The sequence below is a fragment of the Vulpes lagopus genome, chromosome 4 (assembly GCF_018345385.1).
Source record: "Vulpes lagopus strain Blue_001 chromosome 4, ASM1834538v1, whole genome shotgun sequence".
Classification (NCBI taxonomy): domain Eukaryota; kingdom Metazoa; phylum Chordata; class Mammalia; order Carnivora; family Canidae; genus Vulpes; species Vulpes lagopus.
Window position 1 is genome coordinate 103531620 of NC_054827.1, and position 72089 is coordinate 103603708.

Here is a 72089-nt window from a genome sequence, read left to right on the forward strand (position 1 = left end):
TCATATGTATGAGAAGCCAACAAAATCGATGTGAACTATTGGAAACTATATGGAAAGGGCTTTGCTCTAAAGAACCTTAACTTATGACCATCTGGGGAGTGCAGCAGGAGACAAAGTGCAGTGTTTGTGCAGAAACACCCAAAGGAAAGATGTGCCGGGCTTTTCCTACCTCACCCCCTGCCAGGTCTGAATTGTCTTGAATTCGGTTTACTTTGGCCTTTCTTATTTCTTAAGAGTGAATGCACTTGTCCCTTGCTTCTTGAAAGGTCACTTTGTGCCACTTCATTTTTTATGAAATATGTAATTAATACTTGTTTTTGCAAACCAAAAGAAATCTGGAGAGGATTTCTGCTTTTACATTAAAAAGGCAAAATGAACCTGCGTCTGTAAGCATCTGTGCTTTATCTCAATTTATTTTGTGCATTCCTTAGCAGGACACATCCTAAGGTATCGGAAAAGCCTCAGAGAGGTGAATTTGGAGGATCTGGAAATGCCTAACATTTTTTTTCATATAAATTAACGGCAATTGCTTCTTTGCTTTAACACCATTCCAGCTTACAAAAGGAAGGCTCGCCTTTCGCGATAGCAGGAGAAACCTGTAGTACCGACATGTTCATTTATTCCTTGAGGGTAGTCTGCTCAAAGAACAAGCAGCAAGTCATGCAAAAGCAACCCCTATCAACAGCAAATACTTCAGGAAAGGACATGGAACCGTAGCCCCGGCGCTGCGGATAAGCCAATGTGATGCTCCAGGATGGGTCAAATGGAGTTAGAGTCTGATCCTGGCTTTGCCTTTGAGTTACAAGTTTATCAGAGCCTGCCTGAGGTCATTACTCCCGAGGTGACCAGCTTGTAACTAAGAAGATGCTACAGGCGAGCGGGGCCTGTCGTCTTCCATCTCCTCTCGGGGCCTCAGCCTGAGTCTGCAGGTGTTTCTCTGTATTGAATCTCCCTGGGGAATCCTTGGCTTCACAGCAAAAGCTGGCTGAAGTGAAAGTGATTTGATTTGGATCCTATTACAGGCACTTTACCTCTTCTATTTCCGTGATAATAGCAGATTGGAGTCGATTATTGTACTGGGAGGGAAGTTAATGCGATGTCGAGAAACACTGGCAAAACTGGCACAGGAGAAAGAGATGATGAAAACTTGAGCGCAGATTGCAAACTGCGGACCAGGCCAGTGCAGCCACGCGTTAAGCAGCCACCCGGGAGTGCGGTGTTTTGCAAAGGGTCAAGATCAGTTCCCTGGTTGGTGCTGGTTAAGAGCTAGAAAGCCAGAGAGCGCTCTGGCTATTCAGCTTTAAAGAACCAACCTCAGTGCCCCTCCTGATCCTTTGCCCTTCCTCTGCAGCTCTCACCTAGCTGCCCTCACTGCCTGACTGTGGGTCCAGGGACTACAGGAACTCCAGCTCCTGTGGCCTCCAGTCCTTTCCCCAAGTCAGCTAACAGGTGCCTATCCCAAATGATTCACCTCTGACAGTCATGCAAACCACAAAGAAATATGGACTTACTTTTTCTTTTTAGATTTTTTATTTATTCATTTGAGAGAGAGTGTGTGTGGGCTACAGCAAGAGTAGGAGCAGGGGGCAAGGGCAGAAGGAGAGGGAGAAGCAGACTCCCCACTGAGCAGGGAGCCCATGGAGGGGCTTCCTCCCAGGACGCCAAGGATCATGACCTGAACAAAAGGCAGATGGTTAACTGATTGAGCCACCCAGGCGTCTGGACTTATTTTTATTTTTATTTTTTTTAAGATTTTATTTATTTATTCATGAGAGACACACACAGAGAGAGAAAGAGGCAGAGACATAGGCAGAGGGAGAAGCAGGCTCCATGCAGGGAGCCCGATGTGGGACTCAATCCAGGGTCTCCAGGATCATGTCCTGGGCTGAAGGCGGCGCTAAACTGCTGAGCCAACCGGGCTGCCCCCGGACTTATTTTTAAAGAACTGCTTTAGGTTTATTCACAAAAGAGAGAATAAACGTTGAAGGAAAAACAAGCAAATATCCATGCACTCCTGCGAAGTAACCAGAAGGCATCCACACGGATGCCTGTGGGCCCTCCTTCCCTGGGGGTCCCCAAACCCTGTGTCCAGTATCAGAAGGAAGCAAATCTGAATTTGTCCAAAAGTAAGTAAATATCACTGTGTGACGTCCCCCCTTGCATTATAGTGATAGATCTCTATCATCATAATGGTCTTGGATGGAACACTATCAAGTGTCTTGTCTTTGACTCGAATTTCCACTTCTGAAAAGTGCCCACCTTGTAATCCTGCTTTCTGAATGTGCCATCCTAATAAGATGTATTATGCATTTGAGGCTAGATTTTCATCTCTCTGCAGTTATGTAAAATGGATATGCAGAATGTGATTTCAGAGGCTGAGAGAGCCAGGTGGCAAACAGAATCTTTTATACTTTTGCTTTTGTCTTGTCATACTTTGAAATATGATGTACATACATAAGAGCATACATTTCAGGAGTATTTAAAATAAACATACCCAGATCAAGAAAAAGAAGTTTGCATGTGCTCAGGAAGCCACTTTCCTGCTCCCTGCCTTCATCACTGAAGTCAGGCTCTGTTTGACGTCAGACAACATGGATTCAGCTGGTCTGTTTTTGAATATCAGTTGAATTCATGCATTCCATGTTCTTGTGTGTCTAGCTTCTGGCACGTACTATTATGTCTATGAGATTTGTACATATTGTTGCATATAACTGCAGGCTGTTCATTGTCATTGTTTACGGTTTCCATATTAATGTGCACATACTTTTTTAAAAATCCATTCTAATGTTTTGGGCATTTGGATAGTATCCAATCTCTGGCCATTACAAATAGTGCTGTCTTTGGGCAGACATGGGTAAGCATTTCTATAGAGTATATTCTTAGAAGTGTAATTGCTCTGTCACATAGGGTAGGCACATGTCCAACTTTTATAGCTACTACTGAGCAGTTTACCAAAGTAGATGTTCAAGTTTTAACTCCCACCAGCAATGTATGATAAATAGCCTTGGTAGCTTCACATCATCTCCAACATTTGGTATTTTCTCTTTATAATTGTTGCTACTTATACTTGCTGTATAAGGGCATTATCTCACCTTTGGAATGGAATTAGTTTCCATTTCCCCAAGAACTAAAATTCTGTGTAACTTTTTAACATACATGTTAACTATTTGGTTCACCTCTTTTATTTCATATATATATATATATATATATATATATAATTTGCCAATCTTTCATATGGGGTTGACTCTCTCATTGATTTGTAAGATCATACATTCTAGGTATGAGTTTTTGTGGAATACTTATATTGTAAATATATTCTTCCATTCTTTGGGATTCATTTTATTCACTTTCTGGTGGCCCTTGACCAATAGATATTGTTGATGTTAATATAATCCAATTTATCATGTTTTTCCTTTATCGTTACACTTTATGTTCTGTTTGAGAAGATTTGCCTTTTCTAAAAGAAAAGATCATCTTTCTTTTTTAAGATTTATTTATTTAAGAGAGAGCAAAAGAAAGAGAGAGCAAAGCAGCACGGGCGGGGGCGGGGAGCAGAGGGAAAGAGAGAATTTCAGCAGACTCCATGCTCAGCATATGGAGCCTGACACAGGGCTTTATCCCAGGACCCTGAGTGAAAAACAAGAGTTGAATGCTCAACCGACTAAGCCACTCAGGCACCCTGAGATCATATTTCTAAATAAACTGTCTTATAGTAATAACTAAAGTGAATTTTTGTTGATTCTGTCCTATTTTTGGTTGATGACTCTAGCATGGATCTGCTTTATTAGTCCTGATTAAAACTTCACAGATTTCCTGCACAACAACATATACCCATTTTACTCATCTCAAAAAGAAATATACCAAAGAATGACAACAATTTTAGCAAGCTGAAAAAAAGACAGAAGGGAAAAAGTAGGCTTGATTTTTACTTCTGCACCAGCTTTACTCCAAACCACATAGTTAAGTGTACAAACATGTATGGCACCTATTAATCTTCAATTTTCTCACTTCCAAAAGGGGAATAATAATAGCAATGAGCCCAAAGAGCCATTATAGGAATTAAATGAGAAAATACATAGCACTTTGCACAGCATCCAGTTTAAGTAAACTCAATAACTTTGGGGTATTTTAATTAGCATTAATAATAATAATATATGTAACTAGTGCTTTTTAATTTGCAAAGTAAACTAATTTAATTGGAAACTCAGAACAATCCCGTGAAGTGAGCAGTTATTTTGTTTTGTTTAGCCTCTCTGGCATTTTATGGAATATATTAAACCAGTATTTACTGGGCCCCTACAATGTGTCAGGCACTATTCTAAGCACTGAGAATACAGTACACAAAAGGTAGATAAAAATCCCTGTTTGCATGGAGTTTTTATACCTGTGGGATGAAACAGAAATAATAAAATAAGTAATAACAGTGTTACACTTTAGAAGGAGGCAAGTGCTCTTAGAAAAATAAAGCATGGAAGATATGGAATTATGAAGAAGGGATTTAAGTGTTAACCCAATAGATGATGAACCTCCATGCAATTTGAACAGAAACAAAGCAAGAGTGAAGGAATAGCAAGATGTGGGCAAGATGAAAAGAAGGAAGGGACAATGGACAAGATGTCATAGGGAGTGGAGTAAGCATGCATGGGATGCCATAGTGCGGATTTTGGGCTTTTACTTTGAGAGAAGTCTGGGAGGTGAGGAACATTTTGAAGGATAATTGGCTGTTGTGTTGAGAAATTGTGTTGTGTTGGCCGTAGACCGGAGTATCTACTCCAATAGATCCATTAGCAAGTGATTGTAATTGGGCTGAGTGAGAGTAGATGGAGAGGCATCAGAGGTGGTAAAATAGCCAGCCATTCTGAAGGTACTAACAGCAAGATTAACTGAGTTATTGGTGGTGGGATGTGAGAGAGGAAGAGTGACTCAGGAATAATTAAAAGAATCTGGGCCTGAATAACTGGAAAGATAGAATCCCCATTAACTCAGATGGGGAATACTATGGAAGAAGGGGTTTGGGGGAGAAAAGATCAAGATTCGAGACTTCTGGTATGGCTACGGCTCTGTGATGCCCACAATTGTTTTGAGATTTTTACTTTCCAAACCACCATTCTTCAAAGGTTTTCTTCTACCCTCTGATGTTCTGAATTTCCAAATCTAAACCCAGCATTGTCTCTATTTGCAAAAGCTACATCCTGAATAAGAAATGACTGTTTCTCTGGAACCTGCCAGAATTGGTGAGTTCCTTTGTTTATTCACTTGTAAATGTGGGAACGAAGGAAATGCTAATTGATATATATAAAGAATGGCAGCCTATAGAGGGGAGAATGTGTGAAAAAAAATCACTAATATCCGTGAAATGGACTATTGGATAAAATGCCCCCCAAATGATAAAATCTAAGTCAATTATAATGCTTCTTAATTGTAAAAACTTTCCTCTATCTACCTATAGAAGAAAAATGGTAATTGGCAGGATGTCCCATTTATTTTAAATACCATGAATCAGTAGTTGTAAAGCTAGATGACTTAGTCTCCTTCTGCAGATGCACTAATTGCTGTCATGTTTCCTAATTCAATAATTTCTATGAAAATGTGTCAAGGTAAAATAAAGATGCTGCCCTGATGTGACCACCCTTCAAATCTTTTCCACAAATAAGGTTGAATAAAGAGTGATGTATTATCATTCAATGCTTGCATATGTAAGTGTCCCCTAGCGGGGAATGGCTCTATGTGACTTTCTTTGATGGGTAGGTATACTTGAAGATGAAGAGTGTGACACACACTCTCCACATACTCATTAATCCTCATCCCTCCTTCGCCTTCCTATGGGAAATGGGAAGACTACATTTTCTGATCACCTTGCAGTTGGGTTGGGTCATAAGGCTGGATTCTGGCCAGTGGAATTGGAAAGAAGTTGTCCAACTCTCCTTACTTCCACGCAAGACACTATTATAACATAAATTGAACCATTATTTTTGAACCAGACCATATGAGTAGTTGGAGATACCAGTCCTCATCCTTAAGGAATTCTAACTTCCAGGTAGACAGACATTCTTCATAACTATAGGCAGAACACATTTCCCAGGACAATAGTGGTCCTGTGTATGAAGAGCTACCAGACCCTGGGAGAAAAATAATGTCTTTTCCATTCTCATCTAAGAACTGGAGAAGAACAGTTATAAAAAAAAAAATCACATTTGTGGAATAAAGAGGGAGAGCACTTCAGGCAGAAAATGGATGTGTGAACATTTAAAATAATGGTGGGTAGCTGAAGATGAAGCAAACTTGGGGAGTTAGGAGTGCTAATTATTAAGCTATTTTCTCTCTGCTTCAAATCCACCTCCCTATATTCTGCTCTGGAAGATGGAGTAGATAGTTGGTTTCTCCTTTGTCAGCTGACTTCCTATTACATTTTGATAATGTGACACTAGAGGAAGGCAAGGAAGCAGGAGAAGGAGAGAAGAACATCCACCCTTCCTGTTCTCATCAGGGATTCCTCAGCAACGATCCTTCACCACAACAGTACTACTTGATTTGAGACCCAGCTCTTCTCTGCACACCCAGAACCAGCCATAGGAGCACCAACCACCAATGAGGAGTATCATCTTCTCAGAAGAGTAAATACCAGTCCTGTGGCATCTCCTTTGTTCCCAGTTATGACAATCCCACCCTTTTCTCTTTCTTCCCCAGCCCAATGGGTGGTAGTATCCTCCTGTGGTTAGTATCTCTATGCTGTATCATGTTTCCTTTATGTCCTTTCAATTCCTCAATAGATAGGCAACCAATATTAAACTCTGTTGAGATATCTCGTGGAGCTGTTGTTTTCCTGGCTGCATCCTGAGTAATAAAGGAGTATGCCTAAAACATCTGAAGTGTCAGCAATACCATGAAGGAGAGGCAAAGGTTGACAGTACAGAAATTTTGAGTTGGAGTAGGGATAGTCAAGTGGGAAGGAGTATAGTCAAGCTAAGGCCATGATTAGGAAGGGAAAAGGCAGGACCAGAGGCTCTCCATTTGGAATTTATGACTTGAGAGAAAAATTAGCTGGATTCAGTTTCATAAGAACAACCACAAACACAGAAAATGAAGAAAAGCAAAGCAAAGTGAGGTGTTGACTACCTTGATCAAGTTGGTATTGTATGGAGAGGGGATGCCTAATTTTAGGAGGGAGGGATAATCACTAAATGTGTTTTTGTTTCTACTGTAATGCTGTGGCTTCCAATAAGGTCCCCAGAGGAGGGAACAGTGGCCAACAAGAGAAGAGGGAGTCAGTGAAGGGACAGGGATAGAGCACAGAATCACTCAAGGCCAATTTATCATTAGAAGACCATTAAAAGGACAAGTTGGCAAATGCCTGTGTAGGGCTCTGCTACAAGCCTGGGATAATAAATGGCTGAAGATGACTCCATGGGACTTCTTAAAATTAATTCAGCTGTCAGGGAAGAGGCAGGATGATGTAAGCCATAGGAATGAGGTAATTTATGAGATTTTGGAGGATTTTTAGCCTGATTTTTCAGTAATATCTGTAAGAAGGTCAAGGACAAAATGTATAGACACGTAATTTTTTTAATTAAATTGTTTCTTAAAAAGGCAGTTGGCTATGATTGTTATAAATCAGCTGAATAGCATATTGGCATGATGCAGGGCATCATTGTTCAGGGCATATAAATACATTTACTGAAATCCGTGCTCAAATTCGGACTAGATTCTACAGTGTATGATTGTATTATAGTTAAAGCACTGCTCAGCAAGAAGCCTTTTTAAAATTCTATCATTGACTTTTCCCCCCATTCTGCAGAATATCTGCACATCATCGTTGAATATGGTGATCACTTCATGGACATTGCATTTTTAACAGGGATAGAAGGAAATGATTGGCCAACTTGATACATTTTTAAACATTCAGTAACATAAATGTTATAAACAGCAAAGTTAAAATGCATATGACAAACCTAGAAAAATATATTTAGTATGAGAAATTGTTAACAATGGTTACTTCTTGGAATCAGAGAGTGATAAAGGAAGAGAAAGAGACTTCTATTTCAAGATGCATTCCTCTGTATTGTTTCAGTTTTAACATAAACCTATCTTACTTTTCTAATTTAAAGGTATCAATAAGTAGTTTGAAAGAAATGGTAACAAATATATGTAAGAAAATGTATCATGAGATTTCCAAGAAGGCATACAGCTTTTTGCTTTGAGAACAAGGAATACTTTTATGGAATAGACAGCATTCAATCTGTGTTTTGCAGAAGGGATGAAGCTAGATAGCCAAGTATATAGCAAATAAATGTCTCTTTTAAGTATATGGCAAATAAAAGTGCAGAAAGTGGTAACATCATGATGAGCAAGGTTCATGAGACAGATATATAGCATTTGGAAGTAATGGGTTGTGAGTAGTAGAAATAGTTCCAGTGGGGCCAGAAGAGCCTATTACAGAATCCAGACTATACAGGTCCTGACTCCCAGAACATATCAGTTAGGAGAGAATTTTCATTTTCTAGGTGAGGGCTGACGCTGGTGTAACTAGGGTGTTATGGTGGATATGTTTCAAAGGATTCAGGATGTATACTTGCTGACAGTGGACATGGGATGTAAAGAAAGAGAAGAGTCAAGAATAACTCCAAATTACTTGGTTCAAAACAACTGGATAAAGGTTGATGCTATTTATTAAAAAGAAGATCATTGTGAGTGAAGCATATTACCTGGTGGATAGCAAAGGGTTTATATTGGAAATGTTAAGCCTAAAGCAACTATTGGATCGGCGAGTGAAGATGCTTCATAGGCATTGGCTTCCAGCTGGCATTAAAGAAGTTCAAAACTGGGAGAAGAATTTGGAAATTCTCGTTTTACACATGGCATGGAAGATTCGGGAATGGCCACGATAAATTAAGGGGAGAGAATTTGAAGTTGGTGAGGCTCTACAGGCATATGAAGAACTGGAACTGAGAGACCCATACTAAGTACAGGTAACCTCAGAGAAGAACCAGATTGGAGAAGATTATGTTTAAAAGGAGAAAAATGTCATAAGCTGGTAATAATTAAAACAGCCTTCTAGTATATGGGACAATGATGTAAAAATTGAGTGCCTTAGGGATTCAATAATAGGACCAAAGTCTGACAATCTAGCTGCAAACCCAGATCGTTCTGATTCCCAATCTTAAGTCCTTTTCACTACAGGCAGTAGACTGATTGAAACTTTCCTACAGATACAAGAAAGTGACCAGACAGGGGAAGACAAGAATGGGATTGATGAAGAGACAAATATAAAAGAAAGACTAGGATAGAAATTTGACTCAAACTCATGTCTCCACTGGCCTAAAGCGAAAGAATCATTAATGAGTCCCTTAGTGAAAAGGCCCTGGGCATTAAAGGGAATGATGCTTGAAATGCTGTAGATGTGTCTAAGGTAACTTTTAGGAAGATTCTTTCCAGATTGCTCCAAATTGTAATGCGTAGTCTCCGTGAGGTCTATTTTTTTCAGAGTCCCAAGTATTCCTTTGGTACACCATCCTAAAAGTGAAATTACTCATTGCCAAGGAGTAGGATAATTTCAAACTCTTTATCTTTCCTTATGACATCTAAAAATAAACATGAAAGTACAAAAGTATAAATATAAATAAGAAATCTAAAATTAGTTATATAGACAAGAATCGGCCCCAGATGGATTAAACATTCAAATGCCAAAACCAGAGAATTCTAATTTCAGCTCGGACAAGTACAGAGCTAAAACACAGAAGCTCTTATCCTTGCAACAAGAAAAACCAGTAGGGAGTAAATTAATAACTTTTTGAGTCTCTATCTAATAATTGAGGTCATAGGATACATGCGCATTCCAAAACCTGGAAAGAGACACTCTTGCAGGGACATGCAAGTGCCAGGCAGAACAATAACAACTCCTTAAAGTGAAGCAGAGGAAGACACACACACACACACACACACACACACACACACACACACTTCTAAGGGGCAGGGAGATTTTGATGAAAAGGAATTATTGAACATTTTTTAGAGGTCTCCCCCCAAATAACAGCAATGGAAAATCATCACTATACAATGTGGGAGTCCAATACCTTCCTGACTGAGTAATGGATATTATTTATATACAGATGTGATGTGTTGAGAACACACCTCTTATGTAATATTCTAAAGTTAAATGCATCGCCTGAACCTGACCACGAGAAAACATCATACAAATCCTAAGTACAAAATATTCTACTCAACAAAATGCCACTGCCATATAAGTATAAGAAGAATTAAACTATAAGTTTTCAGTAACTTTAAGTATACTTTTGTCCTTTAGCACAGACAGAAGAAAGTTAAATTTAATTCAGTCGCTGCTCACATGAGGGAAAATAATGTAGATTTATAGAATCTGAATTCTTAAAGTTATATGAAAAATTTCATGGTACTGTGTAATGTAACAAATCAATCCAATTTACATATAGTAAAAGGAAACAATTAAGTCGAGACCTTCTGATTTAAGTAGAATCTCTTTAGTTCCATCTTGTGTTTGTTGGTCAGTTAACAATAGTGTCTATTTTTTTTATCCATTATCTTGTTTAATTTTTTTTCCAAATGCAGAATGAGTGCACTTGGGAAAGCTGGGGTTAAAAAAATCACATGGCAAATCCTCATCTCAGCTAGCAGAAGAAAAGAAGATGGGCACAGCACAAATCACTATGTACAATTTATGGAAGAGGTAAAGGTAATTTAATATTATTATGAAAAATACCTGTATAATGGAATCCTTTGGTCTATTACATCAGGTCTAGAAATATAAAATTATGTGAAGAGAAAGTGATCTATTGTTGCAACCTTACATTACAGAGATATTACTGTGCCCCAGCCAATCATTTGGTCTAGCTAAATTTTAATAATGAATGAGAGATAATAGAGTCATTAATCGCAATGTAGAAATAACCATAACAAAAATTACTAAAAGACTAAGAAGCAACTCAGAAGTAGATTTATTGAAAAACAGGACATTTCTAGGTATTTCCCTACGTTACTTTTTAATTCAGTGGCTTCACATCTGAATTTTGGACTTTATTCTAAATATGTTTGCTTTAGGGTCTATACCAGCAGAGTTATGTTCCTAAGATACAATTACAAATAAGCTAACTTCCCTAATTTCTGTTGACCTCATTTTTCCCCTAAATCAATATTCTTCAGAAAATGTAAGTTAGTAATCTTTTCTAAGGACCTTACATACATTAAAGTGTATATGCAAATGTTTTCATGCATATATATCCATACAATGTATTTAAAGTATAGAGTATCAACATCAGTGCTTAAATTTCCCTGAAATTTCCCATTTTTCAGAATATGAGAATATTTTACAATAGTTCCTTCTTTTAGTCATTAGTTGATATATTTAACCATATAGCTTTGCCTTTTGAAATTCTGCATAATATGTAGTAACCTGGGAGCAGAGTAGACTTGACCTTGGTGATGTTGATGGGCCTACTTCCAGATATAAGTGCATATCAACAAGGAAGCCTAGGCAGGATTGCTGGCATCCTCTTCCCTTCCTCTGAGGCAAAGAAGATTCCAGAGCTCCACAGGAGGTCCCTGAGAGGTCTGGCTTCTCATGTTGTTATGGGAACTGTTTCTTACAAAGGAAAGCCAGAAGTGACAGTTTCTGAATTCAAAGGGAGGCAGATATGCTGTTTGCCAGCCAGGTATGGAAATGTGTTTACTGCCTTACTTGGAATTGGAAGATGTTAGCAGAGGTGAGAAGTACTTATTTTCCTTGAAGAAAAGTAGAAGTACCAGTTGGGAGTCAAAATGGTGCCATTTCTTTTCTACTTACACAGAACCATGAATGAATTATTTATTGCAATGCAGGGGAGTAATGGACCATGTATTGCTCAGAAGGGCATTATGCACTTGGAGACATTCAATAGAGATGCTCCAGTTTCTCTCACCAACTATACTTCAGACTGACTTTCTTAAGACTCTAGAATAGCTCTCCTGATCCCCTTCTCTGCCCTGTTTTCCACGTTTCTCTTAACCTGTGGAAAATCTCTCCTGACCCATTCATTATGCTACTTCATTTCTTCCTTCACTCCTACCCTCAAAACCAAATCTTATTCTCCAATTTTAATGAGATGTAATTTATATACAGCATTGTCTAAGTTTATGGTGTATATAGAATAGTGATTTGACTTAACATATATCATGCAATGATCACCACAATAAGTTTAGTTAACATCCATATTTCCAATAGATACATTTTTTCCTTGTGATGAGAACTCCTAGGATCTACTCTCCAAATGACTTCCCTATATACCATACAGCATTGTTAACTATAATCAACATTGAAGTGTACCTTATATCCCTGGTGCTTATTTAGAACCAGAATTTCATTCTTTTTGATCACCTTTATCCACCCCCTACCTCTTGCAACCACAAATCTGATGTCTCTGTTTATGAGTTGGAAACCCCAGGTTATTTGTTTGTTTGTTTTACAGAGCTTTTGACAGCAGAAAGCAAACACGATTTATTTATTTTTTATTTATTTGTTACTATTACTACTATTTTTTACCAGAGCCCAGCTCAAATGACAACCTACTTCTGTGTGACTCTCTCCAAATCAACTTCTTTATCTTACTTGGATGAAAATTTTCCTGATGTGATCAATTTTGTTTTCTGCAGAGCATCTGCAGAGCATCATGGTATTGCTTCTATCCAAATCTAATATTTACAATTTTCAAAGGGATGGATTTGCTTCGTCAGGTCAGACAATAATGTTTAGTTCATGGAATTCATGGTGAGAAATTGAATTCATTAATAAGCAATGACTACCTCTGAAACAATAGAAATGTACAGCAGACTTCAAATAGTAGTAGAGGATCAGCAGGCTGTTCATATTTATTTGATGCCATCCATTTATACTTCTTCCAAAATAAAACTGACAATTAGAATTCATACCATAAAATACTAAAATGTGACATTTTTCAACTAAGTCCAAGTGTTGAAACAAATATTTGTCATCTATAATGCTTTCTGTGTGCACATCCTCATCTCTTACTTGCTGCCATTAGTATGACCCATCTTTAGAGTCAGAATTATTGAAGGGTTCTATCAGGACCCAACCTGAAACCAAGAGTCTGACACTTAACCCACTGAGCCACTAGGTGCCCTTATTCAAAACTTTTTTAAATGAGCTTATACTATATTCCAGATACTGTATAAGTCACTGAAAACACAACAGTGAACATCTCTTTCTCATGAAACTTGGATTATGATGGGAAAAGCACAAAAGACATAAAACAAACAAGGAAAGAAATATTTAGGAGTTGCCAGAAAATGATCACTGCATGTGCTGTGAAGGAAATAAAACAGCCAATGTCAGTCAAATAAAATGTAGCTACTTGAGATGTGGAAGCTGGGAAAAGCCTCTAAAGACTGCTTTGGCTTTCATGTGGGGAATTGTACATGAGAATATCCAGAAACAGAACTTGCAGAGCTACTGCAATAGTCCAAGCAAGAGACCTTACTGGCATGATCAGGGTAGCAGAGGTGTCAGATATATTAACAAATGTCTATCAAAGAGCCAGTAGGATTTTCTCGCTGGCTGAATATGGGGACAAAGTAGTCAAGGAAAATGTTGAGGGTTTTTCCTGCAAGAGAGACTCTAGTATAATGGGGTGGAGATGGCTAGGAGAGGAGAAAATTGGGAGGTTTGGGGTACAAATCAAGAGTTCCTCATTGGGGTACCTGGGTGGCTCTGTGAGTTAAGCATCCCATTCTTGATTTTGGCTCTTGTCATGATTTCAGGGTCATGGATTCAAGCCTCACATGGGGCTCCATGCTCAGTAGAGGTTCTCTCTTGTCTTCCCCCTCTGCCCCTAACTGGCTGAGCCACCCAGGCACCTCTGGTGTTGACTTCTTAGAGCATTTTATACTCTTAATCACTCCCTCTTCTTCTTTTTATTTTCATGACACAGCATCCTGATGATTCTTCTCTTACTTCTCTTGCTGTACGCTCAGTTTCTTTTGTAGGATAATTCACTTCTACCTAGTCATTAATGTTTGAAGTCTCTCATCTTGGCTTTTTCTCATCTCATTCCATTCTTTGTCCCTAAAAGATCTCATCTAAGTCCAGGGCGTCAATTATTAGGGCATCAAATGCCAATGACTCACAATATTATATGCATATCCAAAGATCATCTAATATCTTTAAATCCAGATATACAACTCTCCTCCCTTCTTGCCTGTTTGAATGGCCCGATGTCACTCAAACTTGGTGTAGTCAAAATTCAACTTTCTTCAGTGTTGCCTAGATTAATGAGCAACCCTGGCATGCATTCAGTTATAGAATTGTCCTTGGATCCCCCACCCTTCACCTCCAGAACTAGTCAGGCCATTGCCCAAATTTTTCAACTTCACCTGCAAAATATTTATTGGGTCCATCTACTTGTTTTCATTATCTCTACTACCATCTCCAAACTGTCTTTCTTTCATGTCGTACTTGTCCCCACAGTCCATTATTCCCATGGCAGTCCAAATAACATTTTTAAAGGACAAATCTGATTCTAGTAGAGGACTTAGCACTATGGAAAGGTTTCTTAGCCATCTTCGGGGAAAAACAAAATCTTCATGGTAGTACTGCATGGTCTAGTTACTGGTTATCTTTCCAGCTTTTGAGTCCCACTTCTCCCTCCTTTTCATTCTCTTTCCTCCAGCCCTATTGGCTCCTTCTGGACCTCTAACAAGCTTCTCTTTTTCCCACCAACAGAATTTTATACAGGTTCATCTTTCTTTTTCTAAACCTCCCTCTCATCCCATCTAGTTCTTTCCTACCCATCTTTTAGATCTTAAGCCGTGTAAGTTTCATGCGCTTTAGGAAAGCCTTTCTCAGAATCTCCCATTCCCGATGAGGTCATATTTCTTTATTATCTCCTCCATAGAGCTATTTTCCTACCTCCTTTGTACTTACTTATTTCATCTCTAGATGTCTTTAGATGTTCCTTACTGTGCTTATTTGATAGTGGTCTGTCTATTGCCCTAGAATGTAGGCTCCATTAAAACAGAGAAGCTCTATACTCACTACTGAATCTCAAGCATCTATTCCAATGCTTAGCACATAGTATGTACTTATTTTTTAAAAACTTCTGAATAAATGAAGGGACCCTGGAGTAAGTGTTTTGAATAATGGAGGAGGATTTTTTTTTCAACATGAGTATTTTCTGAACTTCTGTATTAATTTCATAAAATCATCATTGTGAGAGGAAACAAATGTTTTAGAAAGAGATGTTAATACTGATTGTTAGAAGCTTATGTGATATCTTTGGGCTTCCCTAATATAAGAACTGACACCTGCTTTATGAGATCTATAAAAGTCAGCTAAAATAGCAGCAAAACATTCAACAAAACCTGACCCAATTACCTCTTTCCTGACCTCCTAGGTTATATATACTTAGCCTAATTGTCTCTGTAATTGTTCACTTTAGATACACTCATGATGTGTTGACTACCACCCTTAAAGCCTTAAAAGGCTACATCCCTGGCCTCAGGGTCTCAACAAAGTGATCCATACAGGCTTCAGGAGTGGGAGGATAGAGAGAATGATTCTGTTCTGCCCCATCTAACAATCTGAATAAATATCATAATGTAGTGCACCAGAAAAAACAATTATGAAATCTCCTCCTTCAGGTCTTGATCTTCAAAGGTGCTCCATGAGCATTTTTTTTTTGAGTCAAGATCTAATGATTCATAGGAAATACTATGTGGGCACACAAAGAATGAAATGCTTTGTCATCTAAAGAACCCACATGAACCTCCCTCCACAGGAGTGGAATGTGTTATTTACTAAGAACGTACTCGAAGCACTTTTCCTGCATTATTCTGTCCTCGGAAAATTTTCACTAAATAAGTACTGTCATTCTCCTTTTCACATGTGGAAACCAAGTTTAAAGAGGCTAAATACTTCACCCAAGTAGCACAGAGTCAGCAAGAACGAGCTGAACCCAGGGCACCTGACCACTACACCGTTAATGCCACTTGAGAGAAAGGAAATCAAGAGAGCAAGAAGCTGGACTCCTTAAAACCACAACTTTACTTCCAGGAAAGGCGGCGTAAATAATTGCCACTGAATTTAGAGTCAGAAAAAAATGGGTTTGAGTCTTCCCTCTAATCCTCATTAGCTTTGAATTAATCACTTAGGCTTGAAAGGTCACTTTCCTCAAATGTAAAGTGAGGCTAATAGTGTCCTTATTTCAAGATTGTAGTGTGGATTACCACATGACCTAATGACATCACATGACATCTGTGACATCATCAGTCTTGTCCTCATCACTTTGTGAACCACAAAAGCATGGTTTAAGGAGGTAATGATATTAAATATTAGGTAGATGTATGTACCTACATATGCATATAACATACGCATCTATATACTTAGAGAAGAAAATGCTAGATTAAATCCAAATATCATTATTCATTATAGCAGTTCTCTCCTTGCCCAAAGAGAAAGCAAATTCCCCAGCCATTTGACCATCTGTGAAATTTTAAAGCTTCTACAATACACTTCACAAGTCCAATCTTTCTGTCCCCAAAGCCCACTCTCTTTGCCTGAAGTGTGCAGGCAGGCTGCACACACAGCCCCACAGTGTGGCTATGGGGAAGCAGCCACAAAAACACTTAGGGAAAAAGCATTCCGTCCAATCTCGAAAATTAATGTTAACTTCAGATGTTCAGATGTGAGTGGGGAAGGCCCTGATCTACTTCAGACAGGATCCAGTTATCGTACTTAATAACATAGTTGTAAATCTGAATAAAATTAAAAAGAGATCAAACTCTATAGACAAATGCTTTCACTAAATGCCCTCTCTTGTGATCTGAATACCAACTACTGTGTTGTATAGTCATTTATAAAGGGGCTTGGAGGTAGGCAATAGTGGGGGGAAGGGGTCATTAATTTCAGCCCACCCAGAAAGGTGTTAACTATGCCCCATCCTTCTGGCTAGATGATAATTAAGCCGCCTCTTTTGTGCCTCCCTAGAGGAGGCATATATACTGTATTACTCTACAACACAGTTAGTGCGATGCAATTGCAGTGAATCAAATCTTGTTTATCCTAAGGACGGGGCGGGCTCACCCAGCTAGGGGTTTTATTTTTAATTGGGGTTCACAGCAGAGTGAACACCCTCTTCGCTGAAAATTCTGGATGGCTCTGGGGCATGTTCAGTTAACTCCCTCCCTGCCAATCGCTAACACCACTCTCAGGGATTGTTAAGTAGCATCCATAAAAACTGTTTCTATCACAAAAGGTCTGGCACACTTCTCATGTGAATTTTCAAGTCTTTCCAAAGAGTTTCTGGTGTCTCTAGGAGCCCTATTAGTCTCCACATGTAACTCTGACAATTTTGGATCATATATCAGTTGTTAGGGTCTATATCTATGTTAGGTATTTTCACGTTCACTTTGCATACTGTGGTCCTTGAAGCCTAGAGATGCTTCAGTGAGTTGTCAGGTGAAAGATGTCAGTTAATTAGAAAGCAAAGCATAGTTTCCTCCCACTCACTTGGTCAGGATACCATGAACCCTGCACTGGTTTTGAGTGAAAAGAGAAAGCATGTCATAGATTTCATTTAATTTTGACTGAAGCCAGTCTGGCCCTTTGGAAGTTGCCAAGTGATTATAGTTTGGAACTGGTGGGTAATGTTTACTTTGAGCCTAAGAACAATGATATGCAGGAGCAGGACCCAAGCAGAACCATGGTTAGGGAGACCTCTGCTTTGTAGTAATCTAGGATGTTACCCAGTACACAGAGGCTACACCAATTACACAGAGGTTCTTGATACTCCTCTACTGAATGGCCCATAGGTGATATGCCAGGGTGGGCAAAGCATAGGCTTTGAGATCAGATCTGATGCAGTTTAACTTTCTGAAACTGAGATTCATCATGTGATAAAAATGAAGGTAAAGTATACATCTCGCTGGTTTACAGTGATGACCCAAATAAATAATAATGGAAAAGGCCTGGGCACCTAGCAGGCACTTGGTTCATATCATTATTTTTTCATAGTTCTCTTTCCATGCACGAACACATGCATCTCACTTGTCTGCAAGTATCTTGAGGGGAGAGGAGTGACAAAATCATCTCTGGTAGACCCCCAGTAAGGGACTCAATGAATGTTTGTTGAATTAATGCTAACGTGCTCACTGAGGTCTAAATAGTCTTTCACCAGGAACAAGAAACGGCCAGACTGCATCTTATACTGTGAGCAGTAGTCCAAAGCTAGAGCAGGGTTGGCCACTCAGTATCAAACAGACCATAATGAATTTGCCTCAGAGTGTAAAGGGTTAAGTGAGCAGCTGACAGAGAAATGTGGAGGACTTATCAGGATGGAGATAGGTCATGGGCTGTGAATCCAAGGATTTGGGTAGGGCCAAAAGAGTTGGGTGGTTGTTCTCTGGAAGAAAAATGTAAAGAAAACTTTTAGAGGCTAAGGCATAATAAAACGAAGCTCACAAGGAGCCCTGGTGGGAAACGTGCACTTGAAGTACATGCAATATCATGTTCTACATCTCCAAGAGAAGATGATAGTGGGGTGCCCAAGAAAGAATGGATTCACTGGCAAGAGACTCAATCCTTTGACAATTCAGACCAGGTTCAGTGTGTTGGGGAGGTGTTTCCATAAATGGCTGAGACATATCCTGGGAGACAGTCAACCAGACTGAAGTAGATGGACTCTAGGGCCCTCACTCCCCATATTCAACCCCTTTTCAATCAGCCCAACCCATGTCCCCTTGTGTCCCCTTCAAAACTGGTATTCTATATCAATTTGCATTAAGGCAAAAAGGAAAGATTTTGGAGAAAACAGATCATCGAAATGTCTAGAAATGAATAAAGAATGCACATCTCTGCCACAAAGATGATGAGGTTTAAATTCACAACTTGGCACTTTAAGAGATTAAATTCTTGAACTAACCCTGGTGGATTTCAGAATATGTACATTTGAGCAAAACATCAACAACCACAAAACCTCCTAGGAGAGAGGAGTGGAAAGGCTAATTCAAATCTCTGGGTTGGTGCTTCTTTGGGTAATGTGCTACCTGACACTGGGCATAAATATTTCAGATGCTGGAGAGAAACCTGTGTGTCACACAGCGAGACAGCAACACGACATCTCCCAGCCCTGTGTTTATAGAAATGCACCAGGAAAGGGGGAATGGGAGAGACTGCCCTACGGCAAGCTCATAATTTGACACCAAGCAAATGGAAGAACATATGTAGAGCAAAGCAGAATTTAGGAGAAATTAACAGAGATAAATGTAAAGGAAATTTAAGAATTGCTTTTACAAATAGTATGCAATAAGCTTGCTCGCTGACAGAAGATACTTATGTGCCTTAACAACAACGTTGCGACCCAATGTCTTTTAAATATTACACGTGACTTAACATCTTTTAAATTTTACTTCTATTGTACTAAAGTGAAGCAACAACAAAAGGACAATGAATATCCCAAATAACAATTAGAATACTTTTGAGGACGTTGAAATCTCTACTTTATTCAGTATTACAGTCTCTTCAAGTTCTACCTACATATCTAAATATAAGTAAAATTGAGTCTAACACTGTCTTTGGATAAGCAGGAAAAGAATATATGTGTGTGTGTTCATCCTCTGTCAGCTAGACAGTGATTGCCATCTTGCTCAAGTTAGACACAGACTGTTTGCAGGACAAGTTTCAGGTAAATGTAGGCCAGAGAGAAAAAAAATGCTTTCCTTAAAAAAAAATAATAATTGTAAAAGTAGTCTTTATATTCAGCCCTCATATTCTCTGGAACTAGCACAGTTTATAGCATATAATAGTTTTTCAAACCATGTTTTTAAATTGTAAGTTGTATATACCATAAAATCTACCATCTTAATGCTTTTTAAGTGTACAGTTCAGTGACATTAGGTACATTCACAATATTATACAACCATCACCACCATCCATCTCTGGAACTCTTTTCATCTGGAAAAACTGAAGCTCTATGCTGAGGCGATCTTTAGCTCCCCATCCCCCCACCTCCTGCTCCTGCCTGTCACCATTTTACTTTCCATTTCTGTGACTCTGAAGAGTCTAGGACCTCAAAGAAGTAGAATCACACAGTATTTGTCCTTTTGTGTCTGGGTGACTTCATTTAGCAGAAAATTCTCAAGATTCATCCACCTTGTAGCCTGTATCTGAATTCCCTTCCTCTTTAAGATTAAATTATATCCCATCGTAGGTACACACCACATTTTGATTATCCATTCATAGGTCTGTGGCCATGTGGTTGTCAGGCATGTTTTGAATTAATGAAGAGATGAACTAATGGATGGATGCAAGACAGGAGAAATTAATAAATGAGTGAATGATGAAGTGGTAAAAACTTATACACTGGAGAGACAGACAGAGCCAGATAAAGACCTGGACTAGCACTCCCAGCTTTGCAAATCTGGGTAAAGGACTACACCTCCCTCAATCTCACTTCCTCATCTGTAAGGGAAGGAGAGGATTCAGGTAGAAAGCTAGTCAACACAGCCTTCAGAAAGTGTAGGTCACCTTCCCTTTGCCACACACCGGAACCAACGGGGGTGGCCTTTCTCCCCTCAGCCACTCACATTGAGATGAAGACAGACCTGGCCCTGTTGATCTCACGTTCTGCAACAGAGAATGAAGCCACCTAAAATCCCAGATTACACTACACCCTCTTAAAATTCTTTCCCCCACCTTGAGAAGAAAAGTAACCTGAACTATTTGCACCCAATAAGATCTCATTCATCAAACCACATACATCAGTCTTTATCTGTTACTTGACAACGTACTGGTGAGGAAGGATGATCTCCGGTGAAAAGACCAAAACTCCTAGATTTATACCTTTGAGGAAACCCTTGCAATCTCCTATCTTAACACCAGAAAAGTCAAGGAGACCGTTCAAAGCTTACACAGCAAACTGACCTAATCCAGGGAGTTTTTAAATACCACCTTATTTCTTAGGATGTGCGTTTGTCCTGATCTTGAAGGCATTCTGTGTCAGGCAAGATGGTCTTTGTGAAACCTATGTCTGTGCCTATCTGAATAACTGAACCTACTGTCTCTCCCTCTTGCCCCCCAAGGGCACTCCAGCAGTTGAGGAGAGGCCAAAACAGGCACCATCTTCCTGTGAATCAAGATGGGCCCTCTCTCCCAAGTGGGGTGGACAAGTCAAGTGCTTTGGGCCCACTTTCCAGTCATCCTGGGAACCTCTGGGAAAGGCAGAGGGGCCAGCTACCTCAGTTTCCAAATACGTCAAAAAAAGTACAGGCCTTTTGTGCAACAAGTGCCCCACTGTACATAGATGAAAGATGCTCTAAGAGTGGCCATATTTCTTTTTATTACTACTTTGTCATCAGTGATTACCAAAGCCCTCAAGTGCTTGACGTGGTTGCCTAGAAGCAGCAGTTCACAGTCCCTGCTTGAAAGGGGTTGACAGTATGTAAGTAGTTAACCCTTGCCCTGCTGAGGAGCCCAATGCGATCACACACTATAAACATTCTCTCCGAGCGGCGAGCAAAGAGGAGCAGCTATTTCTGCTCACGAGTGCCATGCAAGAGGTCAGCTCCACCTAAAAATCAAAGCCCACCAGGTATGATAGGTGAAAGCCCTGTGGAGAAAATAAAACTGGAGCTACAAAGCTGATCTTAGTTCACAGACAGTTTTAAAAATCGGCCCCCTCTTTTGAAAGGCTGGTTGGTTATAATGGTGCCCTTTTGCAAATTCCCTCTTCTCTGGGTAGTGACCAAACCCACCACGATCCTTGCGACCCCCTTACATTGGGGTTGCAGAATACTTGAGATTCAGCCTCATTCATTCTTTCTGCAGAGGCTGGACCCCCAGACCTTGGGTTTTCTCTCGTCCAAAAATCCAGCCATCTCTTACGGCCAAATAGCAACAAGGCTTTTATTTTTTTTAATTCATATTTTTAAATCTAGGTAATGCCCAAAACACAAAAATCATAACCACCACCCCCAGTACACGTGCACCATACATGATTGGTTGCATTTACCTCCCCTCTGATTAGCTAACATCAAGGAAGTTGACCATAAACTCTATTTTCCGCTATTGATTAAACATTAAATAAGGGGAACCTGAGTATTATAGAAAAGATTGTAGAAGAATGACCAAACCAGAGAGCAAATTTGCTTTTCCAGATAATGACTAGAGCTTTATAGATGTGAGGGTGAAAGATTTACATGTATATGCATACATATATGCATACACACATACATATATACATGTGTGTGTATATTTTTTTTCCTTTTGGATTTGGCAGCCTAATGTTAAAAATGAAATATTCAGCTCTTTGGGGGTGGATGATTTTCAGCAAAAGGGTTTATAATTTAGTAATTGGAGAAATAAAAGACGCCTTTCCAACATGGCATTAAAACTCTCTAATAAAATAGAGAAAATGAAGGTCTAACATGACAGTCTTTATCAAAGTGTTTATAGAGACATTATATGTTCTCGTAATTGTTTAGCCAGTGAATTAATGAATCCTCTCTGTAAGTCTCCATTTGAAATGATTTCGATGGTGTCTGCTGCTCGGCTGCTTTGGAAAAGCCTGTTGTCTGCAGCTCCGGAGAAGGGCCTTGAACCCTGCCATTCAAACCCTTTCAGCCCATCAGCTGAGTCTAATTGCCAGAAAGCACACGAGACCTCAGAGCCTGATTGTTCCTCCACCTCCTTTGAGGTTTGGAGGCATGAAAAGCAAAAGGAAAAAAAAGCTCCCTTTTGATCTTCTGTTCCTTTCTCTCTCTCTCTCCCTCTCCCTCTCTCTTCCTTTTTTTGTCTGCCCACTCCTACTCTGAGAATGACACATTTCTTTATAAGGCTGCTTCTCCTTCTTATAAGGACAATAATTAATAAGGCCTTTATAAAATGAGGCTTGAATTGGTGTCACCTCGGGGGTGGTCTGGGGCTCTGAAGTGAAACCTCGGTGGGCCTCGGCCTTGTCTGGCCTCTGCACAGGTCAGGTTTAAATACTCTGACCCCAATTTTGAGTCTCTTTCCCTAATGAGGCGATTCGCACAAGGATACAAAATTATACGAGCAGGGGAAAGAAGACAAAAGAGCCAAGGTGTAGTTGACACCACACTAGCCACATTTTATTATTATCTTTGTGCCTGTGACATCACAGCTGTGGATGTCCTTAAAGCTCAGAGCTCTCTCTTGGTTCCCATGGTAAGCTTTCTGGAATGTCTTCACAGACCCCCATGAGCTGCCTGCCGCTTGACAAGCTCCGAAAGAAGTGGCCTGCTAGAGCTGGTGACCAGTTGCCACTGCCTTCTCTGGCGCCATGAGCATTACCAGAGGGGCTTTCTGAGTTTCTGCACCACCAGTTTCTGTCAACTGCTTAGATAAAACTGCCTCATTTGTATCCATATAATTTTATCGGTACATCATGTTGATGTCAAGAGTTTGCTACATTTTTCTACGGCTGTTATCTGTCCCCAGTTTGGCTAAAAGCAGCTTGGTTTTGAATGAACAGGATGGGGACAAATCTGTTGCCAAAACATCCAAAAGGCTTTCACTATAACCAAGTAGCCTTGGTAAATTATGTGTATATTTTGTCCTAGAGTTACTAATAATAGGGTAGATGACCTGTACGGATTGTGGCTTTTTGGCTCATCACATTTTTTTTTTTCACAAATAAAATGATGTGATGAAGGGAAAAGAAGAGAGATAGTAAATCGGGAGTTATAATAGGAGATAAATACTTTTTTATCCTTTGCAATAGGACTTCTTACCACATCGGACACATGCTGATCAATTTGGGGGTGGTGGGTTCTATCCAGAAAAAAAAAATAGAAAGAAACCTACATTGAGAGAATCCGATGGAAATATGATGTACCAAGACATGCCAAAAAGACTACTGAGTTCAGAAAAAAAGTGTTGCACAATGAATTATAAATTCAGTTATATGAATTATAAATTCAGTTATATGAATTGAAATAAAGTAAGATGTTTTCATTGTAAAACAATGTTTTTCTTTGCTAAATGGGTAGATCTCTTTCATTTCTGCTCATAAAGAATGGTAAAATACTTTCAGATGTATTACAGCAAAATAATAACCATCCCCAAAGAATCACCACACATTGACTTTCTACAAAATGGGTAATTAAATAAGACCACTGTCTCTGAGTAATGAAGGAAAGAAAATTGTTATCATAATAGTAGATTTTCTTATGACATAGCTGATCCATAATAGCCTTCATCTAATAGGAAGTGTGGGTTATTGGTGTGCTCTGGTTAAATTGCTTTCATTTCAGAATTTTGTTCACTGGTGCAACAGAGGTTGAGGAATTGTTTTGAGGCTCAGGCAAAAAGAAGTGTCATTGAACTTAAGGAAAAAATCCTTTAAGAAAAAGGAATATAAAATGGTAAAAGAGAGAGGTAAACAGGAGAAGCAGAGGTCTCTGCCTCCCAGAACCAGGATAGGAGTGAAATTCTCAGTTCCTTAAGTAAGTGGGCCATGTGAAAAGTTCTGGCCAATGAGTTGTGAGTAAAGTGATGTGTGTCACTTCCAGATCAAGCATTTCACTGCCAGAAACATGGGGAGTTTTTCCTTCTGATGGGATAACTGACCACGGTTGAGGTGATAATTCTCCATCAATCTGGGTCTTCTAAGAGTAGAGCATCTGTGTGACACCACAGGGACTTTCGTTGCTTCAAGCCATTGAGATTTCAGGACTGTATGTTACCTCAGCCTAACCTGTATATTCTGGTTGATATTGGACAAATCCCACCCAGTTGAGCTGAGACAGGTACAGTGTCTTATCTTGAGAAGCAGCAACAAAAAGATGTGAATGACGCCATATGTAGTTTAACTTTCCTACAGTTCAAACTCGGTGATCACCATTAAGAGCCATTTAAGCATGTGTCCCCTTAAGCTTTGTGAAGGCTATACAATTACATTAGAAGATAGAGAAGTATCAAAGAGCAGGAAATGAAAAAAAGAAATGCCAATAGTATTTTTTGAGAAGTTTTTTTGCTGTTCTTTTTGTTTTGTTTTGCTTTCAGGAAACATTGCACTTGAAGTTGTAAGGATGAACATATCTGCTTAACTGTTTGGTGCTTTGGTTAGTAAAACAGAAATCAGCAGTTCTAAATTTAAATATCTGGATAGGATCTATCAGGTGACAGACATTTATGAATTGTGAACCAGGAAAGTATAAAACAGTAGAGAAGAGGTGATGTCCATGGCAGCTGTAAAGACCTGCCATGCCTAAAGATATTCAAAATAAAAGAATAACAATGGCAATTACAATAATAATAAATAACAGCAACAACAATGGAATTTAACTTTGGATCAGCCAAGCCTGTGGTCTAAATTCAGCCCTTCTGACACCAGTTTTTTACCCCTGGGGAGATGGTGTCTTTGAACTGATAGCACTTTCCAGACACTCTCAAGAGCTTCAAATACACATCACAGAATCCTTCAACAAAATAACTTTTTACAATGATATTCTTTTACAGTGGGAAGATTCTCCTGATTGGTGATTCATTCTGGCTGATGTGTGAGATCTGAAATGATAGTTTCAAACAGATTGTTGTCAAATAGACCTAGACTTTGATTCCAAGCTCTGCCATTTAGACTCATGTGACTTTTGTCACTGAACCTTTCTGAGCCCCATTTTTCTCCTGTGTAATGATGGGGAAGAGGGTGCACCAAGGCTCAGTAGAGCAATAACGATACAGTTAAGGAGTAGATGTCAGTAGGGTACAGGTCAGTGGCTCAAGCATTATACCAGAATCCCTAAGTCTGGGGCTTACAGATTGCCTGGCTGAGAATCAGAGTCAAAGACACACAGATTCAAGTGGAAAAGAAACAGCGAAAAACTGGAAGGGGTGTTGTCCATGCACAGAGACTACTAGAACCTTCTGGAGCTATGCAGCTGAGGATAACACTTTCTTCTGTGCTGTTCCTGGGCCTTACAGATCAGAAAAAAATTTATCTTCTGATTGAAAAGTCAAGTCTTTGGGATCACAGTTGGTTTGCATCCTCCTCCTTAGATGATCTGGGGAAAGAGCAATTTTCAAGGATCAAGCCCCTTGTTCTGGCTTTTTCATCATGTGCAGAGCAACTGGAAAGGAGCCTGACCTTTGACCTTATTAGCCAGACACCAACCTGTGAGCCACCAGCTGCACTCCGAGTCCATGGGCAGTCACACCAGATATTTGCCTCATCATTATCTACCATCCTATTCTTTGCCAATCATTTATCCATGTTGTTTCTGTGTTAGTTGTTATTTTAGGCTACATAATGGCTCATTGAAACAATAGGAGTCTGAAAATAAATTGTGTTTTTAGGATAACTCTTTATGTTTGCTGTCTTTGTTAAGTCTTACTTACTTTTATGATTTTTTTGGGCCAGAATTTCAACTTAACTTATCGCTTCCTGATTTGAGACCTGGATTCTTGAGCATATGTAGGAATCATCTAGGGATATGATTAAAATGCAGAATCTGATTCAGCAGGCCTAGGATGGGGGCTGAGATTCTGCATTTCTAGCAAGTGCCTGGATGATGGTGATATTACCTGTCCACAGACCAAACTCTGAACCATAGGAATTTAGATATATTTTCTTTTTTTTTAGATATGTTTTCTTAATGTCTGTTAGCTTTATTTATCAAATCTGTAAGTGGGTTTAATAATAACCACCTTACAAGGTTTGGGGGAATATTAATACAAGTTAAAATATGGCCCATTTATAAATGGATACCAAGTGGGTAAAATACAAAACCCAAGATTATAGGACAAAGGAATACTTTGCTATGATACTCTAAGAAAGTACTCTGCAAAAAAATTGAATAACCAAAGGGACTTTGGAAGAGTAGTACTTACTACCAAAAGACAGAGCAGATCTCACTATATGTCCCTTTAATGTTTCTCTTCACACAAGAATAGAAGGGAGAAAACAAGCCATTCTAAGAAACATGAGGCTACCACCACCACAACACCCAAACGGAAGGACTGTGCCTCCTCAACAGCCAGCATCTGAAAGGCCTACCAAAGTGGAAATAACCATTAGTTCTGTACAAAAACTGTGAAGACTGAACTTAGAATGATGAAAGAGAGATTGAAGATTCTAGAAGGGAATGTCAACATGGGGTTAAGAAAATGGTCAGGCTAGGGTGGATCACTTGAGAAGAGGTCTGGATTGAAAACCAGGAATGCAGACCAAGAAATTGACAGATCAAATCAATGACTAGGAATTTAAAAAAAAAAAAATTATTTATTTATTTGAAAGAGAGAGCGAGCAAGAAATAGCATGAGCGTTGTGATGAGCAGAAGTATACTCCCCACTGAGCAGGGAGTCCAATGCGGGGCTCGATCCTGGGATCCCAGGATCATGACCTGAGCTGGAAGCAGACACTTAAACAACTGAGCCACCCAGACATCCCATGACTGTAGGAATTTTTGAAAAGTCAGTTTTTGGACTTTGGAAAGGTACATTCATGTAGTGTGGGCAGCCCCTACCTCCCCACTGTCATCTACCACAATATTTTAGGCTGAAATATATGGCTGATCACACTGAATAGGAAAAATAGAAACTGTACCAATGGCATCATGGTGGTATGCATCAAGTTTTGTCACCAAAGAAATCATGGAGAAATAAAACTTGGGGGAGTTTGGAGTTACAGATGAGGAATTATAGATCTTCACTCTTTTGAGATGGGCTTCATAGTGATTACCAAAGCCAAACTGCAGCTGGGTCTGTTTGTTACTCAGCACTGCTCTCTCTCACTGACCCATCCATCTGAGTATGTTAACACTTCATTAACCTGTCAGTACATGTCATAGAAGAGTTTAGTCATTTTTTCCACTAAGTCTCTTTATTTATTAAAGTTTAACCCCTTATGTCAAAATCCCTGTGCTTACTGAGACATGTGTCCTAAATATAACTTGGGAGACCTGCCCCAATAGAAAGGAAGTGAATCCCACAGTACTGGGCCACAGGAGCAGTAGCCTGAAAGGAACATGCCCTATTGCCACTCTGGGAGCCTCTAATGCCTTTTGTGAATTATTATGATGGCCTGGATGTGGTAAATGTTCTTGCAAAACAGCATGCCTTCCCTCCCTCTGCCACAGATGGTCTATTTCCCAATCTACTGCTAGCATAAGGGGAAACTTTCACCTTTCTATATACACCTGTCTGAGGCATATTTTGTATCTCCTATAATGAGAAAGGATATTTTTTTTAGAAGATCACTTACTTCACTACTATAGACTCACTACTTGAAAACACCATTTCAATTTCTTGTGCTTGATTGTGATTTCCTAATCTCATCTGAAATTTCCCCAAACTCTTTATGTATTTTATAGCTTTTTCTGGCTTGTTAGTTTAAAATCACATCCTTTTCTTTTATTTAAAAGGAATATTTTCCATTTTATAATTTAGAGGACAGTTAATGGAATATTCCAGTTAAGATTTGGATGCTCTCCTTTTGGTACTTTGCTGCCTAGGGGTGTGTGTGTGTGTGTGTGTGTGTGTGTGTGTGTGTGTGTATTTTTAAATATTTGTTTTTGAAGTAAAATGCCAGGAAATGGATTGCCATGAGAATGTGTACAAAAGATCAGAGAGGTGTGAAGAACCAAGATTTTAAACCAACTTCTCTTGGTTCTATGTAAATTAATTCCCTAATGTAAGGTTACAACATTTATATATTTTTTTTAACAGAAAGAAATCTCCCTGGTGTCAAAGTACTAACTTTACAATTCTCTTTTCACCCTTGCCAACTCCCAGCAATGGTGTCAAATTTAATTAACTTGTGGCTTAACCACATTTACAGTGTTCCTGATCCAGTTTCTATTAAGCAAGTGATTCAAAGTGAGGGTCAAGGCTATTTTTCCCCCAAGTGAGTCACAAAAAGTACTTTGCTGTGTAGGTGGACATAAAATCAGTGAAAATATGCAAAGTCACTGAGTTCATAATGGATTCTCTTATTTAAAAAAAAGGGGGTTTCAAATGAGTTTTCTGTTTTTAATTTCCCAAATGAATGTAGAAGAAATGGCAATACGGTCATAGATTGGAAGAAAGTCCAACATTTGGTTCTCCTTTTTTCTCTAACTGTGCTTATTACCAATGTAGCAGAGATGATCCTGAACTCTAATTCCTGATTCTAATCCAGTTTTAAGTGGTTACATAACAGTGTACTCTAAAGAAAAGTTGTTATCACTGTTTCATTCATTATGAAATCCTGTAAGAATGGTGAATGTTGAATTTGAAACATTTACTTTTGTGTAAGAAATTGACATGATGATGGTTTTGAAACATTTACTTTTGTGTAAGAAATAGACATGATGATGGTTAAGGTAAGATTCAGAGCTATTGCCAAAGTGTGTGTGTGTGTGTGTGTGTGTGTGTGTGTGTGTGTGTAGAGAGAGAGAGAAAGAGATTCACTTTTTATAAAAAAGGGGAAAAATCATCATTATGGTTTTCCTCACAAAAATCAAACTGCTTATGACAAAGAAAATCAAGTCACCTTCTTAATTTCTACCACTTTATACAGCATATATTTAAAATTTTCATCATAGTTCAGAAGAACGCTGTTGGGTTTCCCTTCAAATGACGTAAATTATGGCAGAGGTTATACTTGTAAAGGCCAGTACTCAAGCAGACAAGTGCTTTTCAGAAGTAAAATTGTAGTAATTAAAAGAAACTTTCTGACTTGTTTTCACAATACACACATGAATGAAGTTGAACTTGAAAAATTCTGTGTTATTCATATAGCAGTTTTGCTAGAAAAGTGGTTAAGGGAAAAACCAGAATAACTGCAAATAAAAATGCCACATATGGAAATGCCTTCTAATTATTTTTCTGATACAGAACCTGCATGTTGAAAAGAGACATGTTCTCATGATCTGTGTGTGAACAATACTTGGTCTTAAGGCTGGGTATCTGGAAGCCCACATGCTCACCCCCCTAGAGTAAACACACAGCCCAAGAACGAGAGAAATCGCAATACCAAGTCCCTCCTTGTGAGGTCACCCACTGCTAATGAGCACTGTAATGAGCATAGAGATTCACACAGATTAGGCATCAGCCTGTTTCAATACTCACCCGCCAGGGTCCCCTCGAGGGAAGCTACTTAGACTAGAGCCTAATAAAGACATCTGTGCTTGTCTCCACTCAGATGCAGCTCCTAAAGAAACAACCATTTGTAAGATTCTTTTTTCACATGCCATCATGTTCTCACACATTAAAAAAAAAAAGTCAAAATGATTGCAGGTTAAAATGTTTGGACATTATATTCTCTGGGATGAACCATTATTTCTTTGATGACATAATTCTTTTTTAATCTCCTATGGATTCTTTATAAAATATGAAACACATGCTTCTTCCCACTAAGTGGTATTGGAGCAGAGAGTAACTAACGTTCCCAGTCTCTAATTATACCCACAAATAGAAAATAAGACGGGACCTTGGTCCCACTGAAGTATCCAGCCTTTGTAATACTGACTGAAAGTCAAACTCACCTTCAAACACTCAGGAAGCATTGCCTTAATTGTTCTATAAAATCAAAGAGCAAATTTGTTTGTATTCTGATATTTAGGAAAAGACAAAGAATGCGCTTTAGTCTTATTTCATAGGAGGGCTATCTAGGAGTCTCGTCATAAAACATATACTTTTTAAAATATTGATACGCAGATATGCAAGGGTATGTGCAAATATACACAGAATTTGTTCCAATGGCATCACATACTTATTTAACTGGGATTAATATTATCCCATATGCTACAGCCATTGCTATTTGAAATGGAGAAGTCGGTGTACTTGGATTTACATCCAATGGTCAGCCATCAGAGGAGGGAGAGCAAATAGTACAATTCACCAGCTCTGATCCCTGCTCTGGGGTTGGGGAGAGTAGACATGTCAACAAATTAATAAATAAAAAATCTGAGCAAAACAGATTCCTCTTTTTAAGGCTCTACTCAGCAATGTTAGGTACAAAATTAACATTTATGTCTGACTCCAAAAATGTTATCACTAATGCCTTCACATATTTACCAACCCTTTGTGTTGTCCATTTTCTTTAATCTCATTATTTTAATTCATATTGTAGCATCTTGTGGTAATTTTGCTTTTCATGAGCACCTTTTAATGTACCTATTCTTTTGTCCTATTTTTATTGGATTATTGAATTATTGTCCCTTTTCTTGAATTGTAAGTTTTCTTTATCCAATCTGAATATGAGACGTTTACAGAGACATACTTTCCAAATTCTTCCCCATGGTCTCTGGTTTTTTCTTTTCATTTTCTTAATGATGTCTTTCTAAGAGAACAAGCAGTTCTATTTTAATATTTTGCTCTTGTCACAGAAACAACTAGAAAAAGGACGTAAGCTCTGAATAAAGCTTACTAACCCCACATGCTGAATGGAAATTTAACAAAAAAGATGGGAATTTTGTTGAGACAAGCCAATTGCTTGAGGATTTTACCCCTAGCCCATTGTCTGTTGCATTAATACTACTCATGCCATATTTCTTGGTGATTTCAGTATTTATGTAGTTTATGACAGAATTAACATAACTTAGTTCTCCTTTTATCTGCTTTTCTCCTAGTCCAATGGATTCACCTTCTCAAAACTCTGTCCCAAGCCCTCCGTGTCTCCTTGACTCATGAACTAAAAAGAGCACCAGGCTCAGCTTTGTGTCTCTTTCTCTCTCTTTCTTTCTCACTCCCCAGAGAAAAGCAGTTACTCATTTGAACTTAATACTACTTAAAAAAAATATGACTCCCAAATCTCCTTCTCATTATTCATATAATTTCCAGGCAGGCAGAAAAGCAATTAAACTTATCAAGCAAAGTTTGGACATTCCATGGGTCTAAGTCCAGAATGTAATGGGGACTTTTATAATAGGCTACATAACAGACCCCAAAGATATCAGGTTCTAATTCCTATTATGTTATTTTAAAAGTTAATCACTAGACAAATGTGATTAAATTGAGACCTTGAGATGGAAAGATGATCCTGGATTATCTAGTTGACTTTAACTATGATCACAAGAGTCCTTATAAGACAAAGGCAGAGAGGTATCTGGACACACATGAAGGATAATGTAATATAAAAATACAGGCAGTGATCGGAGTAATGTGACCACAAGCCAAAGAATACCAAAAGTCACCAGAAGCTGGGAGATGCAAGGATTATCTTCTCAAATCTCAAGAAACATTACAGCCTTGGAAATAGCTTAATTTAAGTCTACTTATTTGGGGCTTTTAAACATCAGAATTGTGGGAGAATATATTTGTTATCTCAAGCCACCCAGTTTGTGGTAAGTTGTTACAGCAGCCACAGAAAGCTGATACAACTTACCCTGGGTTTGTGTTGGCACAACAATGATTGGGCACTGATGGGGATGTCCAGTTGGACTGATTAACAATTCCCTGATTAACAGTAATGATGTTAATAAAATTATAGATTACCCTAGAATATCAGGATGAGGAATTCTCAAACTGCAGGCTAGTATTGATTTCATTGAGGGCATAATAATGTTCTAGATATATGTATCTTTCAATAGTACATCTTCTCTCTAGAGATAAGATAAATACATATGATTGCACACATATGATGACCATAATGTCACACTTCCTTTTACAACAGCAATATAGTAATCTCAGTGTTGCTGTCATGTTTTTATTAAATAGTAAGACAGTACATTTCAGGCTTGTTGTCTCTAAGTATAGGCCTATATAAGAATATAGGATCCAGATCCACCAAAGTAACATAAATTCAACATGACAACCTATAAACAGAACTTCAAAGTACTGTGAAATTAATAAGTAAATGCAATGAGTATCTATATTCCAGAAGAATAAATTCAAAGTAATCTACAAAAAAATAAAGTATGAAATGAGGCCATGTGAATTGATAACAAATGATCCAGGGTAGGCATCCAGAAACCTGAGATTCTCCTTTGAGTTTTGGATACTTGTTGTGTCACTTTGAACTTGCCCTTTAACAACTCTGGAACATATATCTCCCTCACCTAGAAAACTCAATCTTAACTACAAATATTTCCAAATCAAGCAATGTATTATTTTTACAATTTCTTGTGCCTATTGCTTTCAAGATGTATTTTCTTCATAAATGAACTTTATTTCAGCACCACACAGGCAGGAAGGGGTACCTGGCATTTCTTTCTTGCTGGCTTTTCTACCTTTGGCCAAAGTTGAGCTCAGATGCCTACCTTGCAGAGAAAGTAGGATCCCATTGGATTATCTTGTTTCCCAGGGACTCAGTAACACTACACTTGGTCCTACTGTTCACATGGATCTCAGAGGAACAAGATCTTTCTTTCCTAGTTTTTAGCTACTGTAGAACTCTCACATTGAATTTCTTCCCCATCCCTTGGCAGAACTTAGGTTCAGAGACAGAATAATGTCTGTAAGAGTTAATTGGATAGGATAACTATACTCCGTTTTTGTTAAAGTCAGCATTGAGATTTAAGCCACCTACCTCTGACATCAGATCCTTTTTTAAAAAGTTCATTTAGTCACATATGTTTACCAGTGCACTTCTGTTTAGTTCTAGTATTCATGTTAGGTCCTTGACCAAGCCCACACTTCTGATAGAAAGGAAAAACCACCATCAGCATCAATGATTAAGACACTGAAGATGAACAAAATAGAGTGTACAAAAGGTATTTTAAATTTATCCGCATAGAGGACAATAAAGAATGTTTCAAAAGGCAAACATAAATGTTTTTACAAACAATTATGAAAAATATTTAAAATGTTTGCTAACAATCAGACCCAATTACTAAATGTACTGAAGAATTATCTAAGATGCATTAACATGTATAATCTAGAGTTCACTGTTATGACTATCTTTATTTCAGACACCTATTAATTAGATTTTCCTATATTTCTCAGTTATAAAATACATTTAATCAATATACTTTTGAGATCATGTTAGCAAAACATTCCTTTTTATTATGAAATGTTACATATATTAAACTTAAATCAGTACATATTTCTTACATTTCTCATTTGTAAATTTTATGATTGCTTTGTTGAGTATGGCCAAAGGTCAAAGTGAAATAATTATGAAATTATTCATGTAGAATATGTGCACCATGGAAGATTTTCATAGGATTAGACTTAGGGTCTGAAGAAAATGAGTTGGATTTTACTCCTTACCATGGCGCCAATTTTAGTAGAGCAAACTAAATATTTTTGGGAAAGTTTGCTCACATTAATAAATTGATGGATGTCATAGTGGAGCTATGACATAGAAGAAAGGGAGAGCAAGTTTCTGGAACATGGTGACATGAATAAGGATGGCCTCTTTTCCTTAAAACAAATGGCTGTTGAGGAAAATACAAAACTGGGTTCAATTGAAATATTAGGCTGTGTTAGGGCTTCTGAGAAAAGAATCAGCATAGGCACTATCTCTCTCTCCCATATCTCCAAGACAGCTTGGAAGATCAGTTTTAAAAGCCCAGATAGATGAACTTATAGTATGACAGCCTGAGAAATAATGCAGATGAACTACCAAATGATGCTGGTGAAAACTGTAAAAAATGAACTGTAAAGTCCCTGGAAATGGTCCTAAGGACATACAAAAAATGAAGAAATATTTAATTGGGAGAATCTACTAAAACTTGGTAAGAACATTGAGTCTGCAGTGTTTGAACCATGGCCCATTCCCTCCATCCCACATCTCAGAGGGATGGGAACTCTACTCCAGTAGGGTGCAGTCAAGAGTACAGGGCTCCCTCTCCAACAGCAACCAGTTGAAGGGCTACTGTATCTTTCCAGGAGAGGAAGCCATCAATAATGTTCATCATGCTTCAGTTACGTGTTTCAAAGACTGTGTTCCAGCCAAGTATAGTCAAAAAATGAGGGTTCAGTTTTTCTGCCCTATTCCCACTTGTCAGATGGAGGATCTGTCTTAAGTGAAGCACATTGAGAATATTGGGTCCCTGACCACCTTAATTCTAATTTGTACCATTTTGAGAGAAGTAGTTGGAAAAGACGAAAGGCCACAACCTAGTCTAATAACTCTCTACCCCAATTTGAATGTCTACCTTATTAGGGGTATTAATCAGAAAAAAGTACTGCGTTATCCCCATCCTCAGCTCCAGAGCCTTGACTCATATATTTTATCCCAGGGCAGAGGCAGGACATTAAACAAAGAGCCCTGAATCTCTTCTCAAGAAACTGGTTTAATTGCAACAGAGTGTAATGTATTAAACCCAGAAGAATTTTCAAAACAATGGGAGGTGTGATCAAGAGTAATTAAAAGGAAACTGGATAATTCCTTAGAAATATAAGCTAAACCATTATCTGACTAATTTTCCAGAAAAACAAAACAAAACAGGAAACAGAAAGCTAAGGAGAACATTTCTGTGGTCAAAACAATCTCAAACACAGACCTCAAAAACTGTCCCTGTAAAGGAACCAGAGTTTTATTGGATAAATCTGTGGAGAAATTTATAACTCGTTTATTGTTGAAAATGACAGAGAAGTCAGAAATGAGTGGAACTTAACAGCAGGATGTGTCAAAGAAAACAGGGAGAAAAAAAAAGCCAGAACCATCATCATCCCAGGATGACAACGCTCATGCTCAAGACTCCACCTTTAAGGGGCAACACAGAGGCTCACACTATAAGGGTGACTTTGCTAAAATAATGCAGCTAGTCATTTAAAAATTTGTAAAGGCATAACAATAACAAGTCTCAGAGGGATGGGATTGGGGACAATATCCGAATTTGCTATAATGTATTATTTAAATGTTTAGCTTCCCTTCTAGATAGATAGATAGATATTGAATAGGGACGAGTGGACACTTAAAAAATTCCTTATAATAACTGTATCACTATGGTGTTGACCCAATTGTATCAATATGATATGTATTTATTTCATGCAAATAAATAGGAAGATTTTTTTTTTAAGATTTTACTTATTTATTCAGGAGAGACACACAGAGAGAGGCAGAGACACAGGCAGAGGGAGAAGCAGGGCCCATGCAAGGAGCCCAACGTAGGACTCGATCCCGGGTCTCCAGGATCATGCCTCAGGCGGAAGCCAGGTGCTAAACTGCTGAGCCACCCAGGGATCCCAGAAATAGGAAGTTTTGATACATCCACAGAAAAAGTAATGAGGCAACAGGAAAATAGAAATGCCTTTAAGATGGACCAGATGTTAGGTTTAACAGAGATGTCAAAGTAACCATTATAAGTATGCTCAAAAACTAAAGAAAGTCATGCTGAAAGAAGTGAAAAGGATATGATGATAATGTTGCTAGAAATAAGAAATATCAAAAAATACAGAAATATTTTAAAAACTAGAAATCTTGAAGCTGAAAAGTATAATAATTGAAGGAAAAACCCACTAGAAGGATTCAACAGTAGATTTGAACTGGCAGAAGAAAGAATTAATGAACGTGAAGATAAACCAATAGAGATTATGCAACCTAATAATAAAAAGAAAAAAGAAAATGAATAGAGAGGCCCAGAGAAATGTGGGGCACCATTAAGCTCACTAATGTATGCATAATAATAATTCCAAAAGGAAGGAAAGGAGAGATGAAGGAGAAAAATATTTGAAGAGATAATATTTGAGAAATTCCCAAATTTGATGAAAAAGTTTAATGCATATATCCAAGAAACTAAAAAAATCCAAGTAGAACAAATACAAAGAGATCTACAAATAGACACATCAGAGTAAGAAAATCAACAAAGAAATAGTAAACCTGAACAACACTATAAACCAAGTAGACCTCCCAGGCTTCAATAGAACACTCCATCCAGAAAATAGCGATGTGTTCTTTCACAAGTGCACAAAGAGCATTATCCAGGATAGACACAGGTCATACAACATAATTCAGTATAATTTAAAGGATTAAAAGAATAGAAATGTTTATATGCTCCAACCACAGCAGAATGAAGTTAGAAATAGAAAAAATAATTAGGAAAAAAAAATTAGGGAAACTCAAAATATGTAGATTTTAAGATAGCACACTCCTAAAAATCTAATGGGCCAAAAACAGAAATGAGAAACTATAAATTACTTTTAAAAGAGTTACATGAAAAAAAATAAAAATAAAAGAGTTACATGAAGACACAACATACTAGAAATTATGGAATTCAGTGACAGCAGTGCTTAAAGGACATGTATAAGCTATAAATGCCTACACTAAAAAAAGAAGAAAGAACTCAAATTAATAATCTAACCCTCCATTTTAAGAAACTTATAAAGAAGAAAAAAAACGAAGGCTGTGTCAAGCAGAAGGAAATAAAAAATTTAGAGGAGAAATGGATGAAATGGAAAAGTGAAAAACCAAAAAAAATCAATAAAACCAGAAGTTGGTTCTTTGAAAATATCAACAAATTGACAAAATTTTAATCAGATTACCAAGAAGGTAAGAAAGAAGACTTATTACATGGAAACAGAAATAAAAGAGCAGATACTACTAACTATTCTACTCAAATAAAAAGGGCTGTGAAAAATTGTATGCCAATAAATAAGATAGCTTGGAAGGAATGGGCAAACTCTTGGAAAGACACAAATCATCATCATCAAAAAAAAAAAAACAAAACAATCTAGGGAAAACAGAAAATCAGAATAGGCGTATACCAAATGAGGGATTTTATTTTATTTTATTTTATTTTATTTTATTTTATTTTATTTTATTTTATTTTATTTTATTTTATTTTATTTTATTTTATTTTATTATTTTATTTATTGGGCAGCCCGAGTGGCTCAGCGTTTGGCGCCGCCTTCAGCCCAGCGCCTGATCCTGGAGACCCCGGGTAGGTCCCCCATCGGGCTCCCTGCATGGAGCCTGCTTCTCCCTGTGCCTGTGTCTCTGCATCTCTCTCTCTCTCTCTCTGTGTCTCTCATAAATAAAATAAATAAAAATCTTTAAAATATATAAAAACAAAATTATTTATTTATTTATTTATTTATTTATTTATTTGAGAGAGAGAATGAGTGAGGGGAAGGGCAAAGGGAGTGAGAGAAACAGACTCCCTGCTGAACAGAGAGCAGGAAGTGGGGCTGGATGCCCAAGACCCTGAGATCATGACTTGAGCCAAAACCAAAAGTCAGATACTTAACCATCTGAACCATGTTGGTACCCTTATCAACTTTTTACATACTTATTTGCCTTTAGCATATTTTCTTTGGTGAAGGTCTATTCAGATCATTTGCCCATTTTCAAAAGGAATATTTGTTCTCAAAGTGTTATGTTTTAAGAGTAGTTTGAATATGACTTCTTTCTCAGGTATGTGTTTTGAAAATATTTTTTCCAATCTATGAGAGAAATAATGAAAAGACATTTTGTTTGCAGGGTCTACAAAATGTTTTCCAGTTTTATAGAGATATAATTGATGTATAACATTGTACTAGTTTAAAGTGTACAAAATAATGATCATATATATATATATCATTTATATGTATAAATGATTACCACAATAAGTTCAGTTACTATCCATCACCTCACACAATTGCAGTTTTTTCTTGGGGTAAGAACTTTTAATATATATATATATCCTTCACAACTTACAAAGATGTAGTATTGTTATCTTTGCCATGCCATACATTACATCCCCCATCTCTCACCTCCCACTCCTGGCAACCACCAGTCTGTTCTGTTTCTAAGAGGTGATGGTCTTTTTTAGATTCCATATATAAGTGAGATTATATGGTATTTGTCGTTCTCTGTCTGGCTAATTTCATTTAGCATACTGCCCTAGAGTCTATTCATGTCAGAAATGGCAGGATTTACTCCTTCTTTGTGGTTGAATAATATTTCATTGTATATATTATCACATTTTCTTTATCCATTCTTCTGTAGGTGAACACTTACGTTGTTTTCATGTCTTGGCTATTGTAATTAATGCTGCAATGAATAAGCAGGTGGAGATTTCTTTGAGATAGTGATTTCATTCACATAAGTAGAATTGCTGAATCATATGGTTGTTCTTTTTTTTTTTTTAAGATTTTATGTATTTATTCATGAAAGACACATAGAGAAAGGCAGAGACATAGGCAGAAGGAGAAACAGGCTCCCGGCAGGGAGCCTGATGCAGGACTGTATCCCAGGATCTCCAGATCATGACCCGAGCCAAAGGCAGCAGTTCAACCACTGAGTCACTCAGGAATCCTTCATATGGTAGGTCTAATATTAATTTTGAGGGACCTCCAGACTGTTTTCCACAGTAGTTGTTCCAATTTGCATTCCCACCAACAGCCTCAAGGATTTCCTTTTCTCCACATCCACACCAACATTTATTATCACTTGTCATTCTATCATTCTCTGTTGAAGAAATTATCCTTTCTCCATCATACATTCTGGCTGTTAATTAATAGACTGTTTAAGTGTAGGTTAACTTCTGGGCTCTCTGTTCTGTTCTGTTGATCTATATATCTATTTTTATGCCAGTACCATTCTATTTTGATTACTACAGCTTTGTAATTTGAAATCAGGAAGTGTAATGCCTCTGGGTTTATTCTTTTTTCTCAAGACTGCTTTGGCTGATTGGGGTCTTCTGTAGTTTCATACAATTTTTAAAATTGTTTTTTCTATTTCTGTGAAAAAAATCCATTTGAATTCTGGTAAAAATTGCATTGAATCTATAAATTGTTTAGTATGGATATTTCACAAATATTAATTCTTCTAATCCATGAATGTGGAATATATTTCCACTTATTTGTGACTTTTTCAATTTCTTTGAACAATATCTTATAGTTTTCAGTGAGTAGATCTTTCACTCCCCTTTGGTTAAATTTGTTCATAGGTATTTTATTCTTTTTGACAAAATTGTCAGTGGGATTTTTTTCTTAATTTCTCTTTCTGGTAGCTTGTTGGTTAATAGAAACAAACAGATTCTTATAGATTGATTTTACATCCTACATCTTACTGAATTTGTTTGTTATAACAATAAAGTCCTTAGGCTTCTCCATATAGAATATAATATCATCTGCAAAAAGTGACAGATTTACTTCTTCCCTTCTGATTTAGATGTCTCTTATTTAGTTTTCTTGCCTAATTGCCCTGGCTAGGACCTCCAATCCAGTGCTGAATAAAAGTGGTAAGAATGGGCATCCTTGTCTTCTTCCTGAACTTAGAGGAAATGTTTTTATCTTCTCAGCATTGTTTATGAGGTTAGCTGTTTGTTTGTTGGCTGACTCAGTAGAGCATGTGACTCTTGATTTCAGGGTTGTGAGTTCAAACCCCATATTGAGTGTGGAATGTACAGAAAAAAATATCAATACTTTTTTACTATATTGATTTCATAAGGCATGTGCACACTCTATTTTGGCATGAGAGGTGAGAATTTCCATCTCCACCTTGTATCAGAGAAAGGGAAGAAGAGAGTCAGAGGAAGCTTGTAGGAGTGATGACCAAACTGCATATTGAAGGATCTCTGGGAATTTAACAATAAGTGATGCAGGTATGCATAACAACAGAAATGGTTGTAGGGGATGGGAACAGCATGAAGTTTGGTAAAGTGGCCAAATTAAGGTAGAATTTGTATGCTATACAAAGAATTTCTAGTACTTATTCACAAAACACAAGGAGCTACTGAAACATTTCAAGGCAGGTGATCAGATTTGGAAGAGGTGTTAGAAGACAAAGTCATTGTAGAGAATGAGGAATGGACCAGATGTAAAGTAGGGTAAAAAAGGCAGGGCTAGATGAAAAGGTATCAGAAGAATATCCTATCAAGTAGGTGAAATCTATCCTACCAAGTAAGTGAATTCTTTAGCAATTATAATAATTGCTTCCAGAATTTTCCTGAGCAGTAACCCCAAACCAAATTTTATAGACTTATAGACTCAGATCCTTCCTCTTCATATTTTTATTTTTTTACATGAGGATGTTTGCTTACATATAGTCTCTTATCTTTCTTCTCCTGAAGTTCAGCTTCTTTAAATCTGATCAATCTGTAATCCCAGCAGCTTTTATTGTTATTTACCTGGACTAGAGATAAATTTTAGAAAATGTTTGTTTGAAGTGATACTTTTAAATGAAGGTTTTCTTAAAATTATCTTACAAGAACGAGACTTTAATTTTCTTTACCCATGTTTTCATCAACTGTTGTGATCAAATGTCTTGTCTCTCCTCTTAGAAAAATAAATATAAAGTAAAAAATGATAAGACCACAAGCAGCTTATTAAGGTTAGTCTTAATTCAGGTAAAGCTAGAATATCTCAACTCTGACCCTATTAAACTTAAATACATGTATAAATTATTTCTGAGGAAAGGAATCTATTGGAAAAAAAATCTCATGACAACCTCTTTGTAATTACTGACCTATTTGTTCTTGGTATATTTTTATGGCGAGTTTAAATGACATTTCCCAAATTGTCATCCATTAGATACAGTAGATATTTGAATAAGTTTGCATATGAACAATTGTCAAAATAGACTTACCTAAATTGAAATGATTTCAATGTCTTTTAATATTCTCAAGTTGTCCCTTTGACTCAGTTTTGAGTATCAGGGAGGATTGCATGGTGTGTTTAGAGGATTTAGGTGGATAACTGCCTTGTGCACTAGAAGGAAACAAAGATCCTACTCCTACTCTATCAAAAAAGTCTAAATATAACCTTCTCCAATACTCTGATATGTCTGTCTTCATTTTTGTTAGGGTGTTCAAATAGCTTTCATGGTATAACCTAGAAATAACTCCTGTTGGATTGTCTTCAGAGAGGGGTTAATATATTGATAAATACACTTGAGCACAGCTGAAGGAATTTGTGATTGATGTAGTCCCAGAAGAAAATAAGGGACCTGGAGACAGGTTCAAGCATACCAATATGCCAATCATAGCAAATGGATGTAAAGGGTGGTAAATGTGGGTTACCCACACAGCAGTGGGTGTCTCAAGCTACCCAAGTGCCATAACTGGATATAATAATCACACACTTGTCTTAATGTGTCACAATGTTAACAGGAGAAACCACTGTCCACCTCAAATGGAGACAGTCTGGCAAACCTGATCAGATTATTGCTGTCATTATTTCAAGCAAATTAACAGGTTACAAAATGGTTCACCTTGCCTGACACCATTTTGGAGTATGACAGCCCAGCCTTCAAATGAGAAAATACATCAGGCTGATTTGCAAAAAGCTCACCTGAGATGGCTCATTTATTCCAGTGTCCAATGAGACACTTTCCTGGGGGCACATTAGCAGGTCAACATTACACATAGTTATCATTTCTTCTAGAGGCCCCCAGAGTGGTTGGGTTCTGGAAGGCTTTGGAAAGGACAGCCTGCCCATTCAAACCCAGTACAGTTATACTATTTGTACCAGGACTTTCTCCCTGGAAGCCATGGCTTCTCAAGCATCACAGGGAATCATATACATATCTACAGGAAAAACAAAAGTTTTGGGTGTCATTTATTAATATTGCCACAAATTAACTAAAGGGGAAAGTTAAGTCAGAGCTGGGAAAGCATCTAACCCTCTTCAGTACACAATTATTTCTTTCGTGTCTGAACCCAGTTATTGAAGTCTTGCTTTTCTTATTGCATTCTAACTGTCCCTCCGCTTTACATTTCCACGGTCTTCGGTGTGTGTGTGTGTGTACACATATGCCTGCATGAGTGTTTCAGGAGCACAGGTACCATGCTTTCTGTAGCTTTCAACAGCTGTTTCCTGTCCATCCCACCTCATAAACCTGCACATCTCAACCTCTGACATGTCACTCAGGATGCACAAAGGAGGAGTGGATGGCTGCTCTAACCCTTGCCCCTTTGCTATGTCTGGTATAATTGAATTCTTTCTCATATTGTCTATATGTGCTAGAGAGTTCTGCTTTCTCTTTAATTTTTTGTCTCTTAAAACTCCCAAATTCCATTTTTTTAGAAAAATTCCCCAAATGAAAAAATTTTCTTCACTATGTGGTCAAAATGCTGAGTACTACCTGTCTCTAATTCTGAAGCATATATACATATATTTTATATATTGGTATATATAACATATATATTTTGCTTATATATTACTTAATATATATAAGCAAATAAATATAAATACATATCATTATGGAGAACTTCCAAGGAATCACTCAAAATCCTCATCACTTGAGCCTAGGAAAACCTTTTTTTTTTTTTTTAATTTTTATTTATTTATGATAGTCACACACACACACAGAGAGAGAGAGAGAGAGAGAGAGAGAGAGGCAGAGACACAGGCAGAGGGAGAAGCAGGCTCCATGCACCGGGAGCCCGACGTGGGATTCGATCCCGGGTCTCCAGGATCGCGCCCTGGGCCAAAGGCAGGAGCTAAACCGCTGGGCCACCCAGGGATTCCAGCCTAGGAAAACCTTAATGAAAAACTTTATTATGAAAATACTGTAGAATATCTGCAAGACGTGTACATTTGTCTAGCTGTCTACATTATGCATTCCCATTTGTTGGACGTTTGCAAGCAGGAAAATGTGTGTAAAGGATCTCAGGTTTTGAAAACATATCTTTATGTGTTTGAAATTTGCCTTGGCTATTTAATTGCTTTGTGACATTATGTCATCACATTAGCTGAGTTGACACATGCATTGGTACCAGTATCAATCAGGCTTCCAGAGGAAACAAATGGTAAATTCAGATGGGGTCATTTGAAGACATTTAATGAAAGGTCTATTTAAAGAGATTTTTTAAGTGATTGTTTTACAATTTACTACTTTATGAAATTCTGAACTATATATGTGGTAAGTCCTGCTTTAATTCTTTTTAAATAAGAAAAATCGTGATAAGCCAATTTTAAGAGCAGAGCTAAAACACAATGAATTAACCAAAAGATAGGTGGTACCTCAATATTAAATAGCTCTTAAGCAAAAGTCCTAACCCTACATACTTGGCATTTTTCAAATAGTGATAAAAGAACCAATCTTCTTAAATAATAGATATAACTTAAGCTTCTGTGCATCTATCAAAAAAAGCCTTAAAAATAATCAAAACACTGATAGAACTTCAAGGAAAAATGGACAAGTAAATCATGTTATAAGATTTTTAATATCTCCCTTTAATGACTGAAAATCAAGTGGACAAAGAAGATTAACAACATAAAAGAATTGAAAAATAAAATGAACAGGAGTGAATGCACAGAAAGCCTCAACCAATATTTTAAAATTCTGTTATTATCATACCAGATTTTCAGACTACCACGAATTGATCAATCAAGAAATAATAATTAACACTTAAAACTATATAGAACTAGGGGTGCCTGGGCGTATAGTCGGTTAAGCATCCCTCAGCTCAAGTCATGATCTCATGGTCATGAGATTAAGCCCTGCGTTAGGCTTTGCTGTCAGCTCAAGGTCTGCTTGAGATTCTCTCTTTCTCCCTCTGCCCCTCCCACTCAGAAACTTTCTATCTAAAATAGATGAATAAATATTTTGAAAATAAACTATATAGAACTAAATGCACAATGAAAATACAACTTATTAAAGTGTGTATCATGCTGCTGAAACTGATGTCTAGAGAATTTGAAGTCTGAAAAGCATATATTAGAAACCAAGAAAGAATAAGCACATATATAAAACTGTATCATCAATTCACAAAGACAAGAACACCATAAAAACTAGCAGAGTAAATACAGAAACACTAAAAAGAAGGAAATAAAAAAATAGAAGCATGAAACCAAATTTTAACAATAATTTGTCTTTAAATCTGTGTATATTATCATTATTGATATATCTTATTTTTTATTCCATCTGATATTTTTCCTGTGTGTTTATGTGCTCTTTTTAACTTTCTCTTTTCCCTTTTTCTTCTCTCCATCATATTTGTTGTATATTCTGGATTCCCGTTCTTTTCCTCTGTTGTTTTGGAAATTTTTCTCCATTTTGGCTTGGAAACAACCAAGAATTAGATTTTTTGAAGAGTTTAAGCCTGTAATAAATCCAGGCTAGATTTATCAATCAATGAGACAGAATGTGAAAAGAAAGAACATTAAAAGTGAGAAAGGGAAAGAAAATTGCAAAGAAAGCCATATTAGACTAGACTTGTTCCTTCAAATCATTTTTTTTTAAAGATTTTTATTTATTTGTGAGAGACGCAGAGAGAGAGAGAGAAAGAGAGAGAGGCAGAGACACAGGCAGAGGGAGAAGCAGGCTCCATGCAGGCCTGGAGCCCGACGCGGGACTCGATCCCGGGTCTCCAGGATCACGCCCCGGGCTGAAGGCGGCGCTAAACCGCTGAGCCACCTGGGCTGTCCCCTGACTTGTTCCTTCAAAATGGTTCTGCACTTTTAAAAATTTCACTTAGCTTTGTAATTCGAAATAGCAACATTGGGAGGGCTTTGCAAACAAACAAACAAAACAAGACCTTATATTTTTTCCTGTTATCGCTTACCAATGCTCCTTTGGTAATACTACCCTTCTGCTGCTGTCCTATCTGTGTGAAGAATGTAAAGGGTCTGAAGTGTTTTGGCTATTTGCATGCTAACAAGTTAACCTGCCTCAAGTTGTAAAAATGCTGGCAGAAGATATAAGACTCCTGGGTCATAGAATAAAGACTTTATTACTCACAACCCAGCAGGCAATCTAAGCTTCACATTCTCGCCTCTTACACTTGTCCCCTCAAATCCCAAGGAGGCAATGGGAACATAGAGCCAGAGGATGCTGTATACTCAGTGTGAAGCATCACAGCAGAGGAATTCATACCTTAGGAAACCCTATCAATTTGTAAAAGGATGCTAGAAAACCTATCTGAATCTTGACCCAGAAGACATTAACTTTCTTATACAAACAAATGGCAAACAAATCTTCCTGTTTGCCCTCTGGAGGGAGAAACTATTTCTATCTCCTGTATAAACATCTTTGAAAATATAGCTTGGAACAAAAACCAGTGACTCCATTCGCGAGATATGTAGAGGTATGAGACCCAATGGAGAACTGTAGAGATATGAGACCCAATGGAGAACTGTCTCTCAAAATTTATGTTACTGTTGCCACTATATTGGAAATAAAATACTAATATATAATTTGAATATAGTTATAATGTATAATTTTTCCCTGGGCCTTTTCTGTATCCCCTGTGGTGTACTGAATATAGGGAACAGTACTTAGAAGACTCACCATTCCTCTTCAAGCAATATCTCTTACTGGATGGGGGGGAAGGAGGAAAAACAAAATGATCAAATAACCAAACATAAGCTTATTGTTCAATAGAGTTAATCACAACGTGTAAATACCTGGGTAAACATTTACTATTTTTTTAAAGATTTATTTATTTATGATAGACATTGAGAGAGAGAGAGAGAGAGAGAGAGAGAGAGAGAGAGAGGCAGAGACACAGGAGGAGGGAGAGGCAGGCTCCATGTCAGGATCCCGACATGGGACTCGATCCTGGGACTCCAGGATCACGCCCTGGGCTAAAGGCAGGCGCTAAACCGCTGAGCCACCCAGGGATCCTCAAACATTTACTATTTTTTATCTGAGATCCCAAAAATGGTTTCACTCTATACCTTTAGATACTAGAATATTTTTGGCTAACATTTCTCCTGGAAGAAAATAGTATGGTACATTCATATTTCCATCTGAGGTCTACCCTTGCAGATCACCATGCAGCTGATGATATGTGAAATTAGAAATGTTGTTACAAACATATAAGAAGAAAAGAAAAGTCCATTACTGATTTAGTATGCTGATACATTCTTGGAATGTTCCATATTGTCTATAAATACTAATGCTGGATTTACTTCTTGCTAGCCTCAAAACCTATTCTCTTGAACATGTTTGGCTAGAAACTATCCATTTCTTAACTCTGCATTCCCAAGTATTTCCTGACATATAAAAGTCAAGGTTAGAAATCAATGCATCATGAGAGATCACAATTGCTGTGACTTTTGCTTCAAGATATTACTAGACTCACATGTTTCTAAAAGTATTATATAGAAGAATAAATTTGAGGAGTTAATTTCTTGTCTATGAACTCACTAACCTGAGCATAATGCACTTAGTAGCTTCATGCTTTTAATTTTCTTTTTATTCAAATTGGCAACAATTTCCTATATTTTGAATATATTGTGTGTTGAAATTTTGCTGATATTTCCCACAGTCTCCTGAAGTGTTATTCAAAAGTGCTGATCCCTTTTGAAATATCGGTTGTTATTATTCAGATCTCTCATCTTTAAATTGAAATTGAATAAACTGAGATCTGATAATCTGCAGTTTTAATTCAAGTTCTATTTTATGCCAACGGTAATAAAAACCATAACTATGTTTGATATAGCTAATGACGTATAACTGACAATTGAGCTTGTTAATTTTTATTTTAGGCAATATGTAGCAACTGTTTTATTCATTGAGTAGATTACCTCTTTCACTGACCAGTGATACATTTTCCGCCTTACCAGCTAGAGTATGTCATTTATATGGAGCATGCTAAAATCCCTGCCCAAACTCTGTCCCAGAAAAAGACATTTTCTTTATTACAGTCGATAATTTAACTGCAAAATTTAATCAAGTGAATGAATAATATTTTTAAAAAACAAAATTATGAGTGATTCTATATATAATCATATATGAATCATAAGTGTATGTGGTTTCATTTAGCCTTAATTACCTCTATATAGACACTATTTTCAAATAGAGTCACATTATGAGTAGGGCTTCAACATATGAATTGCAGGGGGATAAAATTCAGTCTATAACACAGAGGTAAGGTTGGAATTCCAGGAAGAATTTCCACTAAGGTTACACAGTCTAAGGCAAAGGATAATCCCTCTATCTACTCTCAACGCATACCCCTAACCCAGAGTTATGGCTATTCCCAGATCAAATGAAGGCCCCACACTCTCATTATTTGAAAAGAAAGAGATGGACCCAAATATTTCACATCATTTTTTTCTGTAGGTGACTTCCAGTCTTTTATTTTGAAGAATGTTTTTTGAAAACCAGAATCTCTGTGGTACCTCTGAAGAAATATGAGTACTCACAATGATTCCTTCATCCACCAGTAGTTGCAAAGCCCTTGCTAGAACTGTGACAGGTGCCTCAGAGGGTCTATAAAGGTATCCTCAGGGAACATGTTCTTCACTTACCAGGTGTCATCTCAGTGCTCTGTTGATGCTTGAATAAGAAATATTTATTTCCCAGAGCATTACATTCTATATCATCAAAAAACAAAGCTTTTTCCCCTGATCACTATACACAATTTTTCTTAGGCAACACCTCAAGTTCTCAGTAGCAGTAAGTACCCTACTCTACACAGAACTGGAAAACCCATTATTCCCTTCAGCTAAATGTTGGGAAAGCCTTACCAGGGCATGAAGTATCCTCAGAGATGGCTCTCTTATGTGATCTTGAGCACAAAGATGTCCCTTAGTCATCCACACTATATACCACTTCTGGCATGGCAAGATGGCCATGGCCAGAAATCTGTATTTTAAGACATTGTTCTGAGGCAAGAAATAAGATAATTGAGTCTGGACAAGCCACTTGAAAGGTACTCTCTGAAACTTGCAGTTGTTCATTCATTGTTTCTGTCAAAGAAAGAACTATGGACTGCCTTAACCTTTCAAGAAATAAATCTCAACTTTCAGAGCTGGATAACCAGGCAGCTTCCTCCACTGGGCAATATGTTCACATGAACACATGACTGCTGAACAACAAAGTGGGCCAGGGGATTTGCACAGTAGTCAAGTTGAAACTTTTACTGAAGAAGATTTTAAAAGGGCCCATGTGGGAAATAAGGGAGCTAGAAGGAATTCATGCACTCTGTTAAGAAGCAGACTCCAAGTATGGGTGAGCCTCTACGTATGCAACAGAACAAACCCACCTAGAAGCCTACAAATACTTGATAGCAATAACAACTGTCAAGGGAAGAAGGTAGTTCTCATTATATGGAAAAAGAGCTTAATGTGGGAGAAAAATAGCTAGATTACCTACATATGTACATTTGTATACGTAGGTATTGTGTGTTTGTGTGCATTCAGTCTACATTTACAATAAAATACAAGGACAATGGAATGGCAAACTCTTTGCTATTCGGGGTAATAATATAAAAATTATCTAACAAAAATGATAGACCTGATTGAAGAAAGATGGATAAGAAAATGACTTGCAAAGAGAAATACTGGAAAGTAAAATCATGATGGCAGAAAACAGTAATATACTTGAAAATCTTGAATATTTCCACAGAGAAAGAACACAAAAACTTTATCCAATAAGACCCTTTCTAGGCAAGTTATAATAAAATGTCCTTGATTGGTCACTAATAAGAAACATCAGAAATGGGGCAGTTCCAAGGTTGTTAAATTTAGTGGCTCAACAATATCCTCAGAGACCCAGACTCTTTCCACATTTCTGCTGGGTCATCATCAGAATATTCTATTGTAGTACATGTTGGTTTAAAATATTTACGTAGTTCATTACAAAACTTGAAGTTTCAGGGTCAATTGAAGAGCAAGAACAATTTTAAAACCATTAACCACAAAATGCAACTTTGAAGATCTCTGCTGGGAATTTTATGAAAAAATTAAAAAATAATAAAATCATACTGCAAAATGTGCTTTTTATAAAATACTAATGGCATGGTATTAGATACAGATATAAGTAAGAAGTCCATTAGAGCAAATGAACAATTATTTGGCTTATGTTATTAAATTAATTCTGTTAATAGCTATATGCATATGGATTTATTATTTTCATTTGCTGAGAAATAAATTTTACTTATGAAAATACTTTTTGAGTAGAAGTCTTTTATGTATCTATTCATTTAATAGAACATTTCTGCTAATATTTTTAAGTTGTAGAGTCTTAATTGCATTTAGGGCCCCCTTTTACACTCAAAATTGTCTCCATCTAAATAATAAATTGTGTATTAATCCTATAACTAACATTTTTAAGTTAAAGCAAGAGGCTCTATAGTCTATAGTCTCTATAGAGGGTCTGTACTCTATAGAGAATGAGTATAGATGGAAAAAGGTGGAGGTGCAAGCAATTAACCTGCAAAGAATTTCAATCTTAAGAAGTCAAGGAGATGAGAAAGAATCAACAAAAGGAGTCCGAGACTACTGAGGATAAAAAGAAGAAGAAAGCAAACAAGTAGGAGATTGTGATGTTTGGGAAGCCAAGTGAAGAAACTGTTTTAAGAAAATGAAGTGGTGAGCTGTGTCGAATGTTGTTCTTAGGTCAAGAAGGATGAGAGTTGAGGATTTAACATTGGATTAGCAACAGAGATCACTTGTGACCTCAAAGAGAGCAGTTTTGGTGGTGCAGGCTGAGAGGAGAGTGGAGCCAAATTGGGGTGAATCTAGGAAAGAATGGGATCAAATGAATTGGAGACTGTGAATATAGACAACTCTTTCAAGGTGTGCTGCTAGAAAGAGGAGCAGAACAGTGATAATTGCTGGAGGGGAAAGTTGGTTGCAGAGAGTTTTTAGACTTCATTACCATTATAATAATTACTTTTTTTTTTCAGAAAAAAAAAAACGAGAGAAGTAACAGCATGTTTGGATGTTAATGTGAATGAACCAGCAGGGATGAAAAAAGCTGAGGATGAAAGGAAAAGAGAAGAAACCTGGAGTGATGGGCTTAGTTGATGAGAGAGAATGGAATTCAGTGCCCTGAGACAGGTACTGCGACAGCACAGCCAGGCCATCGCCACCGATACCGAGAGAGAGAAACCAGAATAAGTGAGCCCACTTGCAGTAGAGCAAATAGATATGGTATTTGAAAGCCCTGGTTTCTCCTAATTTTTTCAGTCCTAGAAGTAAGCTATCAGCTAGCTGTGAATGGAGAAGGAGATGGAGGCTCCAGGAAACAGGTATGAAATAGTAATGGAGGGTCTTGTTGTTATGTGGTCCACAGATCAGCAACAACAGCAGCAGGACCCAAGAGCCTCTTCAGAATTCAGAATTTCAGTCCCCCCCTCCAGACATACTAAACCAGAGCCTGTATTTTAACAAGATGCTCAGGTCATCCATATGTGAATTAAACTTTGAGAAGCACAGTAAATGGACTGGGGAAATAGAGAAGGGTGGCCATAAAGTCATATCACAGCCAGCCAGGTTGATTGAATATTTCTCTCCTAATGAAGATATGCAGGTGCACTTATGAATTTAAAAGGAAAATGGACTTAACTAATGTAGGGATTTTTGCCAGTTAGCCAGCTGAAGCAGGAGAGAGACAGAGGAATTGATAATGATGCACCATGGAATTGAAGGTGTATGGTCTGGAAAATAAAGGCAGGAGAGAGAGGAGTGAAAAGGAAGCGGGTCAATGGATTGTAGTTTCTAGCCGGTGAAGGATAGCTGGCATCGGGCAACTGGGAGTAAGCTGGAATCCAAGAATTGCTTGAAAGGGGTGGCTCAAATTGAGATAATAGATATGTTACAGATATTGATAATGGCAAGATCCAAGTGTGGGCCATGGGAGGGAGTGGTTGACAGATTGGAGATTAAAATTTACTGCAAAAGTGGAGGTCAGATGCATAAGAGGTCAGGAGAGTAGGAAGATCATCAAGGTGGATAGTGAAATCATCAAGAACTAGGACAATGGTGTTGTAGAGAAGGGTGGTAAGCCAGGAGCTAAAACCTCAAAGGGAAAAATGGAGGACCCAGTGTCTATAGATGACGGCAAGCAGGAAAGTGATGGGTTGTATAAATTGGATGACAGGAGATTCACACATGATGTGTTTAGGGTGGTGACAGAGAAATGCAGAGCAAGAAAGATATCTGTGCCACCTCCAGATCAAATGATAAAATGTGTGTAAGAGAGAAAATATTTACCCCGTAAAACAGGGGATATGGATAAAAAAAGGAAACCACAGTCAGCCAAGGGGATGGAAGTAGATAACTAGTCGTGATCAGTCAAGGAAGATAATGGTGTGAAGCTATAGGATGCTCTTCGGATGGTACAGAAGATTCCGTGTCTTTTTAAGAGACACAGTTGTGGGATCTCTTTTGATTCCAGCTAATGATATTGTAAGAACTAAGTAGGGGAGTCTTATTTAGACACACAGGGCTCTAGGAATCCCTTATTTCTTCCTTTTAATTGAACAATAATGAGCCAAGAGAACATGGCATAAGAAGTGTATGACTTTTCATACACATCAGAAATAACAAACTTTCATAAGCTGATAACACCCATGTCACCACTACCCAAATCAAAGATTAGGGCACCACCAGCATCCTTGGAGCTCCATTTCAGACTCCAAAGTAAGCCACTCTTCTGTTTCTCACACCACAGATGAGTTTTCCAGGGTCCCTTTGGACATCTGTTGATGGAGGCAAGAGGTGAAGCATAGGGTGTTTTCACCCTGAAGAAGTAGTGCTCTGTGGCTCCCTTTTGACACATTGATTGTTAGCATAGGGATCATGGAAGGGCAGAGTTAGCCATAGAACTCAGATGTATTTGGAAAAAATTGATTGCTTCTTTCCTGCATTTATAATATTTTGTGCTCTCTTCAATAATGGCATGTTTAGTACAATTCTATAATTATATCTTGATCTTCATGCTGCCTCCAAACACACACACACACACACACACACACACACACACACACACACACACCTGAATTCTTTGAGATAGCATGTTTTATTACTATATTTTTCATTCAGATGGCTTTGTACCTTGCCTCTTACATGGTAGATTTTTTTTAAAATGTGATATATATATATATATATATATATATATATATATATATATTTCTGCCATTAATCCTAAAACCAAATGAATATCAAAGAACTTCCCCCCCAAAATCTTGTGTTTATATTGATCCTTACTCATGGTTTTGTATGACACACTTTACAGTGGTGTAGTTTAATCATCTTGGAGAAATCTTAAAAATAGGCTGATTCTAAGTATGTCTCATCACTAGTTAAATTCCATGAACTGATTTTGCAAAGTTCATAATTGTAGGAATAATATTTTACAATGAATTAGGGACCCTTGTTTATCTGATCTCTCACCTGAAATACTTCAATAGGTGTCACAAAAGTACTAATTAAGGGCCTGCCATGCACAGTAAGGTACTTTGTAATGTTCTAGGAATAAAATGAGAGCTAGAAGACATGATTGCTACATCAACATTTTATTTTGGCAGCATCCCACTGGAAAGAGAAGCAAGGCAGCCACAATTCACAATATTTGCAGAAGAAGGAACAAAGTCATGACAAGGTTAAATGGCCTTCCCATGACAATGTGAATTAAATCCAAAAGCCTTTGATTCTAGTCTACACCTTACCTTGTTTACAACTAACATGCCTGAAACTTCACTATTAGTGATTCAGCCCTTCAAGTAAGTTTCTGTCTTCTGTGAAAATGAAATTATCCTACTCTCCAGATTAGCAAATAATTACCTCTTAGTTTGAATGCAGTGGTTTTAGTAGAGGTGTGAGGGAGAACTGGTGCTGGGAGCACCAATGAACACCGCAAGAGACTAGAAGAAAAACGGGAAGAGTCTAATGTCCTAAAGAAAAAGACTTCAGGCTTCACACACCTCAGAGGAAAGTTGCTTCTTTAGTCCATAGAAAACTTGATCCATTCATTTCATGATGTTAAAAAAAAATACAGGGGTTGGCACTGTTGGAATGACCAATAATTTGACATAAATGTAGGAGCCCTGAGGGGATCAGTCAGCTAAATATCTGCCTTCTGCTCAGGTCATGATCCCAGGGTCCTGGGATCAAGCCCAGTTGGGTTCCCTGCTTAGTGGGGGGTCGGGTTCTCCCTCTGCTCCTCTCCATGCTCATGCCCTCTTTCTCTCTTTCTCTCTCTTCCTCTCAAATAAATAAGATCTTTAAAAAATTTTTGGCATAGATGTACCTTTCTTCCTACTTCATTTATTCAGTTTATTCAATGGATAGTCACTGGAGACTTACTATGTGCCAGGCAATTGTCTGTGTACCAGGGATACAACAGTGAAGAAAAAGAGTATTGCTCTCAAGTGTATATTCTAATGCCAACAATCACTGTGTTCTGAAAAACACCGAATCTCAGCTACACAATGAATTTTGCTGCCTTAATTCTAAGCTATGTGTCAAATATATCTCTATTTCCATCTACCTCAAAGTCCAAATGCAAGTTTATTATCTCCCTTTCTCATAGCTCACATTCCCAATGCTGAGACCATTCTCTATGCTGTCACTCACATTGGAAATCTAGAGATTCCTCTTGGTCACTGTACCCATCCCAACACCATCAGTGGTCATCAGTGACTCTTGCACATAATGAATTGTCCCCCTCCCTCCGTCTTTATCAGCTTTTCCTCTTGCTTAGGCCACTGTCATGTGCTTCAGAGAAGGGTCTTGGCTTCTCATCACTCTGCCCTTCAATCATGGTGTTTGCTGCTCTTGGAAGGATCATTTAGAACCTAAAATCTTATTATGACAAGTTTCTGAATAAAAGCTTTTCAGTTAAAGTTCATAATTCATAGATTCAGCCTACCTTTCCAAACTGAACTCCTCTTCACCCTGTAACCAGTGGATCACTCACATGATACTTGCCTCCCTGTCTTTCAAACATTGACCTTTTGCTTTTACTTCATATTTCTAGGCCCTTTTGCCATTTATTTCATCTACCCAGCATCTGTTCCAATATCACCTCTTCAGAACAGCTTCTGGCTATCTGATAAAATGTTTCTCCTCTGCATACCTCTGCTCCAACCAGGTTACTCTCATTATCTTCAGAAGTTATCACCATATGAAATCATCTGAGGATTCTATTTGCTGAGAGTCTATTGTCTCTACATCTCCCCTACGTCAAAGAGTAGACCCTGGTATCCCAGAACTGAAATCAGTCCTGGTACAGAGTAGACCCCTAAGGATTACTTGCGTAGGGGACATCACCCTCTGTCCAGAATATATCTACTCCCTTTGAAATTTCAACACTCTCAAACCATTAGTTGTTTCTTTTTATGTGATCCTATAAAACTTTTTTGCATACCTCATAATATTTCTCACATTACATTGGAATTATTGTTGGAGTAGTTAAAAAATAGATATGTTGCTATCTCTTACCATAACCACCTTCTAAGGAAGGTGAATCCTACTAATATCAGTGCCTTTTCTGGTTTGGCAATAATTGCTGATTTCATAGCCCTGCAAAATAGAGAAAATGTTAGAAGTTGAAGAATTTAGGTGTGGGAGAGAAAATGAGGGAGAAAATAAGTTGACAACAGTCAATAGTGTTTATCAATGATGCAATGCATCCCTTTTCAGAACAACCTAGAAGTTCAGTAAAAGTCTGCTATACTTACAAAGCCTCAGAGACATGAAAGGGTCTGTCTCAGAGAATGTACACTTCCTGGGAAATTATAGAAATCACTGTAAAGGTTTATACTTTCACAATTATGTAACCCAGGCAATTAGAGAACTTGAGCATCACAGCAATCATAGATAACATCTGAGTGACCTTGATGTATGTAGTTTTATGCACACACATACACATATGAAATTATCTACATTATACTATTCATGGTGGTAACAAAGGTATCTATGATCTGTAAATAACATTCCATGGACCTCCTTGAATCTCCAAATAAACAAAGCAAATATGATTAAGCTCATTTTGCATGAGAGGACAATGATTCTCAGAAAACTCTGCTGTGGACCAGCAGATTGGGGGCTCTTCTAGACCATTTCACACATACATGAAACTAGATCTTCTAGGAATCATTGCAAATCATGTTAAGAACCTCTGTTCAGGCTCTAAAATTATTCTATTATTCATACACAGGCCATTTTAAATTCCTAATTGAATGTTATCAGCCAAGGTTGAACTTCTGAAAAGTTTCTTTAATTAAGTCATAGAAGTCTTCATAAAGATGGGCTTCTTCATTCTCCAATTGTATAGAATTTCTGACTTGCATTGCTGGATTTAGGTCACATAATAGAAGATCTAAGAGCTGCAATTTGCTCTTTGAGATGAAATTCGCAACCAGCTTTTCCAGGTTGCAAATACCAAGTAAATAGGTCAAAACAATAATATCCATTCCCTAGAAGACACTAGGCAGGAAATGCACAACTAATTGTAGACCATGGTTAATGTCTTGTCAACAAGGATCTTCCATTAATAGAGCAGGGAGACCTTTTGGGCTCTGATGAATAAACAAATGACAGTGGTTTTAAAGGGTAGTGTTCCTTACTCTGCATTCTGTAACCAGCCAGCCACAGCATAGTAGACTCTGAATAAGGGAGATCTCCAAAATCCACACTTCCTGTAATGTAAGTAAGTTTGTCATCTGTGGAAGTAGTGTTGTATCTTTTATTTCTGAAAGGAGTCCTGATGCATGGACTCATCCCTAAAGAAAAGCTTATACTATTAAAGAATCCAGATCAGAATCTTATATATAACTTAGTAAATGACAATAACAACAACTATACTAATACTAATATTATTATTAGTATTGTTTTCAAAATAGCCAAGAAGATTTAAGAAACGTCTAGGTAGAAAATTAAATTGATATGAATAAGCAGACTGAGGACGTGTCTAGCTTTCCCTTTTCTAAATAACAGAAGCAAAGAATTCCATTGTGTATAGGCTAAAACTTTCCCTCTTTTTTTTTTTTTGTACATTTTTTATTTGGAGTTCGATTTGCCAACATATAGTATAACATCCAGTGCTCATCCAGTCAAGTGCCCCCCTCAGTGCCCGTCACCCAGTCACCCCATCCTCCCGCCCACCTCCCTTCCACTACCCCTTGTTCATTTCCCAGAGTTAGGAGTCTCTCATGTTCTGTAACCCTCTCTGATATTTCCCACTCATTTTCTCCCTTTCCCCTTTATACCCCTTCACTATTTTTTATATTCCCCAAATGAATGAGACCATATAATGTCTGTCCTTCTCCACTTGACTTACTTCACTCAGCATAAGACCCTCCAGTTCCATCCACGTCGAAGCAAATGGTGGGTATTTGTCGTTTCTAATGGCTGAGTAATATTCCATTGTATACATAAACCACATCTTCTTTATCCATTCATCTTTCGATGGACACCGAGGCTCCTTCCAGAGTTTGGCTATTGTGGACATTGCTGCTAGAAACATTGGGGTGCAGGTGTCCTGCTGTTTCACTGCATCTTTGGGGTAAATCCCCAGAGTGCAGTTGCTGGGCCATAGGGCAGTTCTCTTTTTAACTCTTTGAGAAACCTCCACACAGTTTTCCAGAGTGGCTTCACCAGTTCACATTCCCACCAACAGTGCAAGAGGGTTCCCCTTTCTCCACATCTTCTCCAACGTTTATTGTTTCCTGTCTTGTTAATTTTCACCATTCTCACTGGTGTGAGGTGGTATCTCATTGTGATTCTGATTTGTATTTCCCTGATGGCCAGTGATGCAGAGTATTTTCTCATGTGCTTGTTGGCCATGTCTATGTCTTCGTTGATGAAATTTTTATTCATGTCTTTTGCCCATTTTATGATTGGATTGTTTGTTTCTTTGCTGTTGAGTTTAATAAGTTCTTTACAGATCTTCAATGCTAGCCCTTTATCTGATATGTCATTTGCAAATACTTCTCCCATCCTGTAGGTTGTCTTTTAGTTTTGTTGACCGTTTCTTTTGCTGTGCAAAAGCTTTTTATCTTGATGAAGTCTCAATAATTCATTTTTGCTTTTGTTTCCCTTGCCTTTATATGTGTATCTTGCAAGAAGTTGCTGTGGTCAAGTTCAAAAAAGGTGTTGCCTGTGTTCTCCTCTAGGATTTTGATGGATTCTTGTCTCACATTTAGATCTTTCATCCATTTTGAATGTATCTTTGGGTATGTTGTAAGAGAATGGTCTAGTTTCATTCTTCTGCACGTGGCTGTCCAATTTACCCAGCACCATTTATTGAAGAGACTGTCCTTTATCCAGTGAATAGTCTTTCCTGCTTTGTCGAATATTAGTTGACCATAGAGTTGAGGGCTCATTTCTGGGTTCTCTATTCTGTTCCATTGACATATGTTTCTATTTTTGTGCCAGTACTGCACTGTCTTGATGATCACAGCTTTGTAGTACAACTTGAAATCTGGCATTGTGATGCCCCCGGCTCTGGTTTTCGTTTTGAATATTCCCCTGGCTATTTGGGGTCTTTTCTGATTCCACACAAATCTTGTGATTATTTGTTCCAACTCTATGAAGAAAGTCCATGGTATTTTGATAGGAATTGCTTTGAATGTGTAAATTGCCCTGGGTAGCATAGAAATTCTCACAATATTAATCCTTCCAATCCATGAGCATGGAATATTTTTCCATCTCTTTGTGTCTTCCTCAATTTCTTTCAGAAGTGTTCTGTAGTTTTTAGGGTATAGATCCTTTACCTCTTTGGTTAGGTTTATTCCTAGGTATCTTATGCTTTTGGGTGCAATTGTAAATGGGATTGACTCCTTAATGCCACTGATTTCTGGGCATTGATTTTGTATCCTGCCACGCTGCCAAATTGCTGTATGAGTTCTAGCAATCTTGGGGTGGAGGCTCTTGGGTTTTCTATATACAGTATCATGGCATCTGCAAAGACAGAGAGTTTGACTTCTTTGCTAATTTGAATGCCTTTTATCTCTTATTGTTGTCTGATTGCTGAGGCTACGACTTCTAGTAATATGTTGAATAGCAGTGGTGAGAGTGGACATCTCTGTCATGTTCCTGATCTTAGGGTAAAGGCTCCCAGTGTTTCCCCTTTGAGAATGATATTTGCTGTGGGCTTTTCATAGATGCCTTTTAAGATGCTGAGGAATGTTCCTTCTATTCCTACACTCTGAAGAGTTTTGATCAGGAATGGAGGCTGTATTTTGTCAAATGCTTTCTCTGCATCTAATGAGAGGATCATATGGTTCTTGTTTTTGCTCTTGCTGATATGATCTATCACGTTGATTGCTTTACAAGTATTGAACCAGTCTTGCATCCCGGGGATAAATCCCACTTGATCATGGTGAATAATCTTCTTAATGTACTGTTGGATCCTATTGGCTAGTATCTTGTTGAGAATTTTTGCATCTGTGTTCATCAGGAATATTGGTCTATAATTCTCCTTTTTGGTGGGGTCTTTGGTTTTGGAATTAGGGTGATGCTGGCCACATAAAATGAGTTCGGAAGTATTCCGTCCCTTTCTATCTTTCAGAACAGCTTAAGTAGAAGAGGTATTGTTTCTTCTTTAAATGTTTGATAGAATTACCCCCGGGAAGTCATCTTGGCCCTGGACTTTTGTGTCTTGGGAGGTTTTTGATGACTGCTTCAATTTCCTCCCTGGTTATCGGCCTATTCAGGTTTTCTATTTCTTCCTGCTCCAGTTTTGGTAGTTTGTGGTTTTCCAAAAATGAGTCCATTTCTTCTAGATTGCCTAAGTTACTGGTGTATAGCTGCTCATAATATGTTTTTCAAATTGTTTGTTTTTCCTTGGTATTGGTGGTGATCTCTCCTTTTCATTCTTGATTTTATTAATTTGAGTCTTTTCTCTTTTGTTTTTAATAAGGCTGGCTAATAGTTTATCTATCTTATTAATTCTTTCAAAGAACCAACTCCTGGTTTTGTTTTCTGTTCTACAGTTCTTCTGGTCTCTAATTGAGTTCTGCTCGAATCTTTATTAAGATTCTATTCTGCTGCTGGGTGTAGGTTTTATTTGCTGTTCTTTCTCCAATTCCTTTAGGTGCAAGGTTAGCTTGTGTATTTGAGTTTTTTCCAGTTTTTTGAGCGATGCTTGTATTGCGATATATTTCCCTCTTAGGACTGCTTTTGCAGTATCCTAAAGATTTTGAACGATTGTATCTTCATTTTCATTAGTTTCCATGAATCTTTTTAATTCTTCTCTAATTTCCTGGTTGACCCTTTAATCTTTTAGCAGGATGCTCTTTAACCTTCACATGTTTGAGTTTCTTCCAAATTTATTCCTGTGATTGAGTTCAAGTTTCAAAGCATTATGGTCTGAAAATATGCAGGGTACAATCCCAATCTTTTGGTATTGGTTGAGACCTGATTTGTGATCCAGTGTGTGGTCTACTCTGGAGAAAGTTCCATGTGCACTTGAGAAGAATGTGTATTCTGTTGTGTTTGGATGTAAAGTTCTATAAATATCTGTGAAATCCATCTGGTCCAATTTATCATTTAAAGCTCTTGTTTCTTCGGAGATGTTGTTCTTAGAAGATCTGTCATTTGCAGAAAGCACTGTGTTGAAGTCTCCCAGTATTAGTGTATTATTATCAAAGTATGTCTTAACTTTGGTTATTAATTAATTGATATACTTGGAAGCTCCCACATTGGGGGCATAAATATTTGTGATTGTTAGGTCTTCTTGTTGGATAGATCCTTTAAGTATGATATAGTGTCTCTCTTCATCTACATTTTTTCTACAGTCTTTGGGATAAACTTTAATTTATCTGATATGAGGATGGCTACCCCTGCTTTCTTTTGAGGACCATGGTAAATAGTTCTCCAACCTTTCATTTTCAGGCTGTAGGTATCCTTAGGTCTAAAATGAGTCTCTTGTAGACAGCAAATAGTTGGGTCTTACTTTTTTATCCAGTCTGAAACCCTGCATCTTTTGATGGGATCATTTAGCCCATTCATGTGCAGAGTTACTATTGAAAGATATGAATTTAGTGTCATCATAATACCTATTCAGTTGCTGTTTTGTGGATTATTTCTTTGGGCTTCCTCTTTCTATTACAGAGTCCTGTTTAATATTTCTTGCAGAGCTGGTTTGGTGGACACATATTCTTTCAGTTTCTGCCTATCTTGGAAGCTCTTTATCCAACCTTGTATTCTGAATGAAAGCCTTGCTGGATAAAGTATTCTTGACTGCATGTTCTTCTCATTTAGGACCCTGAATATATCCTGCCATCCCTTTCTGGCCTGCCAGGTCTCTGTGGAGAGGTCTGCTGTTAATCTTTTTCCCCCTATAAGTTAGGGATCTCTTGTCTCTTGTTGCTTTAAGGATTTTCTCTTTATCTTTGGAATTTGCAAGTTTCCTTCTTAAATGTTGAGGTGTTGAACGGTTTTTATTGATTTTAGGGAGGAACCTCTCTATCTCCTGGATCTGAATGCCTGTTTCCCGCCCCAAATTAGGGAACTTCTCAGCTATGATTTGTTCAAATATGCTTTCTGGTCCTCTGTCCCTCTCGGTGCCCTCTGGACCCCAATCATATGCAGATTTTTCCTTCTGAGGCTGTCATTTATTTCCCTTAACCTTACCTAATGGTCCTTTCATTGTTTTTCTCTTTTTTCCTCAGCTACCTTCCTTGCCATCAACTTGTCTTCTATGTCACTCACTCGTTCTTCTACCTCACTAACCCTCATTGTTAGGACCTCCAGTTTCGATTGCATCTCATTTAATTGATTTCTACTTTCTGCCCGATTAGATCTAAATTCTGCAGTCATGAAGTCTCTTGAATCTTTTATGCTTTTTTCCAGAGCCACCAGTAGCTTTATAATTATGCTTCTGAATTGGCTTTCTGGAATTATATGGTTATATGGAATTATAATCCAAATTCTGTAAGTCTGTGGCAGAGAGTACTGTTTCTGACTCTTTCTTTTGTGGTGGGTTCTTTTTTCTAGTCATTTTGCTCAGTGCAGAGTGTCTGTATGAGCAGGCTGCATCAAGAATATCAACCACAACCTAAGTAAATTTCACCCTAGATGATTCTAGGCACCTGGTGATGATGCCGAGGTCAGAGACCAGAAATTGAAAACAAAATCAGAATGAAATAAAACAAAAGGACCACTAAAGTGAAAAACAAATTTTAAAACAAAAATATTAAAAAATAAAAGGCCAAGAATCCTAAAGAAGAAGAGAAAAAATAGGGGAAAAAAGAGAGAAGAAGAAAAAAGGGGGAAAAAAGGAGAAGAAAAAAGAGTGGGGACTAGGAGATGGTTGTGGTGAAGAAATTGTAGTGAAGGGAGAATGTAGTCTACCTGAGGGGTTCTAGAGGGTGATCCTCTTGTTTCTGAGTATGTTAAGTTCTGTATATTAGGAGATGCTCAGTCCCAAATTTATATAAACCAGAAATACTTGTAAAGGGCCCCAACATTGAACACCAAAACATAGATGATATAAAAGAGGGGGGCAGAATGGGAATGAGGAATCTCACAGTATGAACCAGCATGGTATACCACTTGATTCTGGGTGCATACTGGTCATGTTTTTGAAGGTATTAACTTCTGCCATTGTAGAACAAAATGAGGCAGAGAAAACACAAAACAAAACAAAACAAAAACATATCTTGTATATCTCCCAAAATTAAGTTGAATATGTTGAAGGGAATCTAGAAGTGGAAAATATATCTAGGACCTATAATTGTAAAAATATGAAAGTCAAAAAGGAAGAATCTTAAAAATGAAGAGGTAAAATATTGTAGTTAAGATGGGAAAAGAGGGGAAAAAAGGAAATTTACAGTCTGTTATAAAAACGAGTTGTACTGGGAAAAGGAAGAAAAAAAAGGGGAGGGGGATTATCCTCTGGTTCTATATACTGTAAATCCCTCGACTTCCCCTGGAACTCTCCAGCGCTGCTTGGTCAAGAACTTGCTCTTCCCCTGTCCTTCCAGCTGGTCTTCTGGGGGAGGGGCCTGCTGTGCTGACTCTCAGGTGTGAGCACCTGGGGAGCTGCCCTGCCCCGGCCTGGTGCCAGGCTCAGTGGGAGCTGTTTACCCCATGAGGGCCCTGTCCCCTCGCAGCCCTGCTCTGCCCCAGGCACAGGGTGACACAAGGAGGAACAACAACACTGGCGGTGGCCAGGTCCCCAGCCCTAGAGTCAGCTCCCGCAGTAACTACCGCAGCTCCCAGTCCACAGGGACCTGGATGCTCGGGGGCGGGGGTGCTGATCTGCACAGCCTGGGGGCGCCTGGCGGCCAGAGAGTCTTCGCTGTCTTGTGCCCTCCCCACCTCCCCCTGTCCCAGGGGGAGTGCAGGATCCTGGATTGTGTCCCCCGCCCTGGGATCCAGGGCCTGTGCTGCTGGAATCATGCTCCTGGGGCCTCACAGCCCCCTCCGCCTGGAGCCGCCACCTGAGCTTCCCCGGAGGCCCCACCAGGCACGCTCCCAAGCTAAAACTTTCATCTCCATCATACATTTGCAGGGATTTGAGAGGAGCATGGTATCTGCTATGTAGACATTCACTCACTCCACAAATATTATCAAGATCTACCATGTTGCAGGCACCCAAGTATAGCAAGGAATAAAATAGGAATACTTGCCTTCTTAAAGCTTATAGTCTAGTTGGGTGTGGTGGTGGTGGTAAAAATTGTCTGGGAGGATAGGTAGCAAAGAAAAAAATCATTGTAAACAAGCAAATTCTATGATGTACTAGAAGAGGAGAAGTACTGTGGACAAAAGGAAAAGTAGAGCAGAGTACACGAAGTTCCAAAGCCAGCTATATGATCTGTATTTATAAATGTCTGAAGAAGTGTATTTTTGAATGGCTCGCCAAGCATCCCTACTATGGAATAAGCCATTGTCTCTAAAAAGCATCCATTAGGTTAGCAGAGTGACCATGCTGTGACAAAGGCAATATTGTCTTGGGGCCTTAGCCTACTCGCTCCTCCCAATAGATGACTTCCTTCCCCATTGGCACCCCATTCCTTTTACTCCTCCATCCTCTTTCCTGAATCCTATTCTGTGAGGGTTCTTTCACGTGGGGAAGAATTATTCTTTAATTGATGTGCACTACCACATAGAGAAGTCTAGATGAGATGTCAGGGAAGAAAACATGATGATGGAGTTCTAGGTGTTGACAGTCAAGTAGTGGAGCATAGAAGGGACTTTATGTGCCAGAAGGCTGTGACAAACTCCACACCAGTAAAGAGTCCCTTCCACCTCACTGCTTACCTCATTGTACATGGTGGTTTTCATCACCCTCCCCACCAAAATAACTTTATAATACATACAGTAACACTAAAGGAGATTGGTCTGATTTTAAAACCAGCTGCCCTTGAAGCATGCCCTCAGTTCTTCTTCCAAGATAGAGGGTATGTTTTGGTGTACAAATCGAGTTAGATTTTTTTGTGACTATTTGGACAAAAACTCATTCTCTGAAAGAGTTCAGTCACAATGATGGAGATTTTTTTGTTGGTGATACCTCTGCTTGTTTGTTTGTAATGAACCTTGTTTGAGTACCTGGCGGCTCAGTGGTTGAGTATCTGCCTTTGGCCCAGGGTGTGATATGACGGTCCTGGGATCAAGTCCCACATCTGGCTCCCTGTAGGGAACCTGCTTCTCCCTCCACCTATGTCTCTGCCTCTTTCTGTGTGTCTCTCATGAATAAATAAATAAAATCTTAAAAAAAAGAAAAGAAATGAACTTTGTTCATTGCAATATCCATATTTCCATGAGAAGGCTTAGAAAATTAAGGGCTATTTAAATAAAGGATTTCTATCCCGACAGATTATAGATCACAACTTCTTACTTGTGAGAGATATAAAACAATACTTCCTAAAGAATACTCTTTCATATAGTTGTTTGTAACTATTGCTGAACATATAAAATCTTATGTGAAAATTTAACATAATTATATCACATTAGAAAAAAAAAGAATCCATGACTTTGATACTCAAAGTTAAACAAACAGGGGGCACCTGGGTTTTTTATTTCAGGCTCAGGTCATGATTTCAGGGTCATGATATCAAGCCCCTCCATTGGGCTCCACACTCAGTGAGAAGTCTACTTCTCTCCTTCTCACCTACCCCTCCCCCTGCTCACTCTGTCTCTCTCTCTCTCTAAAATAAATAAGCCTTTAAAAAAGTTAAACAAACAGGGGATCCCTGGGTGGCTCAGGGCATGATCTGACGCGGGATCGAGTCCCACATCGGGCTCCCTACATGGAGCCTGCTTCTCCCTCTGCCTCTCTCTCTCTCTCTCTCTCTGTGTCTATCATGAATAAATAAATAAAATCTTTTTTAAAAAGTTAAACAAATAAATATAAAGAAGTGAAGAGAAGCTTTTTTTTCTTTCTTATTTTTTTTTTTAGGAAAAGCATTTTTCTACAGTAAAATACTAAGTAACAAGTACAGAAGGAATGATAGCATTAGAAAATCACCACTTTGCCACTACTATAGTCATAATATAGGCAAGAATCATCAATGGATACTAAAACTATTACATACATTTTCCTTAAAGCATATCTACATAGTCTCTAAATAGCTTCATATAGATCTTGCATTAATTACAAAGATAAAAAGGAGATTTTTACAATAAAAAAGTGGTGTGTAAACAACTTAAAAATCAAGGTATCATGAACTTCCTGATATAGTTTACTGAGAAGGACCCAACAAAACGCATATAGTATCCTTGCCAGCAAATACATACCCCGAATCGCATCATGAGGAAATAATCAGACAATCCCAAATTAGGGGAACTTTTTATTTTTATTTTATTTTTTTAAGATTGTATTTATTTATTCATGAGAGACATACAGAGAGAAGCAGAGACACAGGCAGAGGGGAAAGCGGGCTCCTAGTGGGGAGCCTAATGCAGGACTCGATCATGGGACCCCAGGATCATGACCTGAGCCAAAGGCAGATGCTCAAACCACTGAGCTACCCAGGTGCCCCTGGGGGAACTTTTTTTTCCCCCTGGGGGAACTTTTTAATAAAACATCTGGTCTATACTTTTCCTAACTGATCAATGCCATGAGAGCAAAGAATAAAATTTAAAGAATCGTTTCTGTTTAAACAAAGCAATGAACTATAACAACTAAGTGCAATGTGTGATTCTACATTGGAATCTGAGTTGAAAGGGAAAAAAAATTGAGACAGCTACATGAATTTGGACTATTTGGACTATGTTAGATACTATCCCATTTGTGTTCAATTTCCCTAGTTTAATAATTGTCTTATAGATGTATTCCACTATGAGAATACTGTTGTTCTTATAAGACATGCGTATGGAAACCCTTAGGAGTTTGTATTTGTTATGTTGTATCATTCAGCAAATAAGAATAGTCCTGTATAACAAAGAATTTGATTGGCCTTTGTCTCTGGATCTTCGGAAGAGTATGCTAAACACTTGGAATTCTCTGTCTTTGGGAATGTCTTTTTTTTTTTTTTTTTTTTGCCTTCATGGTATTTGTCTTTGTTATTCATCATGGGCCCCTTCAACCACATCTAACAGTTTACACTAACTAGGTGACACAGGATGGGCCCCTAGTTAGTTTAAACTAATGAAATTATGTAAGATGGAATATGGTGATTCCAGAAAGACCAACTGTGTGATTACAGGGCTGGAGCTTTGCGTCACTTGGTATTCATCAAAACTTGGAGGAGGTGAGGGGTACTAGATATTGAGTCATATGGCCGGTGATTGAATCAACATGCCTACTTAACAAAGCCCCAGCAGAAACAATGGACACTAAAGCTTGCATGAGCTTTTCTGGTTGGCAATAATCTGTGTATTGTCACCCATTGATGTGCCAGAGGGTGACATGTCCTCACAGACATGGCAACTTTATATTTGGGACTCTCCCAGATCTTGTTCTATGTATCTTACCCATAGCTATTTCTATTTGTATATTTTTGCTAGAATAAAACTATAATCATCAACATAGCACTCTCCTGAGTTCTGTGAGTCATTCTAGTGGATTCAAACCTGAGTGACTGGTGAGAACCTCTGAATTTGAGGATAGTTGGTTAGGAGTAAGAATGGCCTAGAGACTTGTCAATTTATGACCAGTATCCGAAATGAGAGCACTTTGGTGAAGGCTTGTGCCCTTAACTTGTGAGGTGTGACCTGACCACAGATAGCTGGTAGAAGTCATTTGTAGATTCATTGCAATATTGTTTTACAAATTTCTGTAAGTTTCATTTTGTTCAAAATAAAAATTTGGGAAGAAGAAGACGAAGAAGAAGAAGAAGAAGAAGTCGTAGTAGTAGTAGTAGTAGTGAGGATGACTTGGTGGCTCAGGCCATGATCTTGGAGTCCTGGGATCGAGTCCCACATGGGGCTCCCTGCATGGAGCCTGCTTCTCCCTTTGCCTGAGTCTCTACCTCTTTCTCTGTGTCTCTCATGAAAAAATAAATTAAATCTTTTTTTAAAAAAGTGTATGGCACTTATATAACTTACAAAGTAGGAAAAATAATCTAAAAACAATGTTCTGTAGAACTGCCTACATGTCTCTATTGTCTGGTTAGATGAGCACTCAGGATGCTACATTAATTTTTCTTCACAAGTTAGGTTGTTTGCATTGAAAAAGCTTGTATCAAGCCAGCTTGACTTTATGGGCTTAAAAATACCAAACACAATTACATGGGAATTAAAATTATAAAGAAACAAATGAATAAAAATAAAAATGCTGAGTATCTGGGTGGCTTAGTTGGTTAAGCATCCAATTGTTGGTTTCAGCTCAGGTCATGATCTCAGGGTCCAGGGATGTCAGGCTGCATGCTTAGTATCGAGTTTGCTTCAAATTCTTCTCTCTCCCCTTTCAACTGTACTTTCTTTCTAAAATAAAGAAATACAATTTATAAATTAATTAATTAATTAATTAAATAAAAATGCCAAACTCTATATATTAAGTGCCAAACCCATGCTGCTCCTAGCAAGAAAATGAGTAAACTTTCCCCCATAGACTTGGGAAAAATTAAAATGATGATATGAAGATCATGCTGAGAACAGGATCCTAAACAATGTAGTACAGTCAATCAAGAGAGGTATTTAGCCATCCAAAAGTGTTTTTAAAAACTTGTGCCTGGCACACAGTGAATACCCAATGAATAGCAATAAATAGCAGCCAAGAAATATGAGAGACTTGAGAAAATGATACTATCAATCATTCCTCTCCTTTGGTGTACAGTACATTTCATCCTTAAAGCTGAGTTTGTGCAGCACATTCTCATCCAGCTAGAGTAGGATATGGGTAGACAGTTCCGATCATCACTGTGATACTAAAGAGAAAATTATCATAGAACTGAATAGATGCCTGAGGTCAAGTACTAGCCAGTTCATGCCTTTTTCCACCATGTCATATAGGTGCCCAAATCGAGGCATTTTGATAACTCTTCCTAAAGCATTCAAGAGAGGGAGAGAGAGAGAGAGAGAAAGAGAGAGAAGGGACAAGGATGGAGGGAGGGAAGAAGCTAGGAAGTTAGGAAAGAGGGAAGGAAGGAAGAAAGGGAAGGAGAGGGAGGGAGGGAAGGGATATATTTTCCTCCAAATATCTTTTCCTTGTTCAAAATGTACTATATTATCAATTTAAAATGGAAGTTCAATTTTTTCAACTTTCGACACTGCTGTGGTTCCATTGTTCATCAGAGACCTATTTTCTCCCATATAATGACTTTTGTTCTTTGTGCCTTCATTGTCTACACCAATAGTTCAGACAAATGCTTTTACAATAAATTTAATGTGGCACCTGGGTGCCTCAGTTGGTTAAGCATCTCCCTTTGGCTCAGGTCATGATCCCAGGGTCCTGGGCTCCCTGCTCAGTATGGAGTCTGCCTCTCCCTCTGCCTCCCCCCAATTAATGCTCTCTCTCTCTCTCTCTCTCTCTCTCTCTTTCTCTCTCTCAAATAAATAAAATCTATAAAAAATAAATAAAATAAATTTCATAAAATCTTATACATGTTGCTTGTAACTTCTATGGTTATAAGGCAATGTACTTGAACATGCATATGAATTCACCTGCAATCAACTTGCATGAATGGAGAGGAAATAATTTACTCTGTTGCATTCTTCCTCCCTTCCTCTCTCTCTCATCTCTACACATTATACGTTACATGTTGTATTTTCAGGTATTACCCTGTCACGTGGCTGTAATTCTGAGTTTTAGCTAGTAAAACCAATTGTTTTCCCCCCTTAAGACAGTCAAGTGTCTGACAAGTTGATTTCTTTTCTCAGCTATATGGAACAGCTTAAAACATCAGAATATTTCAGCTGAACTTTTTAATTATATATCTTAGCAGCCCAACATATTCAGGAGCTATACTTGAATATTCAACCTGAAATGGACTGAATGTTAAATTAAACCACTAACTAAGGCAACTTTGCTTGGTGTATCTGCCATAAGAAGTGACAATTCATCTAATTAGTTTGCAATACTAGAGGCATTCTGAATTATTTCCCCCTGGCATGGATTTTTTCATAGTCACGGTACATGTACGGTCCACAGGACATACTTGGTTTCTATTAAAGTGTGACTTCTACCAGCCAGCATATTAATATGTATTTGTTCTGTCCCTAATGATATGGATAAGGTATAGAAGTGAGTCCGTAGATGACTGAGTGAATAAAATGATCCATTGGGGAACACGATATCTCATGTCTTAGATACCTAACACCACGCAGCAGTTGGCATAAGTGACCTCTGAACCCTACAAGACAGGAAAGGAGCAGTTAAAGGTGTGTGGGCCCTTCCTATCACTCTTTACACAGATACCAGTATGCCATGAAAGAATAAGATTATTAAGGATAACCTTGAACTCTCCTGTATTAATCGATCAATTGATACATATCTATATTTATCACTCTGATTACCGTTCTAGAAAAACAATCTTCTGCCAATGTTGGAAGTTCAACTTTTGGGGGCTGCAGATGTGCTATAATCCAACTCATCACTGATGGTTTGAAGGTGCCATTGTGATCCATTAGGTTGGACCATTTCCCAATGCTCCAGGAGGGCTAAGTTGGCATGGATGCTTGAGGAGCTGGAAGGATTTAGGACGGATAAAAGGCTAAGAGTTGTATATGTCTGAGGAGATGGGCAAGGGGAAGAGTATGGAGAAGACTTGAAAGAACAAAAGGGCATAATGGAGGCCCCAGGCAAGGGAATATCCTGGGAGGAGAGGCCAAAGAGATGGGTTTGAAGCCAGTTGAATTAGACTGAACTGCTTGGCTTTTATTCCTTAGACCAAATAGAGAGTTTTAATTTAAACTTCTCTATTTTTATTTTTTTAAAATTTTATGTATTTATTTTGGAGAGAGCGCACACATCAGCATGAACTGGGGAAGGGGCAGAGGGAGCAGCAGACCCCCCACTTAGCAGGAAGCCCAATTCAGGGCTCCATCCCAGGATCCTGGGATCATAACCTGAGCCAAAGGCAGATGATTAACTGACTGAGCCAGTCAGGCGCCCCTAAACTTTTTCGATTTTCAATTTCAATCAGGCAATATACATATTTTAAGGTGTATTTTAATTCTTTGGGGGTTTAAATTTCCTTTTTTTCTTCTTTTTTTTTTTTGGTGGAAGATGAGAATTATGAGAAGAGATGTGTAAGACAAAGATTCAGACCATATCAATAACTTTGCTTGGCAGACAACAACAACAAATACGAATTAGAAAAATGAGATGTGCTGAGCCTTTGGGTTATTTACCACTTACTGGAATGCCGACTGCAAACAATAAAATATTTCATTTTACTCAGTGTCGCTTAAAAAGTAAATAAGACGCAGAGCCCTTCTAAGACAATTGCTGCTGCAGTATGAGGTAGATATAATGACGCTTCAAGCCACATAAAGTTTAAGCTAATATTCTTGGGCTTAGGAGTTTATGTCTTCCTTTCTCCTGAAACAGTTCCCCTATGTGATTCCCATAGGTAAAATCATCTCAGTAGGTTTCGCGAACCAGCGTAGATAAGCGCAGGTCCGCATTAAAGCTCCCACTACATATGAAAGCCAAATCAACCCCCTTTACTAATAGAGATGTTCAGAAAAGATAAAACACCTCAAAGCCCAAGCGCTGGGTTTGTGCTGCTATTTCATGTCCGAGCAATTACAGTGATGGTATTAAGGGAAGATGAGGGCGGGAGCAATGTTGTCATGGGGGGGGGGGTGTGTGGAGGGGACGCAGGCCTTTAAGCAATCATGTAGAGCATGCACAACATCTCAGAGCTGGGGAGGGAACAAAGCTCCGCGCTGTCAGAGTATTGATCGGCTCCAGAAGGTACAGGGAGCGCCTCTACGGTGATTGCCTTCCCCGCTGGGTTTAGAGAGGTCTGAAAGAATACAGTATTGATCTGGCCCCGTTCCTGAGAAGTAACTTGCAGATAAACCCCGACCAGAGGCCACCAACCTTGAGAACAAACTGTTGCAAAGAGGCCCCGTTTGCCAGGCATCCAACATCAGAGCTGATGCTGTGGGGGTGATGATGAGGACGCGCTTAAGCCCCTGCCCCGGGGAGGAGCTGAGGACAGGTCTTCTCTCGTCCTCGAATCACTGCATCTCTAAGATCTGAAACAGTTAAAGCCGCGTCCCAGGGGAGAGACGGGGAGGGAGCATCTCAGGTCCATTTGTGAAGCTCTATTTTACCAAGGAAGAAAGGTGTGACTTTTTGAAGCTTTGTGTGTTTGTCTGAATCCACTCAGAGCCTCATTTACCTTTTAAATGGGAATGATAATCCCAATTTCGCAGACTGTGACCTGGATTCAGTGTGATAAAGGAACCTCCTCCGAAAAGGGTAGCTTTTAGTAATCAGGGTGATGTTTGGGAGGAATATCACCTCTCTGCTTCCTCTTGGGAAGAAAGACTCCCTTCCAGTCACTAAATTTCATGAATAAAATTTTTGAAGAACATTTTTCAGGGAAAAAGTTCCACTTCCCGAATTGTGCGTAGAACTGGTTTGCTACTTTCATCCTTGTATATTACCAAACCTCAAGTTCCAACTTGGAAATAAAAATAATCCCAACCGAAAATTACTTATTTGTATACCACTCATTTTCTCACGGTTTCCTGGTGGAAATTACTGTAACCACAGGATCTCGCATGGTTTCAACCTCCAGCCACAAGTTAAAATCGGCCAAATGCTACTGAGAAGTTGGGGAACCAGGCTGTCAGCTGGGAATTGATCCTGCTGTGTAACCAGATACAAACGCAAATTGATTTAGACTGGGATTTTAGGGTACAGCAGCATTGCTGCCACTGACGTTAAGGATATTTCATTTGCTAAGGAAGATGGCACCAAATTTATCACTCCTCTGAGTAAGCTAGTCCAAGAATTCAGTGACAGTTCTATAAACCCAGGATCACCTCCTCAGCCCATGAGGAGCAACATCATTTCCCTGGATTATGTGGTATGTAAAATGGGGTACATGCTACATCCCAGGTGCCAAGGATTTTGTGAGTCATGGATAAAAGAGACTCCATGTGTTTTTTTCTTTCAAAATCAGTCTGCGCTCATCACAGCTATCACTTAATTGTTTTATCAATTTCAGAATGGAGTGTGCAGTACCAACAGCAACTTCTCTCAGACTATTTAAACAAAAAACTGGGTTTGAT